At 30.3% G+C, this 72,089-nt stretch overlaps 5 protein-coding genes and 1 long non-coding RNA gene across 7 annotated transcripts; 2 read left to right on the top strand and 4 right to left on the bottom strand.

Moving 5' to 3' along the window:
- Positions 1-1,452: 1,452 nt before the first annotated feature.
- LOC137828408 (membrane-associated kinase regulator 5) lies at positions 1,453-3,318 on the bottom strand. The gene is made up of 2 exons (XM_068634972.1): positions 2,112-3,318; positions 1,453-2,019 (listed from the first exon to the last, which is right to left on the bottom strand). The coding sequence occupies exons 1-2, from the start codon at positions 3,031-3,033 to the stop codon at positions 2,012-2,014; spliced, it is 930 nt and encodes a 309-aa protein (XP_068491073.1). The 5' UTR covers positions 3,034-3,318; the 3' UTR covers positions 1,453-2,011.
- A 13,931-nt stretch (positions 3,319-17,249) lies between these two features.
- Positions 17,250-19,717, top strand: LOC137830606 (reticulon-like protein B1). Its single transcript, XM_068638053.1, has 5 exons — positions 17,250-17,601; positions 18,527-18,707; positions 18,914-19,055; positions 19,180-19,249; positions 19,374-19,717. The coding sequence occupies exons 1-5, from the start codon at positions 17,421-17,423 to the stop codon at positions 19,532-19,534; spliced, it is 735 nt and encodes a 244-aa protein (XP_068494154.1). The 5' UTR covers positions 17,250-17,420; the 3' UTR covers positions 19,535-19,717.
- A 4,881-nt stretch (positions 19,718-24,598) lies between these two features.
- On the bottom strand, positions 24,599-28,294 carry LOC137830605 (F-box protein At5g52880). The gene is made up of 6 exons (XM_068638052.1): positions 27,961-28,294; positions 26,738-26,892; positions 26,570-26,657; positions 26,169-26,353; positions 25,578-25,720; positions 24,599-24,911 (listed from the first exon to the last, which is right to left on the bottom strand). The coding sequence occupies exons 1-6, from the start codon at positions 28,143-28,145 to the stop codon at positions 24,795-24,797; spliced, it is 873 nt and encodes a 290-aa protein (XP_068494153.1). The 5' UTR covers positions 28,146-28,294; the 3' UTR covers positions 24,599-24,794.
- Positions 28,295-45,544: 17,250 nt separating this feature from the next.
- Positions 45,545-47,603, top strand: LOC137828267 (uncharacterized). Its single transcript, XR_011083846.1, has 6 exons — positions 45,545-45,740; positions 45,828-45,925; positions 46,106-46,204; positions 46,581-46,632; positions 47,207-47,266; positions 47,354-47,603. It is a non-coding gene; the product is annotated as an uncharacterized lncRNA (long non-coding RNA).
- Positions 47,604-48,447: 844 nt separating this feature from the next.
- Positions 48,448-49,523, bottom strand: LOC137827715 (large ribosomal subunit protein uL6-like). The gene is made up of 3 exons (XM_068633993.1): positions 48,993-49,523; positions 48,764-48,886; positions 48,448-48,671 (listed from the first exon to the last, which is right to left on the bottom strand). The coding sequence occupies exons 1-3, from the start codon at positions 49,362-49,364 to the stop codon at positions 48,588-48,590; spliced, it is 579 nt and encodes a 192-aa protein (XP_068490094.1). The 5' UTR covers positions 49,365-49,523; the 3' UTR covers positions 48,448-48,587.
- A 4,959-nt stretch (positions 49,524-54,482) lies between these two features.
- On the bottom strand, positions 54,483-62,420 carry LOC137830604 (uncharacterized). 2 transcript variants are annotated; one of them, XM_068638050.1, is made up of 14 exons: positions 61,823-62,420; positions 60,281-60,399; positions 60,115-60,203; positions 60,003-60,038; positions 59,613-59,706; positions 59,144-59,263; positions 58,668-58,732; positions 57,901-58,373; positions 57,753-57,819; positions 56,694-57,262; positions 55,792-55,927; positions 55,648-55,716; positions 55,402-55,521; positions 54,483-55,057 (listed from the first exon to the last, which is right to left on the bottom strand). In XM_068638050.1, exons 1-14 carry the CDS (start codon positions 62,038-62,040, stop codon positions 54,938-54,940), a joined length of 2,295 nt encoding a protein of 764 aa, XP_068494151.1. In that variant the 5' UTR covers positions 62,041-62,420; the 3' UTR covers positions 54,483-54,937. The 2 variants fall into 2 exon arrangements, with proteins under 2 accessions (XP_068494151.1, XP_068494150.1); XM_068638049.1 differs by having other exon boundaries at positions 55,402-55,524.
- Positions 62,421-72,089: the final 9,669 nt, after the last annotated feature.

The following is a 72,089-nucleotide window of genomic DNA, read 5'->3' on the forward strand; positions in this document are numbered from 1 at the left end:
ACTAATGGTGTGTAATTATTATTATTGATTTTACCTAAAAAAGATAATATTAATTTATTTTAAAGGGTAAGAACAAACTGTGAATGTTAAAAATATAAATCAAACTTTTAAATTTTAATTTTCCAATGAAAACTTTCTCAAAGAGGAAGTTATCTAAAAGCCATGACTTTGCTTTAGGTATTGGAACTCAATTTCACTGTAACAATGTTGTTTTTCTTTTAAATGATTTTATTCCTTTAAACAAATATCTTAATTTTTTTGTTTTTATTATCCAAATAAATGTCTTTATTTTCTTACCAGGATAGATAGTTTTTTGTTACTTGATTTTTCTTTCATTTGTTTAATAACATTAATTAATATTTTTATTATCTACTTTTATTTGAATTATATTTTCAAATGAGTTTTTATCTGATTTTTTTAAAAATAAAATAAAATAAAAAATAAAAACATCCATAGATACAGCAAAATTTCAAAATATTTTTTCGTGGATAATCTCTGAGTAACGGAATAAGTAAAATGGGATAAATTTTTTAAAAGAAGATGAATAAATTCTACCAAACTTCACCATTCTGCTTACAATTTTACAATAAGAAATGTTGTTTATTTTAATAATTAAATTATTGTTTTCTCATTCTCTCAAGTCAAATAATAAATCTACACCCAAGAGCACCACCTTGGACTTTGACTAATTCTCAACGTTATCCCTATCTTATCACATTAATTGTTCTACTTCTTTTTGGAGAAGGTTAGTGTGTACCAAACTCATTTTATCATCCAGAGAAGAAAATAAGGACGAAATGTTTATTATATTTTACATAATGCGATATAAAAAAGATAAATATCAATATTCATGAACTGCATTATACATCATCACTCATTTGTTTTATATAAGAATATAATAAAAATAAATACTTATTTTTCATTTTAAATGCAAATTTATTTATTGTTTTAATTAATATTTTGTAGGATATTAATCAGATTTATAGATTGTTAATATATATATATATATATATATATATAATTCATATAAAAATGAATAAGGTTTCTTGTATAATAAAATGATTAAAACTTAAAATCAGTGAAATCAAAATCCGTGCATATTATGACAACAGCATCAGGATAAGTTAACCTTTTCTATGAATAAAAAAAATTACAAGTGATTATTATTTAGATACGCATGTAATCTAAATAACATTTTGTAATTTAAAATGGATTTTATTAAATTTTAGGACAGTACATCCTCTGAACTTCTGGGAAAGAAAGAAGTGATGGGGGCAGGGCACTAGTTTTTATGGCATTAGACTCAGCCATTCATTGCTCCTGCTTTCAATGTCTATTCACCCTCTCACATTTCTCAACATTGCTTTCACTCCATACACACATTCCACTATTTCACACCAATTGGAAAAAAATATGCTGTGCGCATTACAGAACAATGATGACGATAATGCATGAGTAAGAATTGGTCGCCATTTGTATTTAGTTTAGAAGTTTAGATGCAGTGATGGTTACAGAAAGTTATTGACAAGTGGCAAGCTACAACTCCCTTCACTCCTCATATATTGACAAGTGGCAAGTTATTGACAAGTGGCAAGCTACACCATCCTTCGAGAAAAGGAGGAAAGAAGGGAACTGGAACTGAGATGGAAGTCATGTCAATAATCAGAAAATGAAGTTGGGTTGAATCATTTGATGGCATCAAATCAAAATGAAATAAACCTCAAGCAGAGTGCAAAGTGGTGAATCCACACACACACACTCTCTCTCACAGCACAGACACAGATATTGTAGAAGATCCCTTTGATTCTTTCAATAATATTGCCCCATAAATTTACACTCACCACCAGGGGAGCCTCCAACACTACCTAATCATCACACCCTTCTCTATTTCCTTTTTCTTTCTTTACAAGGACACTACAAATACAAAATTACACATTTTCTCTTCCCTTTCACCACAAACATACACATTTGCTCCACCTTCCCCATCCAATGACTTTCTCACTGAATACATTCATCCTTCTGCAAAAATTCATACTAAGTTAAAACTCATGAATCATAACAATAAACACCTTTAGTTTAAACTTTAAAACAGTCAAAGTAAAAGTAAGTACCTCTAGAGTTAAAGGACCTTTTGCAATGAAGAATGGCGCTTTGGATCCCATCATGATGCAGCAGCAGCGTATCATCGCTCCTACTCGCCGGGGAACAAACTCCGGCCACCGCGGACGATGCAGACCGACTCTTCCCCAAATGTTTCGAAACCACCTTCATCCCCTTTCCCTGTTTCTCCGTCCTCGAAGAAACAGAGGCCACCGACGGCGAAGACGACGGCGAGGCTGCGAAGCCCTCGCCGGAGAATCTCATTTTATCACTATACCTCTTGGAGACTTTCACATACAGAGGCTTAATTAGTTTTAGATACTTCCGCAACACCTCCTTCGAAAACCTCTCGGGTTTCGGCTCCTCGTAGCTGTAACCCCGAACCTTGCTCCCGAAGCTTCTCGTGCTATTATCCCTACTGAGCGCGGGAGAGGACTGGAAATCTTCGACGCTGAGCTTCACCGCGAAGACCTTAGCCTCGTTTGCAGAGTGCTCTGTTTTCTGCGGAGGAGTTCGGTTTCGCTTCCGGAACATGAAGATTCTGAAGCTTGGCGCGGACCTGAGAAGGGCAATGGGGGATTGAGGTTTGGAAATGGGCTCGATAGGGAGGACCTTACGTTTGGAGATAGGTTCGGGTGGAGACAGAGGAAGTGTGGTTTTGAACGGAACGTCGTTTTCTGTTTTGCCTGGTTCGTGTTTGGAGGGGAGAGTTTGGAGTTCGGTTGTTGTCGTCATCGTTTGTTTTGGGTCTTCGTCGTTTTTGATGGTGGTGGCCTTGTTTTCTTTGTTGTCGAAATCGTGTAACGTGAGCTCCAAGTCGAAGAAGGAGTCGTCTTCGTCAGATTCAGTGTCGGTTTCGACAACCAGGTGGGGCTCGGAGGTGGTGGACATTGTAGCGTGTCTCCAGAACTTGAGGAAGTTCAGAGCGTCCATGAAATAAGAAGAATCAAGAGAGGTGGAAGTAGGAAGAGTGTTCTGTTTTGAGGTGGGGTTGAGTTTTGGGTTTTATAGGGACAGTAAGGTGAATGAACTAAATAAAAAATAAGAGTGTGTTTGAGAGAGAGAGAGAGAGGAGAGGAAGAGAAGGGTTTAACTTTTCACTTCGTTTAATGGCGCTTGAGTAAGCATTGAATACGGTGCTTTCTTGGGGAATCAGAGGGGTTTAGCTTTTGCTTTTTGGAGAGAAACGTTTTGCTTTTTGTTTTCATTTTCCTCCTCTCTTTTATTTTATGTTTCTTAAAATTGATTGTTTTGTTTGTGAGCATGTGGGGGGAGAGAGAGTAGATAAAAAAATGAAAAAAGGCACTGAGTAATGTACAGTGTCTCTGACCTCAGTCCTTGGACTCATACAGAGTCATGAACGAAGCGTTTCAGTCTTTGATCAGAGTTACACAGGTAAATTTGAAAACTGAGATTTGTTTGGCCCACTTCTGATTCCGTCAAAATGAATCATCAAATACAATCTCTGCTATGGTATTATTCTACTTCTAGGTATACTATATATCTGCCTCGCTGTGATGCAATGTCATTTTGGATTAAGATTTTAAATATGGGGTGATTTTATTTACATGAAAGGTACATGGCCACAATCATTATCATCAAACTAAACCAAGCACATTAGAGCATTTAACATTTGTGGATAAACTATATTTGTTTAATTTGTGGTAATGGTAATTCCAATTGAAGAATGTATAATAGGCAAGTTGTTATAGTGCATGGAGCAGATTGGCGTTTGAGATGAAGAGGGTGGAGGGATGGTGATAGGAAACTTCCAAAAAGGTGTAGTGGAAGAAAAGGAAAAGAAGGGAAGAAAATGAAAGAGAAAAGGGTTAAAAAAGAAAGGGTGATAAAAAAGAGAGAAGTGCAGAGCAAAGGAAACGTAAGGGCTATCAACTGCTTTACCTTTCTTTCTTTACAGAGAGACCAATTAAAAAGAGCTGGTGGAAGTCAGAAAATTGGGTTCTTTTACAAGGCAAAGTCATTAGGTGCAAAGCTAGAACACGCATGTTCTGCTGCTTTTAGGACCCCATCCTATGTCGCTACACCTATGTTTGAAGAGGTCCAAGTCTTTGTGCTATTGAATGACCACAAGGGTCCAACTCTTTTGCTTCAAAAGGTTTGACTTCTAAACTCCGTTTCGCCATTCTTCCACTCTTTTTTTTATTGGCTTGCGCTACAATTTGGATTTTGGCAGAAAAAAATTATTAATATTTGGACTTTAATGGATTTCGTGGGCATGAACTATGCCCATAGAAATGTGAATTCAAAGGAATTGTCTCTAACTATAGGTAAAACATCATTCCTTATTTAATTAGCAACGACATAATTAGTGGGCCTTAAGTTGGAATACTAAAGCTAGATCCCAAAGTCCTGATGTTATGCATGACTATTTTGAGCACATTTCCAAATCAATTTGTACACCACAGCTAATGAAAACAATGTTCAAGCATCAACGCCTACTACCTGCCTGAAATTATTACATCTTGAAATTTTTAATATTTGTTTTCTAATGTTTGGCAAATTCTAAGGGATTTCATAGGGTTGGTCCCGTATCTAGTAGGGGTTATTAGCTGTTCAGTCTCTGTTTAATTCAATTAGAGACAAAACTCAATGAATATAAAAAAATTGAAAGTGTATCTACAAAATCTCTTATTATAATCATAACAACATACTCCTCAACATCAATCATTAATTCAGAAAAGCTACAAAACAATTCCCAGAAAGTTAAAGATGAAAATGATGATATCATGTATAACCTATAACTACTGTTTTTGGCATAGCAGAAGAAACAATTAAGTAAAACAATTTTAATGCCTTGTATCATTGTATGGACCTCAACTGCATCACTACTGTCCTACATATCATAACCCTAAAAGTTTTATCATGTGTGTGTATACCTAGGGAAAATATGCTGATCTTGGGTGCTATGGAATATTTTGTGGTCCTGCTCTTAAAATTGTTTAGTTTTCACCCTCAAGATTCTCTCTGATGAGTGACAACGGAAAATCACTACCTTAACTGTTTATCAATCTTTTATACAGTCTTACCACCTTCACTACAAACAAGCCAAAAGCCCATCCAAACTCAAATTTACATTTGAAAGGTACCTTTCAAGTTTCAAAGCCTCTGAGCCAGAATATATACTTATAGTGACACCTAACCCTGGAAACATACATATACACATATATGTATCCAAAAACTATGTTTTTTGGTTACAAAGGTTCATACTGTGTATAAAGAGAAAAAGAATGTAATCATTCGTAAGATTCTAAAACTTCAGGGAGATATTCTGATATTCATTTGACTTGTAGTAGTTTAAAAAGTATATCTGCATGATGGTATTAGAATTGGATAAGAACAAGGAAATGTATCAACAGGGTAAGGTTGCGTGATGTTACATAAAAAGTTTTATTTTTCATTTATCCCCTCATCTCTTGCCAATTTCAAAAGGAAACTTTGAAACCTGTCTGGTTTATGGCTTGCACGACATGAGATTGATTCCTCTTAACTCGGCAGAATTTACTGCTAAGTCTACGAAGATTGAATGTATTTTTTAAACATACTATATTATAATATGATATCACAAGGACCATTTGTTTGTTCTTCTGTTTTCTTCAGTGATTTATTTATTTTATTCTTTCAGAACGCAGAAAATGAAATGCTCTATGTCTATCTCATTTTTTAAATCTTACTCAACATACTTTTGACATAATTTGGACACTGTTGTTGGTTGTGAGAGTAGCTTCATTCAACATGGTATAGGATCTTAATTATGAGAAGACTCTTTCAAATGTCATTGTGATTTGTAGTTTAACTTGGTAAGAATAATTGATTTCTTAACATATTTGTCTTCCTATGATGAATTTTGCAAGTTGCAATTTGCACCTTATCTAGGACACATGTGTACAAAATTGTAGCTGGCATTTTTCTAAACAGATGATCGAAGAAGTTAAGTTAAATCGGTTAAATTTGAATGCGAAGATTCAATTTTGAATTTTGTGAAGTTCAGCATTGTGCCAAATTCTTAATTTCTTGTTCACATTGATGGTGGCCAGTGTGACACTTTGTGTTGGTTCTGTTCTAGTGGTTGGGGGTGGCACTTTCTGTCGCTATTAGGACAATAACCATTGAATCAATTGGTCAAATGATTCTTCCTTGCAGAAATTTCTAAGTGGGGTCTTCATGCTCCATGCTAGAGGGGGCAAGAACAGGATTTTCTACCATAAAGTTTTGTGTGGTTTTCAGCACCAAACTAAAATAAGAAATCAGAAGCTTGCCAAGTATTGTAGAGAAATTTGTGTCTTTGCATGTTCATATATAGAAAGATGAATATAGGTATAATATTCTGTGTATGTTCCACTATAAGCTCCTTTGACCAGATACTGTGACAACTGAATACTTTGTACTTTTTTGTTTAGATTAACGCGAATTGCATTAGTGATTTCAGATGAACATGGATAAGTCATGCACGATAACTGTCACAAACTGGCTCCCAAAGAAAATTTAATCATATGAATACAGGAGTTGTTGAAGATAATGTCCTTATAAAATAAGTAGAAACAACTTCAAATTGTGACAAAAAGCTACAACTATTTAACTCTGTCGGCAACAAAGGAAAATTGTCTAGCTGAAATATAGATTCTAAGAAAGATAGGAATACTAAAGAAATAGATTTTAACTCACAATTTTATTGCAAAAATTGTCTTTTTTTTTTATGGATGACCAATATTCTAGATTAGCCACATTACACCAGAGGTTGTTGGAGATTTCTTAATTTTTTTCTTCTCACAAACTATATAATAATATTGCCTATAAAAAAACTATATAATAACAGTAGTTAATATAAGCTCTCTTGTTTATCCAATCAATAATTTCTCACCTCCTTGATTGACATAATACAAGCTAAAGAAAACTCTTTGTTTTCACTGTTTCACCACAGGTGCACTTAATTCTACCACAGGTGCACTTAATTCTAGTAAAATATTATTGTAATTTTTTTTTCAAATATATTTAGTATAATTTCCCCATTTAAGTAAAAGAAAAACTAGAAAAGTAATTTAGTAAAATAATAACTTAATATTTAGAATATTCTAAAGCAAGATCTATTTACATCAAGAAAATACTAGGATTTTTTCTATACACATAAGTTTGTGAAACCTCTAATACATATACAAAATATACAAAATTTTTATTTTTTAAACTAAAATAATTAGTCACTAAATAACTAAATTATATATTATTTTATAAATAAAAAATTAATTTTTTTTGAAAAAAAATAATTAGTCACTAAATTAATTAAATTATATATCATTTTATAAATAAAAAAGTTATGTAAAAATTAATTTTTAAAATCAAAATAATTAGTTACTAAATCAATTAAATTAAATATTATTTTATAAATAAAAAATTATTAGTATCTAAAATAATTTTTATTATTAATAAAAAATTATAAAATAGTTTCTAAATTATTATTTAATTATTACTTAGGTGATTGTACAATAATTATAAGAGATATTTAATTATTGCTTAGAATATTGTACAATAATTATAAGAGTTTGGGATTATTAAATGTATTATTTATTACCCTTTATTTTAATTTTATAAAGTTTTTTTATCTTCTTTTATCATTATTTATTACAAATATAATTTTCTTACATTTTTGTTTCATATTTATCTTCTCTTACCATTGTAATCTACATCAAAATGAGAAAGTTGAGTATTAATGTAGCTCCATAGAAATGCTTTATATTATTTGAATTATTCCACACAAAAAAATAGTATAAAAAAAGAAAGAATGGGAAAGAAAGGGGTGAGAGAGAGTGGAGTGCAGGCATGAAGGAGGCAGCGAAAAAGCAAGATGAAAACAATGAAAGAGAAACGAGGTAAATCCTTCTCTAAGTTACTACTTTTCCATTAATGCCTCTTACATGCACAACCATGCACCATTACTATGACTGCATTTTTTGGGTATTCCATTCCTGCTTTTACACTTTTTACTATACCATTTTATTTTACCTTTCACAGTCTTTACATGAAAAATAAAAATTACAAATACAAATTATAGTATAAATTTGTGACCTTGTTTTAATAAGTATAAAATATTGTAAATGAAATATAATTAAATTATTTAACAGTATATTTAAATATAACTACTACTCTTTTTTTTAATTTGAAATTTATACCAAACTATTTTTTCTGGAAATAAAAGTCATCTAAAAATAAATACGAATTTATTGCATTCAATTTTCAATTTTTTGTATCTTCTAATTTAAGGATGTAGTCACAACAATAAAAATAATTTAATGGGAGATAAACAAGTAGAACCAATTATAAAAGTAAAAATAAATATAAAAGATAGATTAACATGCCTAGTTATATCACTTATATAATATACTATAGAGACAATTATCTACTTAAATATATATATATATATATATATATATTATCTATAAAGTATTGCAAATATATTTCTCTTCCTAAGGAATTTAATATATATATATATATATATATATTAAAAAAAATAACAAGAGATATAGTGTTCAATATAAAGTTTTACCACTTGCAACATCATTTGTTTCTGTATAAACACACGATCATGACAAATTTTAAAACAAAACCGAAAGTAGGTAAGCTAGTGTTTCAACATAAATGTAACTTTCAATCACAAGTATAATTCATTATTTTTCATATTAAATTATCACATATGACAAAGTTAATTCACATGACATGTCAAATTAATTATCTTTCAAGCCACATACATACCCAATCATTTGAACATTCTTCGACTTTCACCATCCCATAATCTTTATTTATATGATTCCAATATAGTAGTAAAGTTAAGATATCTCATTCTAAATGAATCCCTAATCAATGCACATCTTATCAATCTCAACATGGTATTTTCTTTCCTCGAAATACTATTTCTCAATCACATTTTCACATATTTCATATCACACATATCATTCAATCAGACAAAAGTTTAAATTTTTAAACAATCCAAAATATCAAAGAAAATTACATAAACACATAAACTAATTGTTTTTAACTACATATATAAATAAAAATTTATAGTTTTTACTTAAAAAAAACAAATATAAAAAAATATTTCAAAAGAAAATTGTAAAGTTTATTTTTTTTAACTTGAGCGAAAATAGATCCGAGAGCAATCCAAATGTTCACTCCATTTTTGCTTGAGCAAAAATGGATTTGAGAGCAATATAATTTTACTGTCATATTCTAGCTTGAGCGATAATCTTTTGCTTGAGCAAAAATCTCTAGCTTGAGCTAAAATATCAAAAGAAAATTTCATAAAATTGATACTTTTTAAGATTTCACCCAAAATAAATACTCAAACTTGTATTTTATAAAATATATAAGACAAAAATGATATCACCTTACTCAGAGTTAGACTTATATTCTCATTGAACTCATATGTCAACCTATATATCTATACATTCATGATTTCTAAACAAAATTCATTTAAATTCAAACAACCAACATTCATCAATGTTTACAGTTGAAATGATTCATGCTACAATTCAAACACATTCAAGAATTTACGCACATCACAATCAACATGTAATTTACCAAATCAACAAAATATATCATCTATATACTTTCACATTCAATCTCAATCAAAACACTTTAATCAATAACAAACACTCCAAGAAAATTTGAAGTTTGTGACCACGTCACCTTCACATCCAAATCTAAAAAACCTAAAGTGTTATTGAAAAGTAAATCTAGATTCTCTCACGTGATTAAAAGTAGGCTTACTCACAAACTCCTAAATAAAACAAGGATAATCTAACTTGCATCACAAAGTCCAAATCAATTATCCAAACATATCACTAACTCTGAACTAAGAAAGACTCATCTTGAAGTCTCAAGTATTACATGCAAACACATTTACCCAGACAAACAATACAACTCCTAACTGTCTCAAAGGAAAAAAAATGAATTTACTTTAATTAATCAAAATTATGATAAGACAATTTTACTCTACTCACGTAAAATTCAAAGGTGATCTCTGATTGTCAATTTGATTAAGGATGGAACTAGAAATTTAGAGAAAAGACATGAGTAAAAGAAAAATTTTTCTAGAAAAATGATAGTTATATTAAAATAAAACTTAAATAACTAATTTTTCTATTTATATACACTTTTTATTTTAATAAAAAATATTCAAATATTATTTTAATTATATCACTTATACTTTAAAACTTCCTAAATATTTGCACTAATCGCTTGTATTCTCTTTATATTATTTTGACAAAAAGTGTTTTAAAAGTTATTTTTAGGTGTTTCTTTGACGAAAATATATTTAAGATTTGTTCTTAATCTCTGTCTTTTCAATCAATAATTTTTCTTTATTTTAAAATTAAATTTCAGTATCTTAAAAGAACACTTGTTAAAAGTTATATTTAATTTTATCAAAATATAAATTATTTATCATAGTTTTAATATATAATTTATATGTTTAAAGTAATTTATTGATTAATTTTATAAGTTTTAATTATCATATAATTTATATATTTAAAATTATTTATTTAATATAAAAAATTATTTATCACGCTCATTGCAAAATTAAAATACTATCACAGAAAGAGATCCACTTACTCAAGAGTAAGTGGAAAGAGTTACTCTTAATATGAACCTTAAATCTTAATTTTATTTTAGAGAAACAAATGAGATTAACCAGATGATAAGTGTAATATAATTCTCTCTCATTGAAATAATTGTAAAGTTACTTTGAAATGTGCTCTAATATATTCCACGATTAATGACATTTATACCAATTCTCTCTCTTATCTTCCCCCATTAATATATAAATATATATATATATATATATATATATATAAAAAGTTGACCAATAATAACTATGGAAGATGTCAGTAAATAAGAAACATAATCTAACTGCTATTTCGTTTAATTTAGCGTCAGATTTCTTATTGATGAAAATTCTGAAATAAACACTTTAATAGATTTTTTTTGTGCAGATCTAAAATTTGTACGATATTTCTACTTATTTTTTAAAAAATACAAGAAAATTGTTTATGAATTTTTTAAACCTAAATATCCTACTTGTTGTAAGTAAATACTTATTGTATAAATTTCTTAAGATAAAGTATAGACAAGTAATAAATTATTGAATGTTATAGTTGACAAAAATATTTAGTTACAAAACTTCTACGTATTAAGAATTTGTAGTAAAATAACCAAGGATTTCAAAGTTGGCATAAAAAATACAATATGTTAAAAATTATAAAAAAAACAACTTAAATTTTGTTAACATAATGTTCATGTGAATTTTAAATTTACAGAAAAATTATATCCCAAATATCTTGCAAATTTCAAAACTAGGTAGAGAATATCCTACATATTTTAAATCCATAAAAAATACACATTAACATATTATATATTGGTGAATTGTTGTCCAGAAGAAAATTGACACTAAATTAAAAAATATAATAATTAGGAAAAATATTTTTTCTAATTTTAGAGCATTTTCATTGCATAAGTCAAAATATGGAGTTTTAATTTACTTTTTTTGAGTTACTGTGCTATACCACATCATTTTAAAGATTTCATATTGTTTTGTCCTCCAGTGCAAGGGTCTTAGACCTTATTTAATGATATTTTATTTACCCTTATCCCACACTAAAGCTGCATTTAATGCAAATAAATAATTGTTTTCTATGCTTTCAATTTGGATATGTATCAAAATAACATTTTTGAAATATTATTATTCATGACTCATAAATGTTTACTATTTTTAAATTTATTTTAATATATAAATAAATATTTAAATTATATGCAATAAAATGAAAATAAGAAGTTAGTTCAATAAATAATTTAAACTTCTACGATAATATAGGACTCCCGTCTTTCTACATGAAAATAGAAAACAAACAAAAAATGTGTAATATAAATTCTTATAAATAAATCAATTTTTTGTTTTGTTTACATTTGGTATTAAAAATGAAAATGGTATTATCTCGAGCTTACATTACACGATTGAAAATAATTGTTAAATACTTTTAGAAAAACATATTCCAAAACGAGAACATGTGTTTATTTTAATTCTTGATAACCAGTTGTCTAAGCTTGTTAGCAAGATTTGGAGATTGAAAGGTACACCCATTAACTATTTTTTTAGTGAATGAGTATTCAATTCATAAAAAAGAATATTGTTTTCAGAAGTTAAAAAAATTATAATATTTTTTCTAATTAATTCTTTTAATTAAATATGTAAATGTAAGAAATATTTAACATAAAAAATTGATTAAAATAATAGATGACTTATTCATTCATCAAATTAAATAAATTTGATAATTTTATTTATATTTCTGTAATAGATAAATGAACTAAATTTAGTTATTAATGGATGATCGGTAAGGATATAGAAAAATTACTTTAGAGTAGAAGTGGTATATTTTAAATGACTCCTGAATAATTTTAAATGAAAAGGGCATATAAATAGAAATTCAGTTATTCAGGTTTCATTTTAAAAAGAACCACCATCTCTCTAGAAAGTTCTTTTCCTTTTCTCTCCCTTCTCTCTACAATTCTGACTTCCTCGTTCATCTGTTCGACGATCAGAGTCCACCATCAGACTCCTGACAGTGAGTACTACAAGACTACCCGATAAGAATATCTAATAGAGTAAGTTCATTTTTGCTCTCCTCTTTGAGTCAAATTTGGAACTTGTTAGGTTGTTTTCTTCCTTGCTTACATGTGACCCTTTTAGCTTCAGGGTTAATCTCTGTTAGCTTAGGTTCTTAGTGATATAGTTAGATTTTTTATTAGGACTCTGTGATACAGGTTAAGTTACCTTTGGGTTCTTGGTGGTTTTGGATATCTTCTAATTTTCAGGTAAGGGAAACTAGCCTTAATTTTCAATAGAATACTAGGCTAGAAGATTTGAAGGTGAAATTGGATATATGGTTACTGTTATACAATTATAATGTTGATTAGAGTAATTTTAGCTATAGCAGGAACTTTGTTAATTTGGGTGCTCTCTGGTGTGATTTCGATCAACCTAAAATATTTTCGTTCAAACCAAAATTTATGGGTGCTCTCTAGTATGATTTCGATCAACCTAAAATATTTTCGTTCAAACCAAAATTTCTGGGTGCTCTCTGGTATGATTTCGATCAACCTAAAATATTTTCGTTCAAACCAAAATTTCTGGGTGCTCTCTAGTGTGATTTCGATCAACCTAAATTATTTTCGTTCAAACCAAAATTTCTGGGTGCTCTCTGGTGTGATTTCGATCAACCTAAAATATTTTCGTTCAATCCAAAATTTTGTATACATATATGAATATTGCTATTTTTATTATTTTAGCATAGTTTATTTTAGATTACTATTGTTAAATAACTTTTTGGATATATTTGGATTATTAGAAAGTTAAGTTATATGTTATGATTGTATGGTGTATTGATGTGTTAAAAGAAGTGTGCAATGATGTGAAAGTAAGATCAAGACATAGTATTTTCAGGAAAGAAAATACCGTGTTAAGATTGTTTAGGATGTGCATTGACTAGGGATTCGTCTAGAAGGAGATATCCTGACTCTACTGAGATAATGAAATCATATAGATGAAGTTATTCAGGTGGTGAGAGTCGAAGGAGGTTCATATGAATGGGTAAGTTGTTTGAAAGATAACTAACTTGACCTGTTATATGAGTTAACCCTGTCATACTAGGAGAGAGATGATATTGAGATTATATATGCGCATAGCTGTGTGGATTTCACAGTGATATAGTATGACAGGTGCCGATCTTTGAGTCTAAGTCAACGCACGAGTCTTCCGGAAGTAGAGTCAAGTATCTATATTATATGAGTCAGTGGAATTCTGACATGTGAAAGATGAATATAGAATTTGTATGGCACTTGATGATTTGAGAATTTGTATGAGACTTATGATTTATGTTTTTTTTAATTTCAAAGTGAAATTTTATAGAATTTTGTTTTATATGGCTAGTTTACCCTGTTATTTGGTTGTGTTGTTTATCTAACTGTGATGATCGTGTATTTACACGGGAGCAGATGAGATTGCAGGTAATAGAGCTCCTCAGTGAGCAACAGAAGGATTAGATAGATTTAAATTGAATGCTTTGCTTTGTTTTGTTTTTAAACTTTTTGGATGTATATATTAAATCCTATGAAGAGGGATATATTTTGAGATACAAATATGAGAAAACAAGTTTATATGTTAATTAGATATTGCATGAAAAAAAAAGAAAAAAAAATAAAATTAGGGATGTTACATGACAAAAAAGTAAATGAATTTGTTTTACTTACCTAATCTTATTCCCCTAGAATAAAATGAATTGGTTGAAAATGTTTTTGTTTATTATTAACCAATGACGGGTGTTTTTTATTTCAAAGGTTTCACCTCCATGATATAGATATTATGCATATCCATATGTATTAGTATTGAAGATGTTACATCATTATTAATCATCACACAATGTATTAAAGTAAATAAATGATTAACTTAAAAGATAAAATGTAGAAAGATTAAGTAATATGTTCTTAATAATGATATGTACATTAATCTTGATTTAATAATAAAATAATTCATCAAGATATATAAATAGGTACAATAACAACTACAACAAAGATACATCATTTATTACACTCAAATTTCAAATATTTATTTAAACATCAAATTTTGTTGAGATATATACTTGAAACTTGCATACTAGGACAGAAAGGAGAAAACGTTAGAAGAGAATAAATCAATTGTTCATTCGGATGGAATTATAAGTTTCTTTTACAATAACATGCATAAAACTAACTTCTAGATTATTTTTTATAAAAATCTAGGCATAAGTTTTCCAAAATTTCCGGTATGATTTTTGGAACGAGATCTCTTAATAGGATTTTTTAAACAAAATTTCTATAATAGAATTTTTTTAAACAAGTTTTCTTACACATGTTTTCTAGACACAAACATGATACATTATGCAAAGAGCTATTCAGAACAAAATTTTCTAAAATAGTTTTTTTAAATAAAATTTCCAAAACAAGATTTACAAAATATATATGATAATTTTTGAAATTCAGTCCGAACACTGTGTTCTTCTTCTTCTTCCTCAAAGAATCTAGTGGAGAGCGCAGGTGCAATAGTGATAAGCCCATCATTTATGGCAATCGAATCAAGGGAATTTCTTCCTGCACCATATCAATTCTAATCTACACCCTATCAATTTTTAAAATTTCCAAAATTATTCTTATTCCGAATTTAAAAATCCGAAATAGTAAAATTAATTTAAAAATAAAAAAATACATTCCAAATAAAAAAAATCTGGAATACAAAATTAAAAATGCATTCCGAATTAAAATTTATAAAATTAAAAAATGTGTTCCAGATATCAAAATCTGAAATATTTCTAGATAAAAAGTTCTTAAAATAATTTTTATTTACACCCTTCTTTTTTTAAGGTTATTTTCGTTATTTTAAAAGAAAATTTTTGTCATTTTCAATATCAGGTTGGGTGCATATGAAATTGATATGATGTAGGGAGCATTTGGCTTATTTCAAACATATTTCATGTTTCCTATGATTTTTATCGATATTTAGTTTTTCTTAATCATTTATCGATAAAGGTAAGTTTTTCCATTCATTTTTTTTATTACAATGATATCACACAAAAAAATTATATTTGTTATGATGTTTCTGGTTTTTAGTTTCTCCTTTTCATTTTATTATTGGATATACTTAAAAGTTAGTTTCTTAGAGTTAATGCATGAAAAAAATATCAAAATTATATGAAAAAATAAACACAAAATAATTCAACATCAGGGTATCATTTTTCTATGTAGAATTTTTCAAAAATTATGTTTTGAACTTTTGTATAAGTTAATTTTAGGTTATGATAAAACTTATCTGAATAGACCTGTTCTTTAACACTAATACGTAAATATTAATTATTTTATAAATTTATCCGAACTAATTAGCTTTAAGAGTGAATAATTTTTATAAAGTCTATTTATTATTTCATTGTAAAAATTCAAAAACTATAAAAGGATTATAAAATTCGTTCTTGTATTGCCATTTTAATTTTCAATATCTGCAATGAATTTCTGAATATTTATCAATCAATTTAATAATAAAATATGTTAAATATTAATGTAATAATAATATAATATTTAATATTTTTTTATTCTATCCATTTCACCTCATTTCCTTACTATGTCTCTATTTTAAATCACAAATTAAAAAAAATCATAATATTGTTTATATTGATGAAGAATGACAAAATTATACTCTCAATGGCATGTAGTATTTATTTTGATATCTTTTGAGAAAAAAAAATAATTCAATCCGGCACATGAGAAACAAGAATTTTTACTAGTGTAATTTGATTTTTTAATTATTAAAATGAGTATATTTTTTTAAGATTATCAAAATACCCTTAACACGACTTTAGTTAAAATTTGATTATATTAAAATCATGTCATATTTATACAACTTTAAATACAAGACTTATCAATTTTAATAATCTTTTAAAATTTTACTATTTTGATATCTAAGAAGTAAAATTTTACTATATTGTTAAAAAATCCTAAAGAAACAAGTATACTTTTTTATTTTTATACTCATTTGGATACCAATCCTACTTGTCATAGAATTTGCATTTTGAAATCAATTATAAAATATTTATAGAATTTATTACAATTAAATTGATAATGGATGTAGAAGTAGCATTAAAATTAATGATTTAGTATAGTATTTTTAAATATAAAATTTTATTTCTTAAAATTGTTTACGAAACAAAAAGATAAGAGATATTTAAGTAAATATGTGTGTGTGAAATTAAAAGAAAAAGGATATATAGATTTATAATTTATGAACAGCATAACCATTTCATTACCGGTGCATGTGCATATATTTAAACCCGAACAAATATGAGAAAAAGTTAAATAGAAAACAATTAATTGAAACTATAAAACCTTTTCATAGACACCTGATCTCTAACCTTAATTTAATTTGTATTGTGTAACATTAGATTATCATAAACTTGGAAAAAACATACTTTAATTAACTGTGCAATGCATAAAATTAATATAAGAAGCGGAGATATATAAACAAATTGAAGTAAGGAAAAAGGAAGAAAAATTAATTGTGAAGAGGTTCAACTGAAGTGGAAGATTTCCGTTATTTATTCCTAACCACCATTCCGAGCTTGAGACTCGGACTCAACAACCCGCGAAATATAAATAGAGAGGGTTCAGTGAAACTCGGTTCTCTCTTTCTCTCTCACGCACTCCTTCTTTCGTTCCTCACTTCCATCATTCGCATATCCATGGCGTCAGAGGATACGGATTCCTTCCTCCAAAAGATGGAAGATAAATTCCACGATCACAACTCCGAATCTGAATCATTTTCCTCTTCCGACGATGACCACGCCAAGGCCTCCAAATCTAACGTTTACCGCCTTTTTGGCCGCGAGCAGCCCGTCCACAAGGTCCTCGGCGGTGGAAAACGTAATCTGCATTCATTCTTTTTCTTTGTATTTCTCGTTATTATCTTCCTCGTTACTCATTTCACTCATGGCACGGGTTTCGTGTTTGATCGCATGCGATGGAAAACTCTGATTACGAGTGTCGTTTATGATCTGAAGCTGGCATTAGAAGGATGCATAACGATGTCGTTTTCTTATTGATCATGGCGGTGTTCTGTTTATAGCGGTTGATATTGATTTCATCATTTTCCCCTAGGCATAAATGCTTAGATTAGATGTTTACGGATGTTTGATTTATATTCAATTTATTTGTACTTGCGCCATCTAGGTTATAGTAAAACAAATTTATTGAACTATTTTTTAATTTAATTAATTAAAAGATATTTGCTCTAAACTATAGTCTAATTATGAACTGTTATGTATAAATTAGCATCATTAAGTTTTTGTAATAATTAGATGAATTTTAATTGATTGGTGATATAACGTTGAGAAATATTCGAGTTTAACTTTATCTTATTTTTATAAAACTCGCATCTTACATTAAGTTATAATAATTTTTATGTTGTTGTGTATTTAATTGGAACACAGAGTAAGAAATAACAATGATGAAAAACAGGAATATTGTTTGATGACTTTTTTGGTATATTATAACAATAAAGAGAGAAGATATTGCTTGACAGAGTGAATTTCTTATGTTCCATTGCAATCTCTTGTTGAAGGTTGTTTGTGAAACCTTTTGACATTTTGCTTCATCATTTGATATTGCTGTAATGTGTGACCTTGGCTTTTGATATGGACACAGCTGAAATTGGCAAGGGGTTGAATTGGGATTTATCTTTCAACTCTGCGTAGACAAATTTCTTCCTAATGAATAAAATCTATTTTTTGTTGTTGATAAATTCAATTCTTCTAATCATTGTGGTGCATTACATCTGTTCCTTTTGCAGCTGCCGATATTTTGCTATGGAGGAATCGGAGAAGCACAGGAATTGCACTTGGTGCTGGCACTGCCTTTTGGTTTTTCTTTGAGATGATGGGATACCACCTGATAACTTTTATTTGCCATTTATTGATTATGTCTCTAGCTGCACTTTTCTTGTGGTCCAATGCATCTGTCTTTATCCACAAGTAAGCCTTTGGGAAATGATTATATTTATGCTGTTTTCGTCCATCTTTAGAATATGGGTGAAAAAAATCAGAAATGTACTCTTAACGGTGTTACATTTTTACTCCACATTTTATAGGAATATCAAATACAAAACTGATTCCTATTAGTAAAACATTATATCTTCTATCTTGATAATTCCATTTGGTCTTGAAATTTTCCCAACTAGGTCGCCACTGCACATCCCGCAAGTAGTAATTCCTGAGGAATGCGTTCTTGAGGCTGCTTCTGCTATAAGAGCTGAAGTTAACCGAGCCTTCGTTGTTTTGCGGGAAATTGGAACTGGGAGGGATTTAAAGAAGTTTCTTAGCGTAAGTTGATTTCTCCCTTGGTTCTCATGTGTGAATCCAGTGTTTACGTTTTTTCTTCGTACAGACTTTGTGCTGATATTAGCAGTTTGTAGCAACACTAAGATGTGTTTTGTCGTGTCACCAGGTTATTGCTGTATTATGGGTTATCTCGGTTATTGGGAGTTGGTTCAACTTCTTGACCTTATTTTATCTATGTAAGACTTCATGCATTACTTCCATTAGTTCTTCCCCTTGTTACATACATGTCTTTATGTTCTATGCTTAAAAGACCATTGTAATGGTATTCTCCTAACACTGAGCCCGTTTGGTGAGATACAGTCTATTTGTCACTGTTCACGTTGCCACTGCTGTATGAGAAAAACGAAGACCAGGTTGATGCAATGGGTGAGAAGGCAATGATTGAGATAAAAAAACAATATGCAGTGTTTGATGCTAAGGTTTTGAGCCAGATACCAATAGCGGGATTCAAAAAAGATTAGAATACATCATCTGTCCGGTTATTGTTTACTGTGGATGTCTGTTTTGTTCAGATAGATAGTGAAATATAGTTTGTTTGAGGAATAAAAGTCCACCTAGTCCTGGCTTTAACTATTTTTTAGGATTATCTTTCATCATTTCTCAGTAGCCTTAAATTAAATGTCATCTAAGGAACTGCTTCCCAACTTCTATTTGCCTTTTTCTATTTCTCGCTTTTCTCTATTTATTTCTTTCATTGCTCAATTACACAAATTCCTTACTTTAAATACCTCATAATAACATTTAAATGTAACATGGATTTTACTGAATTAAAATGCCCGGTGGTTATGGATTGATTTTTTTTCTTAAAAAAAGTCTAGGACTACCACCAATATGACTCATTTTGAGTTTATAAATTAAATGAAAACATACTTTTCTACCATATCTAATAATTAACATTAACATTAAAACCATAAGATACTTATAATCACCATAAAAAGTTAATGAGGAAATTTTGTTCAAACTCGTCTCACAAATTTATGCTAAAAGAATTTTATAAATAAATGTCCTTACATGATTTTATGTCAGATTTTTAGATAAGACAAATTAATGTCCAACACTATGCTATTTTTTGTAAAAACATTATTATATGAAACAAAACATATGAAGTTATTTCATTCTCGTATATTTTGAAACATTTTGATATTGAAATAAATCATATATCATATAACGCTTAGAAAACTAAAATACATAGTTTATACATATATGTGTTATATATATATATATATATATATATATATATTTTATCTTGAACATGGTTATATCAAAACCTTCTAAAAAAGAATCATAAAAAATATTAAAGTACATATATAGGAAATAATCCTATGTATCAATTTATCCTTTTTAATTAAAAGTAGAGTTTCTAAAGAACACCAAAAGAGAATATTCTCTTTCCAATTATCATACTCTCAAAGAGCCTATAAAAGAGAATAATGAACACTAAAGACACGAATACGATCAAATCATATCCACTTTTATACATTGGAGTTTACGATCATTCAACTTGTAGAGTTAGACGTAGTAATGAGTGTGTTATTATTTATTCTTGTAGTCTTTGTTGTATTCTGTTGCAGCTAAAAAAATAAAAACAAAAATACTAGGTTGTAATATGTTTGAGTATAATAGAATTCTTTAAGAGTATTGTAATTTGTTTTTGGATATAGCTCAAAATTAAGGTGAACCAATATTTTTTTTTTTCATATTCATTCTCTCACTCTTGTATATGTCTACATTATTAGTCTTCAAATTATTTTATTTCAGTGAAAAAAATAACATTATTCAACTCTCCTTTTAGATACTATGTGCTATTTAAAAAAAAAAATGCTCACTTTTCAAGTTGACTCAATCAATTACTCCCTCTTCAATAAAGATTCTGTAATAATAAAAACATTCATTTTTCTTAGATACTACAATTAAAGTATTTTTTCAAAACTTTACAATCAATCAATTATTAAATCTATATATCAATAAGTAACAACCTGTACCCAAAAAAAAATCATGTTCCAACATTATAACGATGTTAAGTATATAAACTCGAGATATTAGGATTAAAATAATCTTTCAAAATTTTATAATTAAATAATTATTAAATCCTACATTCCAATAAATTACATTTTGTACTAATATTTTAATTATGTTAAATATATAATATTTGGTTAAATACTAAAAGTTGATGGACTTTGATTGTGTTAATAATAATGACATATTTAGTTTTTAAGAGCCTAAAAAATAATATAAAATGAAAAATAAAATATTTACAAAGCTTATTAATAAACTTCAACTCCGTCAATAAAAATAGTATATTTATAATTTTGAAAGACTCTAAAAATACTATAATATAGAACATTTATAATTCTATTAGAACAAAAAATATGTTAATTTTGTTCATTATCTTTTACTTTACACACCTAACTTATTAATGCAAAAGCATAAAATACTTAAAAGTAACATTTTTTTCTAATTAAAAAATATTTTTTTTACACAAGACTTATTTTTATATTTAAAACATATAATTTATTTAAAGAACATAAAATAAACAACTATTTTCTTAAATGAAAAACAATAACACTATCTCTTCATTGTTAATTTTATATTATTCTTATTACTTCATATATTTTCATATTATTTTCCCTCAATTTAATCCTTCAATAACACCTTGAACTCAGGTTCAAGACAAGACACCTTCACTTTAATTCATCCGAACAAAACATTATTTCAATTGAGATACTCTTAAGTACTCACTTTTTCAAATTAAAAATCTTATTTTGTTTTTCAATTAAATAACTTTTCATGCTATTTTTAATAGAAAAAAATTGTACTTCTCTCTTTCAAATGACGTTTTCATTTTTTTTTATAATTTTAAAAAATTGATATATTTTTTTGTGGTATTGTTTTCTTACCTATTTCAGTGGGCATTCTATTTTTGTAAAGGATCTTGATTTAAAATTTTTAAAGACAAATTAAACGATTTAAAAGTTTAAGTAATTCAATGTTAAAAAAAATAAAATTTCATGTATTAATCTGATACAACACTGATGCACTTATTCGGCAAATAAAGTATTAATTACTTCTTTATGTGCATATTGCAATTCGTTTCAAACATATTTATTTTATAACTTGTGATAATATTTATCTATTTTAAAATAAACATTACCATTATTTTTTTTATATCAAATTCATTGTCATTTTGAAAATTCACAATTTGTTTTTAAAATTTCATCACTCTCGTAATATTCTTGTTCATCTAAAATATAAGAAAGAATACCTATTAATACTCTTACATTTTACACAGCAATTATTTCGGAAAGAACGGAGAATAGGTTGAATTGTCAATTTTCCTCCATAACTAAAGTGTATATATATATATATATATATATATATATATATATATATATATATAATTAAATGTTTTGGAAGTGTTGTCTGTCTGATACCTGATCTGATGGTTTGCTGCAAACAGTTTGATCTCAGGTTCGAGACGAGGCACTTCCTTCATTCTCCTCACTCAATAAACAACTCAACCATGTATTTCCTAAAATGAGGTACTTTTAAAGTATCTCTCTTTTTCAATACATTTTTTTTTAAATCACTATAATAAAAAATACTTTTAATAGAGGTTATTTTATAGTTGATATAATTCTAAGAATTGATTGAATTAACTGAGATTTTTTTAACCTTTGTTAAGTTCGAAAGGTTGGTTATTCAAAAATCTCAGCAAAATAATTGAGGTTTTTTTTTCAATGATTTTTTTAAAACCTCAGCAAAATAATGAATATTTTTTTAACCTTTGTTAAATTCTAAATATTTATTTTAAAACCTTAACAAAATAACGGAGTTTTTTTTAATCTTCGTTGAATTCCAAATGTTTATTATAAAACCTCAGCAAAATAAGGGAGACTTTTTTAACCTTAGTTAAATTCCAAAAGGTTTATTCTAAAAGTTAGCAAAATAACGGTTTTTTTTGTAACGTTTGTTAAATTTCAATTTTTTTTTCTAAAATCTCAGCAAAATAACGGAGGTTTGTTTAACTTTCGTTAAATTCCAAAGATTTATCGTACAACCTCAATAAAAACACTTCAGATTTTTTAAACTTCAATAAATAAATATAATTAAATCTATTTATAAATAAATAATTAAAAACTACATAGTTTTAATATATTTTATAACTAAATTTCTAAAATTTTGAAAATGCAACTTTACATTACAAATAAGTTTTCTAAAGTTTTAAAAATCTATTTTAAAAAATCAGCAAAATAATCTTAGATAATAAGTATATCAACAACTAATCTTTGATAATAAGTATTTCAAGAGTATTTGCATTATTTTGATGATTGATGGTAGTTGGTTTATATAATTCTTAGTTTTTTTTGTTACGAGCTCATACTTAAAAAAAACTTGACTTATTTTGTTTTAACTTTTGATGCACAGATATTTTATGTTAAATTTTAGTTTTAGTTATAATTATTAATATTTAATTCTCATAATTTTGAAATATTTTAAATTAAGGTCTTTATTTTAAAATGCATATAATAATTAATTCACTGTGAAAGTGAGAAGCGATAAAGTTAATTTCTCATCGCAATATGTTCTTGCAATCTTTAGCTAAGAACACACATGTTTATAAAGGCCACATCTGATAGATAATGCAATTATTTAGGATATATAAAATAATGATAAATACTAATTGTTGCCGAGCAAGGTAACAGTGGCTTGTGACCCAAGTTCAGTAAGGTGATGGAAGAAGCAATATTGGAGTAAGAACAATATAGTGTCTTATGTAATGTTTCTTCTTAGATATAATAGGCATACGTGTGACTGAATTGTGATTCCGTCGACGACCATTGAGCCTGTGTCGAAGAGTAGTGTGTCTACAATGGAAAAGAGAAGTCACGAGGATCGTTAAAGATTGTGGAAAATGAAATCGAAGGTTATTTCAAACGACATGTCATTTTACAAAATTTTTGAAACTCATTATATTTTATGAAAGTTCTTAAACCCATGGTATTTTAACAAGGAGTTCTGAAAGACTTTTCCTAAAGTTTAATAAAATTCCGAAGAACACTCCAGAGATGGTTTAGTGGGAAAAACTACAATCCTAAGTAAATCACTTGATAGAGATTTTAACCATGAATAATGTAAAAATAAACCTCCTGTTAAATTTTTTTTCTTGTTTTTCTTGTAGTGAAATATGTTATTAATTTTACTTTTCTATAATTTCAATCTTTGTATTTTAAGTATAATAAATATATGATCCATGATGCAAATGAATAAAAATGTTATATTATGGCTATCGCAATCAGACTTTGTTTTTTTTTTTTTAAATTTAGTTGTTTACACGGATATGAATCCCCAAAACATTGGAAGCTGTTTCAGTCATTTGTAGATGGCTTCAAGTAAGAATTTTTAATTATTATTTACGGGTTTAACAATTATTTTTATCTCATTATTATGGCAATTTTTTTAATTTCATCCTATTATTTTAGACATTCTTAATTTAATTATATTTTTAAACGCACAAACACGTGATATAGACAACAAACCATATAAGAATATAAGCAAAAGAGATGGAACACCTACGCAGAGGTATGTGCAGTGTATGACATCTTACTGTATGTGCAGTGTATGACATATTACTGTATAGCCACGAAACAGAGGCCAAAAAATCTAATGTTACTTTTCCTATAAATGATTACAGAGAAACAATTTAGTGAAATGAAAATACTATTACTTCCTGAACTTTCGATATGCCCATAACTTCGAAACTGGTTCTCCTTCCGAATCACTGTCACTGTCCGAGGAAGATGTTATTGATACAGAATCATCTAAAAGATATTCCACAACCTGAAATTAGGAAGACTACACAGTTAGTCTTAGCTACGTATAGTCCAGTTCCTCTAGTACACCATTTTGATCGATAGCTTAAGATAAATATTGAAAACGACATTTTAAATCTGACTCAATTTTATAAAATCAGCTTATAAGTTGAGATTTGTATTCACTTATATATTACGAATTGTTCTTATTTCTAGTTGATGTGAATCTTTAACACATCATCTTCACACCGAGACTCCCAACTCGTACGATTGACTATATAATTATGGATGGTTTAATAGCGGTCCGATAGCGGGTGACACTATAGACTCAACAAACTCTCACTGGGATAGACTCTAAATGACTCTAATACTATATTAAGAAATGAACTTTAAGCATAACTCACCAGTTTATCGATTTATAAGGTGAAGTTTACACTGACTTATATAGTTCGAATTGTCTTATCTCTAATCGATGTGGAATCTCCACCAACAAACAAAAACACAATCTACTGTGAACAAAAGTAAGCCATCCCTTAAGAGAACTATCATTCTTTTCTGTAAAAATTGTTTCTTTCCTTATCCATCTCTCTTTCCCCTTTTCTCACCCATCGTTAGCCCTTCAAGCTACTTACTCTCAAAGGATCCAGACACAAGGTAAAGAGAAAAACACTAGGAAGGATGAATGAGAACATACCTGGAATGCTGTTACAGGCTTGATATCTTGAATTTTTGATATTCCAGAATGTACATTGGGGCATTTTACGTTATTTAGCCAAACTACTGATTTGCAGTGTCCACAATATCCCCGGTTGGTTGTTAATATACTAGATAATGCACCTATACATATCAAAATCAACAACTTAAGACAGAAGAGAAAATTGAACCTCATGCGTGTTTCTCTATCTGCGAGAGAGAGAATAACTCCTTTCTGTTCTTATACCACACATGTATTTAACTGATAAATAATACAAAACTCAATGTTTTTCCTAACAGTTTCCAAAACAATTGAAACGAAGAATAATTTTTAAGTTCCATTCACCATTCTAACTTTAGCATCATTATACAGATCAGATAACCAACTAAATGTTATGGCTAGCAATTATCAACTCAATATATACTGACTCACACACAGCTAGGAACCTAATATCAAAGTAAAAGATTATAAATGTGCAATGATAGTTTCCTAGTCTCACTAGAGTATACTTTTATTCCATTATTTGACTGAGAACATATTGGATGTGAAAAAACTAACTGTTTAAGTACATTTCCTCAACATTCAGCTTACCAGTGTATGCTCCTTTAACACTCTCTTTCCAGTTAGTAATGAGTCTATTATCCACGGTTTCCTGCAAAAGCCTATAGTTCTTGCCTTCAACCGGTTTCACATGCTTCAGTTTAGCACCATTATCGAACAGTACAACATACTGCATCTGCCACAGATGGTTATCATTTGCAGCTATGTTCCATGACCTAAATATGCAATGTCTATGAGTCACCAGGGAGTTTATTTTCATAATGATATTTAACCATTTTCATGACAAATTCAAAGAACAGTCCAATGTAGAAAAATATATGATAGGTTCTTGTATTTCACATCCTAAAAAACCAAGATGTGGCTAAAATGATGAGTTGATGACTTGATGATGCAATGTAAATATGATGAACATAAAATAAGGAAAGCATTACCGGGAGACTAGCCCCGCGGAAACCAAAGATTTCATATCAAGAAAACTGAAAACGTGCACAAGAATATCTTGTGGAAGTTGCAGTGAACCTGCAATACAGGGAAAAGCAACTTCTTAAGCATGATTACTTTGCCTTCATTAATTTTCTTATTCTTATAAATAATCTGACCTTTCTCTACCAGGTGAGCTTTGCTGCGTCTCTTGTGAGAAACCATAGCATGCTTAAACTCTGTTACAGCCACATTCTTTTTTCGATTTGGTAGTGTTGCTTCCACATTCTGAAGGAGGAACTGGGCTGCTGAAACAGCATTCTTAGTCTCTATTCTAAAATCAGAATAGAAAAATAATGAGGAAAGTGGTCCTTGAAGGCAACATCTAGATGCTCAATTAATAATTTAATATAAAGTTAAAATTAGTAACAATAGCTTGCTCCCCATTGAAAAGACAAAAACAACACTTCTCAGTTTTATGTATGGCCTCTTTTATTTTATTTTTCTCTATAAATACTTTTTAAAAAAGTAAAATTAACTGAGTTTCTCCCATAAACTGCAATCAACAATACACTTAACTTTTATTAAAAGTTCTTTCATTTAACTCATCCAAAACTTGAAGTGCAAAAGTTAAATTTAGTTATGGAAGATACTCAATTCATTTAAATTTCATATTTTTTCTCTCCTATAAATGTTTATGGACAAGTTTATATGAACAAGGTCAATTCTTCCATTGGTAAATGGAAATTCTCCAATACAGCTTTTAATACTGATTCTAATTCCAGTGAAAAGCAAGATATGGTTGCAATAAACAGTTTGATACTTTTATAGTTTATCTAATTGCATTGCTTGGTCAATATCAGGGAAAACTACCCTATCATATCCACATAAAGAAGCGTCCACCCTAACCACCACTTTCACCTTTCTGCACATTGCGTTTTCATGTTTCTTCTCTTTCAGACAAGAATATGTTTAAAACATTGTAGATTTGAAGTACAAAGTGTACTACGTAGACAGATGCTTCAGTAGGATTAAAAAGCTTTCAGCTCATACAAAATATTTCTCACAAGAACCAGCACTGTGATTGACACTTTCAGAAGAAAAACAAAAGACAATTAATTGTAAGACAATCAAAATTATTCACAAATCTTGGTTGTAAAATTGCTACATTTTCCAGAAATCTCCTGAAAATTTCTATCAGAAGAAAAAGACACTACAATATTTGGTAACAATGGTCTTCAAATAATAATAATTGCTGACACATGACAATTGGCAGCAGTTACCACAATCCAAATGATTAGATTGAGATTTAAAATCATGTGTGGCGAGTTTGATTAACGAAACAAATCGATAATTATAACGAGAAAAACGATTAAAGAATGAAAAGCAGTAGCACGCATACTCTGGGAGGAGACGAAAGGCCAAGAGGGTGTCTTGGAAGATTATGGATTGCAAACTTTTGGGAATTTGATGAAATGCTTCTCTGAGGATAAAGCTTAACTCTTTGCAGGCAATTGGGTATCTGTAATACTTTGGTAGAGAATCTCTCAAGCCAAGTTTTTGGTATCTCTCTAAAGCGCTTGACATCTTCTCAACACTCTCTGTTCTGTTCTCCTCTCTTAATCCATCCAATTCACATCTTAACAACACATCACTGGGAAATGGGAATTAGGAATTGGGGATTGGGAAATACAGCAAATAGAACCCTAATCTTGTTTTATATGGTTAAATCTGTTACTCCATTTCATCAAAATTAATTTTTTTAATTATCTTAGTGCTTAGATATGTCTTTTAGCTCGTGTTAAACGAATGACTTTTAAATTATATTCTTTAAAAAAAAATCTGTTTTTTATTTATTGTATCTTGATTATTTAAATTATAACAATAATTAAATTGTATAAAACATATTTTTTTTTTTCATTTTTAAAAAATTATAAATTTTATTTATTATTTTTTATTTACATATTCTATTCAAGATTAAAAAAGTAAAATAGTTATCATGATTACTATGTATTATAATTTATTTGATTTTCATAAGAAAAATAAAAATAGAATTATAACATAAATAAATAGAAAAGTAACAAAGACATAATGAAAGTAGAAGAAAAAATAAAAAGTATTTAATGAGTCACAGATTTTTCAATAGGAGAACTGAAAAGTTAAATAATTTATATAAATTTATATTTCAACTATAAATATATGAATAATAATATTTTTATTTTATTTTAAATATTAGTTTACATATAATTTATCTTTTATTCATATTATTGAGAGATCCTAAGTATTATATATGATCTAAATTCTCTCAATTTTTATAAAAAATTATGTGTTTTAACCATTAATATTAATAAAATCAAATTTTAAATTTATTAATTTTATAAAAAAAACAAATTATTGATGTTATATTTAAAGTTTTACTTTAATTCTTATTATATTTTAAAAAAATTAAAATTATTGTTCATCAAAACATTTTTAAATTCAAAATTCAATTTGACTCATTCTTTTTAAAATATTCATTCTTTTCAAATAATAATAATAATAAATATAGTGTACGTTGTCTCTCAAATAAGTTACTTTTAAATTTAATATTATTTTAAATTTAAATAATTATGAAATATTAAAATAAAATAATAAAATAAAATATTGATAGAATAATAAAATAACAACAATATAAAAAAACAATTATAATGAGATTCTTCTTTATATAGATATAGATTAAGTTTAATATTAAATATTAAATAAATAATTTATTTATGTGATTATTTATATTAATAATATAAATTTTTTATATATATATATATAATACATATTATTAATATGTTTTTAATCCAAAAAGTTAAATCTCTCTCACTATATTCAAATCCTGCACGTGGAATCAGCTTTGTTTAAATCTAGTATTAAGAGAAGTGGTTTTGAAGCATAGCGATGATGGGTTCTGGTTTCTGGCGATTTGCATTGTCATGATCTTCTTCAATGTCCAGGTAAGTTATGCAACAGAGCTAACATAAGTCTAAAATAATATCAGTGACATTGTGTTTTCCTCTGTAACAAACAATAGTATATTGGGCTAACTCAGTGGGCTAGAAATAGTTAAACTTGATGCATAAGTCAAGAACACAGTTGCAAAAGAAGATATATGAATAATGGATAAGAAAATAATTTCATTTTCATACTTCTTTCAGAACAACTCAAACATACCTCCCATATCAATTGAAAAAGAAAATCAATTATGAAATTTTGCAGATTCAGAAAATATGGAATTCATAAATAACTAGTAATGAAGCTGGCTACTGAGGGCATTTTTCCATCCTTCTTCAGTAGTTTAGCAAGTGTTTGTGCTGGGAAGGTCAACTTTTGGTTGAATGTAAAGAGGGTTTTCCACTTGTAGCTTAGTTGAGAAAGTGCTAAATTTGTTTTTTTGAAACTGTTTACAATGCAACCTCACATGAGACATTAAAATATTAAGGATGGATTGAAATGTTGAAATGTGTGTGTTTTTGTTGTTTGAGTAATCAATTGTTCTTGTAATAGATTCTTTTTTAAAAAGTTTTATAAATTAATGAATTCTTTTAGAATGAATTTTTGAAACTCGATAACATTCAATATATATATATATATATGATATAGACTCTGGAAATAGTTGAAATTTTAATCTAAATACATAAAAAAAATAAAGAAAAAATTGAAATTATTATACAACTTATTTAACTCATGCTACCACACATTACCTAAAACTTAATACAAACTGTCACACATTTAGAAATAACTAACTCAACCTTTTTTTTCTTTTTCTTTTAAACTTAAGGGAATAAAACTTAGTTCCATATAAATTGTTTATTTTAGATTGATTCAACTATATTAAATATCCTTTACATAGTCTTCTAAAAACTATTCTCTCTTATTAACTACTTATACTAATTGGTGTTTTCTTATCTCACTCTTGTATTTAGTATTTATTATTATGACTATTCTCCCAAACTCACTATCATGTTATTTCGATTACAATACTTTTGAAATTTAGTTTATCTAAATAATTAAAATAGTTTCAAATTTGATATGACGGGTTAAGATTTAATATTTAGATTAAATTAAATTTAAAATTAAGAATTAGAAGAATAATAAAATCAAATGTTAAATGTCGTAAAATATCTAACTTATAATTTGAGTGAAAACAACTCTTCAAAAAAACTTTCAATAGTATAGTTTCTAAAATAATTTTGATCAATATTTATATTTATAAAGAAAGAGAAACTTTAAGAACTATTTCAGTCTAACACCAACCAACCAACCGTAACCATTGGTTTCAGGCAGCAAATCTATAAATAAATTTGTGGTTCAAAAGTGCAACATTATTTGGCAGCACACAACCATAAGCAATGTCTGTCTTATGTCACAGATTCCAACATATAATAAAATGCTGATTTCATGGCTCAATAATGAGACTATATTTAAGCCATAACCCATTTGGTGGAAGCACTTATTTTCCCTTTCAACTACAATTAAGCATGCAAGTTTCTTCAATCTGTATTTAGCAGCTAAGGTTCCTGTTCGCGTGAAGTCACTGCACAAAAACCCAACAACCATAAACGACCCTACTTTCATGCCCATGGTAGCTGCTTTTGACACATGACTAAAAATTAGACTCTTTTATTATATATAAGTGGATGCAAATCTCAACTTCATGAACCGATTTTATGAGATTGAGTTAGGACTAAAATTCACTTCGTAATAGTCTCAAAAGACAATAACATTATATCATTTTAAGGTGGGTCTATTAAGGAAATAATAATTATAAAATTATATGCAATTATTGTATGCAATATTTGACGATATTGTACCCAATTATATGCAATTAATTTAAGAATTATAGAATCTCATGATTAGTATCCTACCTAATTAGATTGTAATTTGGGAGAGAGAAACTCCCTATATATTTCCTATACATGACTGATGTAATATACACATAAGAGAATAAGAAACATATTTTCTTCTTACTATTTTTTATCATTTTCTTATATGGTATCAGAGCCATTTCAAGCCTATCCTAGCGAGTATTTGTTGGGCCTATCGTGCCACCCGCTATCGGGCTGCTATCGGACACCCAAAATATATAGTTCCACGTACGAGCTTCTATCTATCACTCTCGGCGTGAGGGGGTGTGTTGGAGATCCCACATCGACGAGAGATAAGGACATTTCATAATATATAAATGGGTGCAGACCTCAACCCTATGAGCCGGTTTTATGGGGTTGAGTTAGGCTTAAAGTCCACTTCGTAATATGGTATCAGAGCACTGACATGTAAACAACACGCAGGCTTATACTACATGTCCCCTCTTCCAAACCAAGCCCACATCTCAAATATCGACCGATCCTGATTTATGGTCGTAGTTTAAATCCATTTATGAATATATCACTAAAATTTGTAGGATCTCACCTAAGTAGTCGATTTATTCCTATAATAAACTTTACCTAACTTTATTTTCCCAATATTAACATTATTGATATTCGTCCACATATCTATACTCAATTTTTCGTCTTTCATATACTGTGATAAATTAAATAATAGAGCTATAAGAATTAAATAAATTTCCTATAATAATTATTATATCTATTTATTTTCTTTTATCTTATTTTTTTATTGATCTAAAAAAGGGTTATGTCTAATAAAATATTATGGTTACTTAGATTAGGTATTTTGCGTTGCACGATAAAATTTCTAATTTAGTTTTACCGAATTCCAATATAAATTATGCAAAGTTGCTTTTTTTTAGTTTTTAAGAATATTTATGTAGTATTAAATTACTAAATTAGAGCAAGTTGAAAATTTTATTAAAATAGTATAAAAATTCAAGCTTTATTCTACGATATTGTATGCAATTATTTTACGTTATTGTATGATATTGTACGCAATTATACGTAATTAATTTAATAATGATAGAATCACTTGATTAGTGGATGTGGACGAAAACAACAATGTTAATATTGTTGAAGGAAAGATAAGGAAAGTTTGCTATTGATGGTCAAGCTCCTTAAATGGATAAGAAGAGTTATAAAGAGATATTTTTAAAATACTTGTTTCTAATTAATATTTTTTGTTTTATTGTCTTCACCCTGCACAATATAATATTTTTTAGTTTGTAATTGATAATATGAGATAATTATAAAAATTAAAATATATCATGAAATATAATCTAAACATTGATTCTGGTGAAACATGATCGAATAAAGTCATGATGTATTTCCTGGAAAGCAAACTTCTTGATGAGAAAATGGAGCATAATTATATCCAAGACTCAATGTAGCAGAAGATCCACCTAATGCAAATATCTCGTAACAATAATATGTAAGCTCAGACGTTTCTCCGATAATTTTCCATGAACTGCAAATGTGCTCACAAATACATAGCTTTTCGGCCTTTCGGAACTAAGAGGCATGGTCGTGATTGAAATCCATTTATGAATATATCACTAAAATTTATAGTGTCCCACCTAAATAGTCGAGCATGACTATCTTTATTCCTATAATAAAATTTACTTAACTTTTTTTTCTTCTCCAATAAGATAGTATAAAAATTCAAGCTTTATTCTACGATATTGTATACAATTATTGTATGCAATTATTGTACACAATTATTATACGTTATTGTACGATATTGTATGCTATTATACGTAATTAATTTAATAATGATAGTATCCATGATTATTGGATCCTAATATATATTTCCTATAAATGGAGTGATGTAAAAAAATCCAATTGAATCAAACTGCTCCAATTTTGCACTGATCCAATCCATTAAAAATCCACTTATTTAAATTTGTTTTTTTAATCCATATTTTATCAATTTTCCAAATCAGATATCCATTTTGATTAAATAGATTTTAAAAATTGGAAAATCCAAATTTCATTTCACCCTATGCTACCCTTATGCTTCAAAGCCATCTTTTCCTTCAACTCTAAATTTTGGTTTTCAACTCACAGTCGGTGCCTCTTCAATTTGTTTGTTTACTGCCGACTCCTCTTCAGTTCATCCCGTCACCGTCGGCGTGTCTTCTTTTCGTCCATCCACCGTCGTCATGTCATCCAATCACCTCCTCCGATAACATTGGTGTTCTCCTCATCTGACATTGGAGCTTGGACGCTTCTAACCTTGTCTCAGTGAAGCTTGCGTTCATCATCTGCGACATCTTTGGCATCCTCCTCACCCGGTTCGTCCTCCTCTATCACTTATTTAGTCTCACTGCATTAATCCGTTTTTGTGTTTTTAACCCTGGATTTACAAATATTTCTTTTTCAGAATTGTTTTTGATTTTTTTTAGTTCTTCTAACTTGTTCAGTGTTTATTAGCTGAATATTGTAAAAAAATAAAATAAATAAATAAATAAATAAATAAATAATAATAATAATAATAATAATAATAATAATAATAATAATAATAATAATTACACTCTTACATTATAGTTTACTCCATATGATAATAATAACAACAAAAAGGGCATGAACTGCCTTAATGGAGAAGTAGGTACTGAGAGGAATGGAGGTGAGGTGGGTCTGGTTGTAGGTGATGCTGGTGAAGGAATAAGGGTTTTGGTTGGGGAGCCAATTGGGGAGCAGAGATGGGTTGGGGAGAGAGGCTTTGAGGCCAGGTTATCAGTGGGTTAATCCTAATGTCCGAGAGTTTTTCTCGAAGTATCGTTCTGCTAACGAACTTCGTAGCTTTCTTTCCCATTCTCAAATTTATTACTCTGATATTGACAATGATATCATTTCGTTTAGGCGTGTTGAGGATGTTGATAATGTTTGCCATGGCCGAGAAGGTGATAGCTATGAATTTTTTTTTATTTTTATGCTTGCTTTTTTAGAGATCTTCATATTCGATTGCCTTTAAACAACTTTCAAATAGGCGTTCTTAATTTCCTTAATGTTGCTCCTACTCAGCTTCATCCTAACGGTTGGGCTGCGATGCAAGCGTTTAGTATTTTGTGTAAACTATTATCACTGTCTCCTAGTCCCTCTTCTTTTCTGTACTATTATAGTTCTCGGCCGGGTAAACGGCCAGGATGGCTATCCCTTATTAGCAAATCCAACGTGTGTTTTCTTAAGCCCTTTACGTCGTCATATAAGGATTTTAAGGGAAGTTTTTTCAAAATTCTGATAGAGCCAATAGGAAGAGAGTACTTTTTTAATGGAGATTCTCCAAAGTTTCCTCTGTACTGGACGAGAGATCCCGTGAAGTTTAACTCCATATCCTTTCATTCGATGGGTGTGGCCGATCGTCATGTTATCGAAGTTTTTAGTCGCCTCTCGTACCAAATTCCCACTCGCGCCTTGTTACAGTTGTATACTTCATCAAGTCCTCGAGAAGATCTTATTGGTACGTGGTTGTTCTACATATTCTTGCTTTATAGGATGAGTTTTTTTAACTTTGCTAAATTTTTTATTGATTTTCAGCTTTGATGGCAAGCACTAATCCGAAAGCTCGATCTTACTTTTCGAAATTGCTGAACAATGTGGGTGATGTAACTCCCCGTCGTGAGAATGTGGTGAATCCTGTGGTGGAAGAAGTCGTGGAACCTGTTGTGAATGTTGAAGTGGTTGAACCGATAAGTAATGTTGATGCTGCCGGTCCTTCGAAGAAATCGAAAAAACGTGATAGAAGTAGCAAGAGGTCGCATTCGTCTTCTCGGCGCCATCGCCATGGTGAAAATGTTTCTTCCGAACCTCTTTTGGAAACAATATTTAGTGCTACAACTAAATATGCAAAGTTTGTTCAAACGTCTTTTGGTGAATCGTCTTGCAACATGCTGAAGACTATGGATGTTGCTTCATTGGCAGATTCTGTTATTGAATTGTCAAGTAGAAATCTTTTGATTGGAAAGATGATGAAGGAGAAGAATGGAAACTGTGTGGCTTTATCTGAGTTTGACAAATTGAAGAATGATCTTGCTGAGTACAAAGAAAAAATGAGCTCTTTATCTTTGCAGTTAGAAGAGATGAAAAAGCAGAAAAAGGAACAAGAAGTTGAAATGGAAGGTCTTGGAAAGGAAATTTCTGATTTGAAGAATGAGAACTTGAAATCTAGTGAAGAGAATGCTCAACTGTGTAAAGAAAATCAAGTCTTGAACGAAAAGGTATCGGCGTTATCTTCTGCGAATGATTCTGACAAAAACACCATCAAACTTATGGATGAGGAGATAAATCAGCTGAGGACTAATGTTTTTGAAGCCGAAAGCTTTATCTTTGAACAACATAAGCTTGGTTTTGAGAAGGCTCTTCAACAAGCAAAATATTTTTACAAGATTCCTATTGATGAAGGGAATTTTGATGTTAAGAAGGATTTTTATAATGGTGAATTAGTTCCTGCTAATGAGATTCCGGATAATGATGCTGAAGATATCAATATCGAAAGTTAGGGGGATATAGATGTTAATGTTTTGTTTATAGTTTCTCGGTTTACATGACGAGAATGATTTGGTTTTGAAATGTTGATCTTATATATGGAAGTTTGCGTCCTTTTTGTAATCTCCTTTTGGAATCTTATCAGAAATTAAAGATTATTGCTCCCCTTTTTTAGTTTGAGTTATTTTGTTTGTTATTTACTAGATATTACGTTATGGCTCTTACTTTCGGCATTTCACTGAATGTTATCAAAACCTCTCGGTTTTATTCTCTCGGTTGTATAATAAACCTTTCTGTCGTACGCTATTGGGACTGTGCTTTCGGTTATTCTAGTTAAATGCTTTAAATGCTAAATTACAAATGCAATAAGATTATTAGTCGGTTTTTATTACCTTCAAGCAATAAGTCTATCTTTCGGTTTTTATTGCCTTGAAATAATTACTACCTTTCGGTTTGTATCATCTTAAAGTAACAAGACTACCTTTCGGTTTTTATTACTTGAAAACCATAAAACTACTTTTCGGTTTTTATTACGTGAAAACCAAAAAACTACTTTTCGGCTTTTATTTTACGGTGCAAAATGGAGAATTTCCCACTTAGTGCAATTGTTAGGAGATTAACCAAAAATGTGGACATATAATATTAAGTTGTGTATTTTACCCGTAATTTCATTAGTTGATAATTTTAGATGACCAACTATAGTTAACATGTCGAATTTTACCTCTCGGTTTTGGTTTTGGTTCTCGATTAATCAAAATATAATGACTAGCTTGGGGCTTGACTTTTAATTTACTTTGGATAGATCTAACTCTTTCCTTTAGTTGCCGAGGTTTGAATTAGATGCTGTGATCCTATCGGCTTTGTATCCATTGCTTGAAGATGTCTTGTGAGCGAGTTGAGATATTGAGGTAAGAATCGAAAAGAATTATGTAAACAATTTTTTCGGGAGGGATTTCACCTGAAGTGAAAGCATCCAGGACCGAAAAGAATTGTCAATTTTTTCGGGAGGGATTTCACCTGAAGTGAAAACATCCAAGACCGAAAAGAATGATGTAAATTTTTTTGGGAGGGATTTCACCTGAAGTGAAAAGCATCCAAGACCGAAAAGAAGTAAATATTGTTTCGGGTGGGATTTCACCTGTAGTGAAAACATCCAAGGCCGAAAAGGAAAGAATGAAAGTCTAATAAGATGATGTTACTTGATAATTCTTCTTGATTAGATGATAAGTATGCATACAAAAGTTTTTTGCTTACATCTTCTGTCTCAACTAAAATAGAACTTTAAATGACTCGCATTCCATGTATTTGGTATCACTTTTTCTTCTAGAGTTTCTAATCTATAGGCTCCATTGTGTAAGTTTTCCATTATCCTGAATGGTCCTTCCCAATTGGATGCCAACTTTCCATGTCGTGGATCTTTCCGAGCATCAGTGCGCATTCTCCAGACCAAATCCCCTTCCTTAAAATCTCTTAACTTTACTTTTGCATTAAACCTCTTCATTGCTCTTCTTTTTACTGCTGCTTCCTTTATTTTTTCTCGTTCTCTGAGTTCTTCAATAAGATCAAGGTTAGTTCTTAAGCATTCATTGTTGATATTCCAATCTTCCATTTGCCTTCGTAATGTTGGTTCAGTAACTTCTATTGGTAACATTGCTTCTGTTCCATACGTGAGATTGAATGGTGTTTCTCCAGTTGATGTTTGTGGTGTGCACCTGTATGCCCATAATATTTCTGGCAACTTCTCAGCCCATAGACCTTTAACACTTCCTAACCTCTTCTTTAACTGTCCGAGAATAACCTTGTTTGCGGCTTCAGCTTGTCCATTTGTTTGCGGATGTTCAACCGACGTGTTTGTTGACTTGATTCCCAAATCTGCATAAAATTCCATAAGTTTTTTGTCAATGAATTGTCGGCAATTGTCAATTATAATGGTGTGTGGGATTCCGAATCGACATATTATATTTTTCCATACAAACGATTGGACCTGTTGAGCTGTTATCTTAGTTAATGTTTCTGCCTCTATCCACTTTGTAAAGTAGTCGACAGCCACTATCATGAACTTGGTTTGTCCTCGTCCAAGTGGGAATGGTCCAAGTATATCAATTCCCCATTTTGCAAATGGCCAGGGGGAAACAATTTCTTGCAACTCCTGTGCTGGTATATGATTTAAACTTCCAAATTCTTGACATTTTTTGCATGCTTTAACATAAAATTCACAATCTTCTCGGATTGTTGGCCAATAGTAACCAACTCTACAAACCTTTGTTGCCATTGTTCGAGCTCCGCAATGTAGCCCACAAATTCCTTCATGGAGTTCTTTAATTACATATTCGGCTTGTTCGTTTGAAAGACATTTTAACAAAGGCATAGAATACCCCCTTTTGTATAGTTCATCACCAATCAACACAAAACTAACTACTTTCTTTGCCATTTTTGCATCCGGTTCAACTCCTTGTTCTTGGCCCTTTATTACTTCTATGTACGTCTTTATCCATTCATTTTTTGAGGTTGCAATATTGAAGCATTCTTCCAAACTCACTGTTGGCTGACTGAGAGTTTGTTGTATGATGGAATTATGTTGCCCCTGTCGTTGTTGGCTTGCTAACTTGGATAATGAGTCTGCTTTCATGTTTAGTTCTCTTGGAATATATTTCATTTCGGCCTTATTAAAACATTGGATAATATTTAATACTTTATGACAATATTTCATCAATAATGGATCTTTTACCTGATACTGTCCTTGCACCTGTCCCACCGAGAGTTGAGAGTCACTTTTGCAAATGACATTTTCGACTCCCATGTCTATGGCTAATAGTAACCCTGCAACAAGAGCTTCATATTCAGCTTGGTTGTTGGACGTTCTGAACTCAAACCTTAGCGCCATCTCCACCTGGAAGTTTTCTGGTCCTTCAAGTACTATTCCTGCTCCGCTTCCTCTTTTGCTTGATGCACCATCTACATACAATGTCCCTTGCACCTGCTGTGTTGTTGTCGGCATTTGAATAATGAAATCCGCAAGGGATTGGGCTTTGATCGGTCCTCTTGGTTCATACTTGATTCCATATTCTGATAGCTCCATCGACCACGTCACCATTCTACCTGCAAGTTCTGGTTTTCTCAAAATTTTAGATATTGGATAATCTGTTCTCACAATTATCTGATGATTCTGAAAATATGGTCGAAGACGTCTCGCAGCATACACCAGTGTTAAGGCAACTTTTTCAATCTTGGGATATCTGGTTTCGGCATTCTGTAGGGATCTACTCACAAAATATATCGGTTTTTGTTCTGGGGTTTCCTGTATCAAGGCCGCTCCTATGACTTCAGTTGAGGTTTCTAGGTAGACTATAATAGGTTGGGTTAACACTGGTTTAACCAAGATTGGTGGTTCGGCCACTATAGTTTTGATTTGAGAAAAGGCTTGCTCACATCGCTCATTCCACTCAAAGGTTTCGGATTTTTTTAGCAAGTTTACTATTGGTTTGGTTTTTTCGGCCAGAATTGGTAGAAATCTTGATAATGAGTTCAGTTTACCCACTAGTCTTTGTACCTCCTTCAAATCCTTTGGACTTCCCATTTTCATTATTGCTTCACATTTATCAGGATTTGCTTCAATACCTCTGTTTGTCAACATGAAGCCCAAAAATTTTCCACCTCTCACCCCAAAAACGCATTTTTCTGGATTAAGCCGAATTTTGTATTTTCTTATTTGCGCAAACACCTCCTCAAGGTCTTCCAAGTGTTTCTCTATCTCCCCTGATTTCACAACCATATCATCAACATATACTTCCATGTTCTTTCCGATCTGATCTTTGAACACCTTGTCCATCAACCTTTGATATGTTGCTCCAGCATTCTTCAAACTGAAAGGCATGACTTTATAACAATAATTCGCGGTATCTGTGGTGAAAGCTGTTTTTGGAACATCCGGTTCATACATTTGTATTTGATTATACCCCGAATAGGCATCAAGAAAACTCATCATCTCTTGTCCAGACGCCCCATCCACTAATCGGTCTATGTTGGGTAATGGATATGTATCTTTAGGGCAAGCTTTGTTTAATTCTGTATAGTCTGTACACATTCTCCATTTTCCATTCGGTTTTTTGACAAGTACTACATTGGATAACCATGTTGTGTATTGAGCCTCTTTTATGAAACCAGCTTGCATTAACTTCTCAGTTTCTTCAATTGCTGCTTTTCGTCTTTCTTCTCCCAACTTTCTTCTTTTTTGAGATACCGGTCTTGCTTCTCGACATACAGACAATTTATGACAGACTACTTTCAGATCAATCCCAGGTATATCGGATGGTTTCCAAGCAAATAAATCTTTGTTGTTACGTAACACTGTGATTAATTTACTCAACAATTCTTTGGGCAAACTTCCACTTACATAAGTGCATTGCTTCTCGTCTTGACCCAATACCACAGTTGTGGTCTCTTCTTTTGGTTCTATCCTTTCATCATTTATTCTCGGGTCCAAATCGGCCATCGCCACCATTCTTTCAGTATCATGGTTTGTTTTCAAATTCATCTTTAAACCTGCTGCATAGCACTCCCGAGCATCTTTCTGATTGACATAGACCGTTGCTATCTCCCCCTTTTCTGTTGGGAACTTCATAGCCAAATGCGGTGTTGAAACTATTGCCCCCAACTTATTCAAAGAGGATCGTCCTAATAACACATTATATGATGTAGAAGCATCCACCACCAAATATCTGATTTTGATCTTTTTAGTTTTATTACCTCTTCCAAATGTGGTCATCAAATCAATGTACCCCTTAGTACTAACTCTTTCCCCCGAGAAACCAATGATCTGTTCCCGGAAAGGTACAATATCTTCTTCTCTTAGATGCAATCTTTTGAAAGTATCCCAAAATAGAATATCAACTGAACTCCCCTGATCAACTAAGGTTTTCATGACGGCATATTCGGCTATTTCTACCGTTATTACCATAGGGTCGTCGTGATCGGGATCAATCTCTTGAAAATCTTCATCTGTAAAAAGCATTGGTGGCAAGGTTCTTCTTTTGAAAATATGATTAATGGTTCTGATACTTCTCCAATGTTGTTTTCTTGCTGATGAGGATTCCTTTCCTGAAAAACCTCCTGAAATTGTGTTTATAAATCCTCTGACCGGCCTACCCAGACTTCGTTCCCTACTCCGCCTTACTGATTGGGTGTTTTGATAAACCCTATCACTTCTTCTTTCTGGCCTTCCATCTCTTCTATCATCTCTTTTTTCAACTCTCTTTTCATCTCTTCTTTCAAATCTTTCCACTCTTCTCTGTCCCATCTCTTCCCCTCTCGATCCTCTCTCAGGACTTAACCTTATTCTTGCATTTCCTCCTCGGACGAAGCGTTTCAACTGTCCTGCTTAAATCAATTATTCTATTCTATCTTTCAACCCAATGCATTCTTTTGTATGATGACCATGATTTTTATGATACTCGCAATGTTTGGTATGATCCGCTCTTTCTGGTGTTCTAGCTTTTCTTGGTGGTGGTATTATTTCTGCTGCCATAGCTTCTTGTAAAACTCTTGCTCTGTTTGCATTCAAAGGTGTGTATTGTTGGAATTTTTGACTTCTGAATTCTTCTCGGGCTCTTCTGACCATAGGTCCGCTTTCTCTTTCTATCACCTTCTTCTCACTTCCATCAATCCTTACCTGGTTTCGGAACTCTCTAAGTTCTTCCATTTGCATAAATTTTGACGCTCGCTGCCTTAATTCATCAAGATTAGTTGCAGTTTTTTGCAAAGGCTGTCGGAAAATGGTCCCGGCTTTAAGGCTGTTATCATATGATGCATGGTAACCTCTGGGCTGAGATTTCGAATACCCAAGGCGACCTTTCCAAAGCGTTCCATGAACATTCTTAATGATTCCCCCTTCTCCTGTCTTATGTTCACTAAAGCAATTGATGTTAAATGATGAGGTCGACTAGTCGCAAATTGAGCACCGAACTTTTCCACCAATGTATCGAAACAATCAACACTCAAAGGTGGTAGGCGCGTGAACCAACTTAATGTTGCACCTTTCAGCGTCGTAGGGAACACCCTGCACATAACAGCATCATTCCATGTATACAAGCTGATCTGAGTGGTATATATTGCAATGTGTTCATCAGGGTCTGTACTTCCATCGTATTTGTCAATCGTCAAATTCTTCCAATTGTCGGGTAATGGGGTGTCAACTATAACATCATAAAACAGATGCTTTCTAGAGGATGCTCCTGTAAAAACCCCAGAGTTTTCAAGCAATCTCCTCTTGGTTTGGGAACTTTCGTTATGATGAAGTCTTTCATTCATTTGTGCTCTAGGTTGAACGGTTTCAAAAGATGAGTTCAAAATTGTTTCCTCTTGTAACTTTCTTCTCATATGTGCATTTTCGGCTTTCAACATACTTATTTCTTCTTCATTATTCTTTTTTAACATCTCGAATTCTTTTTGTAGTTGGACCAACATTGCCATTGGCATGTTAACATTGTCTTCCCGATCTCCACCTTGCTCTCCTCCTTGACTCATCTTGTCTTTAACCCTTTTCAACTAACCCTTGGCCCCGCGGTGGGCGCCAAAATGTTCTTACAACAGGGACCGAGAACACTCGAAGCAGGTTGACAAGATTAATTGCAAGTCTTTTAATCTTGGGCTGGACTTTGTTTCTTCGTGGGCCGGATACTCTGGACCTCTCCTCACGTTAGGTTCTCTAGGCTTCTCTTTCGACTAAGTGCTTCTCGGCTTCTCACTCGGTTGGATGCTTCTCGGCTTCTCACTTGGCTAGGTGCTTCTCGGCTTCTCACTCTGCTAGGTTCTTCTGGGCTTCTCACTCTGCTAGGTTCTTCTCGGCTTCTCCTTTCCATAGGTGGGGGGGTGTACCTGCAAGTCGCTCCGATGCCAAAGTCAGAAACGATATAATGTTTATCAGATAAAATTCACTCTTACCTTTTTCTTTACTCTGAACTCCTATTTATAGGGTTTCTCTAATGGGCTTTCTTCTTTACCTTTGGACTTTCTTTCTACACCTTTTTATTATTTACACACCCCTCATGCAGGTTTGTATCTTATTTGGGTTTCATTTTTATAATAATATTTATATTTTGTTTTATTCTTTTATGTATATCTTTTATGCTCTCGGCCTAAACCTCTCGGTTTTAGTCTTATCACCTCTTGGTTATTTAGCATGTTATTCTCGGCCTAAACCTCTCGGTTTTAGCCTACCAGTACAATAATAATAATAATAATAATAATAATAATAATAATAATAATTACACTCTTACATTATAGTTTACTCCATATTATAATAATAACAACAAAAAGGGCATGAACTGCCTTAATGGAGAAGTAAGTACTGAGAGGAATGGAGGTGAGGTATATGGATGTGAGGTGGGTCTGGTTGTAGGTGATGCTGGTGAAGGAATAAGGGTTTTGGTTGGGAGCCAATTGGGGAGCAGAGATGGGTTGGGGAGAGAGGCTTTGAGGCTAAGTAGTTGTTGAGAAGGGTCTCAGGTGGGAAATAGAGAAGAAGAACCTCTCCTAATAAAGAGTAAGGTGATGAAGAATATAAGAAAGAGAGCCCTCTATACAGGGCATTCATTATGTGAAATGATAAATAGTATAGAATGAGAGTGAGTCAAAATTCATAATAAAGAAGGTGAGAAGGGTATTTATCAAGTGGAAGAGTGGATGCAATTGTTGTGTTGGAAGAGTGGAAGAGTGTAAGACCACTGTTCTAGAATATGGTAAGGGTTGGACTAAGGGCAAGGGGCAGAAAAGTTAAGAGACAAAAAATTGGTAGACGAAAATTTGAATGAAAGTATCACTTAAGAGACTAAATTAATACAACTAAAAAATCAAAATCTGAATCCTGATACAAGAAATATAATTGTCTCACTAAATTTTGAAAGCTTTTATCATTTGTAATTTATATATTGTTATTTATTATGGTTGTATCTTTGCATCTCAGTGGTGTTACCATAACGATAATTCTTAGGTAGATAGAATGTATTGTGACTGTTAAATAAAAAGAACAGAGAAAGAGACATTGTTACCAACTAGAAGTTTATAATTGTAGATAAACTTATTCTAACTGATGGACACCTCTCTAAACAATATCCAGTAAACCAAAGGGATAGAAGAAAAAAAAAGCAATTATATGTAATAAAAATGTTTAGAATGAAAGAAAGTGTCCACCATTTTACAGATAACCTTTATGGGAATTAGAGTAGTCTAGAAAAACACATCACTAGATGGAGAACCCCAAAGATCACTAAAACCCAATTCAAAAAGAGAACCATAGACAGTTTCAGATAAAGAAAAGGGTAATCTATGAGATTTTCCAGCACAACAAGATGAAAAAAAATCAACAATTTTATTAGAAGAATGTATGTTACACTGAGTCAAGACAAGTCTCAACACATAACATTTGGGTGGCCTAATCTAGCATGCCACAGATTACTAGATTCAGAGGAATCAACAACAGAGACTTTGAATTGTAAGCTGAACCAGTTGCAATGTAAAGCTGACCTTGAATCTTGAGGTTAAGGAATGAATATAAACCACCAGCTCTAACCATGCTTGAAGAAGGATTTCATTGGTGGCCTGAGATTTAACCGTACAAGAAGGAGGACAAAACTAAAAATAAACATTATTATCTAAAACAAATTTAATGACACTAGAAGATAAACATTATTATCTAAAACAAATTTAATGACACTAGAAGGTTTTTAGCAGTTGAAGGAACATGCAATAAATTGTGTTAAGTAAAGAGAGATTAGGATTAATAGACTTCTCGAGACAAAAAGAACTAGAACCAAGAACTTTCAAACCTTCAACATCACCAATATAAATCTGATTTGGGCCTTCAAAATAATTAAATTGTTGAATGTTTTGATAATCTCCAATTACTTGAAAAGACATCTCAGAATCAGGTATCCAACTAGAGTTGCCAGGTTCTTGGGCAGAAGAATTTGCTATCATGGTAAGTGCTATGTTTTTGTATGTCACTGATACCTTCTCAATATAAGGCAACTATAGATTATGACATACTGAGGTAATAAATGAATCTTATTTGAAAAAATCTGGTACTTCTAGTCTATTGTAAAGGTTTTTATTGAGGTAATAATTGAATTTGCATCATGTTTTTGGGCAGGTTTGTTGTGGATAGAGTTTCTGTGAGGGTGTTCAAGAACAATGCAGAAGAAAAAAAAAATTGAGTTTTCTTTTCTGTCTCATAATTTTTAGTTACAACTAAAATAATCTGCAAGCTTTTAAAGTTTGACAATTTTATATTCAAATATTTATTCATGCTTTGAGTAGAAGAAAATACAAGAATGATAGTTATGACTTTTGGTATTATTAAATTGTAATTTTATTATATTATTTTAATATTTATATAATATTAAATTTTTTGTTACATATTTTTATATTAATATTATGTTAGTTTTTTTTAAAAATATAAATTTAGATTTAAAATTCAAATTTAGATTTATATATTAGATTTATTTAGAAAGGTTGGCATAATAAGCATGATTTCTAAGCCAGCTTGGTGCCAAGGAATTAGTATTTAACAATGACAGAAAGTGATAATAAACAGGATCTAACAGCTATGCACTAGCCCTTCCGTAGGAGTTAGTCTTGTGTTTTCTTTCTGACGTACCCTAAAGAATGTACTGACATAGTTAGTCTTGTATTGACCATATAATGGTTAATTGTGTGACAAAATTATTGCAGGAGGCCATTAATGTGGCTGCAAAAAGTTGGGGTCTGGAGTGCCTTCGATATGAAATAAGTTTGTTTTGGCAGTGTATAAATAATTTTACTGTATTTTTTACTTTATAGTTTCTGTGTAATTGTTTTTGTGGTTGTCCTTCTGTAGGGGATATCTCTCCTCCACGTGGAGTGAGAGCAGCTATGGAGATGCAAGCAGAAGCAGAAAGAAAAAAGAGAGCTCAAATTCTTGAGTCGGAACTGAAGGTAATCAATTTGATATTCAAACCTTCGTATGCTCAGTTTATCCTTTTTTGCATTATTTTTCATCATGAAATTAGATTTAGTATCCATATCATTCAACTGAAAAGGGATCCTGTTCCTGAGCCAACTACTTCCTGTAGCTTCTAAGTTTACTGGTATTGATATCCTGTAATTGTTAAACAGGAGAAAGACAGGCACACATAAACATTGCTGATGGTAAGAAGAGTTCAGTGATCTTAGCATCAGAAGCTGCGAGGATGGATCAAGTTAACAGAGCTCAAGGTTATTTACATCTTGATAAATTAGTTCCAACTTCCTTTTATGTTTCAATATTAATTCTTTAAGATAAGCTTTGATGCCTGGTGAACATGATGTGATATGACATCCCTTCATATTAATTAAACTGGTCGTTTATATTAAGGTTATTTCCTAGGTACATTCTCTTGTTGAGAGGAATGATCTTATGCACGTCAAGATGATAATAAATTGTGGATTTGACCATAGTCTAATGAGTAGCTGATTTGTGTTTTTTTAATAATATATCATGATTAATGTGCTGATCTATTTGATATGATATCTTCTGTTTCCTTCATTTATCAATTTCAGTTGGTTGATTTGATATCTTCAAAACCTAATGATTAACATTATTCTTGTTCAGGTGAGGCTGAAGCTATCCTAGCTAAAGCAAAAGCAACAGCTGAGGACCTGAGGTGAGGATCTTCACGTTCATATTTTTGTCTATCACGTCTAGTACTAGCTTTTTATATTGATTAGTTTAACTCATTTTTTGTTGTTATAAGTTGCATATATAAAGTTCTTTTATTCATATCGCTTTTGTAATTTTCTGGCTCTTAGTTTAGGTTGTTGGTCGAAAAAGTGTATTATGAAAACTCCTTAGATTAATTTATTTCTGTTGTTGGTATCTCTTTGATGCTATACATTTTTTATTTTTGGATTGCCATTCCAGCCATATTGACATGATGTGTCAGTAACCAGGAGACTTTTTTTTGGTTACGAAAACCATGTTAATGATTTTCCTTTCCTAGTCATAGTTTTCAATACAGGATCTGGTTGACTTTTTATAATGTTTGATTTCTTGAACACAATCAAGTATGTGACTGTCCATATAAATAGGGTAGAAGGGTTTATTATGTTGATGTTGGTGTGATCACTGAAGATGAGGAACATATCAACTGATGAATCTGGTGGATAACATTTGTTTGAACCTTATTGAGTCCCATGGACTGACAGGAAAGGGAATAATACTGTCATTTGGTTTTGCAGGCAGCAAGTTTAAGGATAGCAGAGCAATATATTCAAGCTTTCAGTAACATAGCCAAGGAGGTAAACTCATTGATATTCAATTTCTTGCAGAGCATAATTTGTTTAGTTCGAAAATTGTTTTTCATTTCATCTTTACTTTTTCATCAGGGCACAACAATGTTGCTTCCTAGCTCCGCATCCAATCCTGCTAACAATTTTGCTATAACTTGGTCATTAGATTAAAAAGTCACGGTATCATCTAGAACGTGGTCTTTGTCAATTTTCATTCTAAGTGTATCTTCAGTTTGTGAATGGTCCTACAAAATAGTACTTCAATCATTTAATAGCAATTCATCACCTGCTGTATATTTCGATATCACTGAATACCCAATTATTCAAGCTAGAAGATTTTGGTGAAGTTCCAAGTTCTTTCTACGATTCCGGTAACTGTTTGTAGTTTATTTCTAGAAAGGATAATTAATGATCACATTATAAGACTTTCAAACATAAATAAGCTTTAGTTTCTAAAAATATCACTTCTTAGTTTAGTTTTAAAAAACTTTTTCTATTGCATAAGAATGGTTGTGTCAAAAAACTTATAAACAGTTCTCATTAGCTCTTCGTAAGGATATTGAACATTACTTTATTAAAAATTAACAAAAATTATTTTATAAAAACTAAACGGGTACAGCACGGCTCAAAAAAACAAGTTGAATATTGTGAATATAGAGAAATAAACATCAAATGAGGACTACTTGATTATGTTCAGATAAATCTAAAATTATTACAACCTCCAGCAATTGGAAGTCTACACAACAAAAACAAGTGCCTTTAATTGTTTGCCTTTGGCTCTCTCTCTCGACATCTACTCCTTCAGGAATGAACCTGCTTCTCTTACATGAATCTACTCAACCATATTCATGCTTGTTTTAGCTGAATTGAGTGAATAAATCGTAGAGACCAGAGAGAGTAAAACTAAAACACCAGGGACAACGCACATAAGAAACAAATGAGATTTCTGTCGGCGATTCAACCACCAGTTCAAATCATCAACCGAGGAAAAAAAGGAAAATGAAAGATTCAGTTTATCTCATATATCATGGTTGTACTACGCAATACTTGAATATTAAATTGTGATTGCATATTAACCACATTGAAATGCAGAATTGTGAATTCAGTCAATCACCAGCTTAAATAAGCATTCATCACAATACACATCAACAAAAGCAAAATATCTATGGACTGAGAAACTGAGAAGTAGATTGGGGTAAATATTCCATAGCGTAAATTTCGATTAAGATATTTCCGCAAAAATAAGTTTGACAACACAAAATTGTAAAATTCAAACTCAAAGATAACAAAAGATTTCCAAACTAAATAGCAGCATGTCTGTTTTCATGGTCTACTCTTCTACTATGGCTCCCTTCTCGCTTACGTAGATACCATCAAGGAACTTCCGAATATCCTTGTTCTTAACATGGCATTTCTGTAGCAAAAGAACAGAAAACAATTAAAGTCTAGAAAAGATTAAAACATAGAAGGGTTTGGGCAGGGCATGTTAATAGAGAAAGAAAATACCTGGTTAATCAGAGCACAAGACCTGGAAACAAGCTCAATATCGTTTCCATCCAAAACCAACTCATCCTTCACCTTCTCAGATCGAACAACAGACACACCCTCGAGCATGTCAACTTTTCTCACCTAATCATGCACACATAACCAGATAAATCACTAAGACATTTTTCCTGGTGACAAATAAAAGAGAGAAATAATTAATTAAAAACAGACATGAAGAGTGTTTGAGTACCTTCTTCTCGCCGAGGAAATTTCGGATTTCGATTGATTTATTGTTGTTGGCAATGCTGGCGTTGATGGGGAAGTGAGCATACACGAACCTCATCTTGTAGCGGTAGCCCTTGGTGACGCCGGTGATGAGATTGTCGACGTGGCTGAGGGCGGTGCGAATGGCAGCGGAAGTTTTCCGAGAGCCAAACCAGGCGTCGATCTTGAGCTTCTTCTGGCCGTTCTCGTCGGTGATGAGCTGAAAATCAAGGTTGAGATGTTTGAAGTCTCGCACTAGTTTTCCACGAGGGCCTTCAACCTCGATCACCTTGGCGTGAACCTTGATGCTCACGCCATCGGGAATGTTCATCGTCTCTGATGAGAGAATCGTCTTCATTGTTGCCGCTTACGCCTCTGTTACGGTTTTGCCTTCTCCTACCTGCCACTAACGCAAAACCCTAGTTATTTCTTCACTGGCTCATTTCTTATTTTGATATTATAACTTCCTACACAACAAAAAACAATAATTGGGCTAGGCCCAAAACTAACAACTTACAAGAGGCTATTTCTCCCTGCACCAGACCATTTTTGTTATGCACTCAACAGCACTAATGTAAAAAGTCTTTTGTACCCTTAATAAAGAACGTTTGTCTTCCAGATATTAATATCCATAAGTTTAATCAAATCAGAAAAATATCCATAAGTTTAATCAAATCATTTCAGATATGAAAATATGAAACTCATTTCAAATATAAAATTTCATAACTCAAAAAACACTTCTGAATATGGATATCCAAAACTCATAGTTCACTTGCACTTCTAGATATATAAATCCAGAATCCATAACTCACTTTTAGATGTCGATTAAGAGCTTAAAGAGAAATAAAAATCACTTTCTAAATTTCTACATATGGAAGACATGATAATGACTTTCAGATTCCTGCATCCATAACCATACATGCAGGCTTCCGGATATCAGAATCCGGTGAGATCTCAGCTAAAAAAAATGAAGAAAGAATATGTTTCTTACCTCAGAACAATATGCACCACAATTAAGAGTGAAACCACCACCACACTAAACCACCACGAGCTCCATTCAAACATACACCAAGCACTCTCTCTGTAACTTTTTTCAAAACAAAGAAGACAAGAGCAACGTTAAGTTTAAAAAATTATGTTGGGTGCATATCAAAAATGATATGGTGCAGGGAGAAACTGCCCTTACAAAAACATATATGATTAGCCTAGTTTTTTGAGTTAATTTTTGCACCTACCTTTTTTTATTAATATTCTTTATAATCATTTTATTCCCACAAATACCCCTTTCGCAAAAAAATACCATCATGAAAAACTAGATAATGTGCATGGAAGTCAAGATCATGAACTCCGTGAGTTTAAATATAGATTTTTTAAGAAATAATACATTTCCTTTTAGATAATTAAATTATTTTATAATAAAATATGTTATTTGATTGGAGAATTTAAAAAGAAATTAAAATTTTATAAATTTACTAGAGTAATTCTATAACTTAAAATAATAGAATTTGAAATTCATCTGAAACAATAGATTTAAAAAATTTATACTCTTTTATTTTTCACATTTATAATCCTAGTTATATTTTTCTTAAATGGTTTTAATGAATAAATTAAAAAATATTTTACAAATATAAATTATAATGTATATAATTAATTATTAATTCTGTAAAATATTACGAATTATCTTAAATTTAATTACATGTTTAAAATTATAAATTTAATTGTTTTCCTTTTTTAATTCAGGTTTTGGTGTATTGTAAATGATTGGTATTGATTGAAATGTCTTGGGACTTCTTTTTATAATGATGTTTAAAAGCAAAACTAGTTTATAAAAAAAAAGAATAGCAGAAGCTTCTAATATTTTAATTTACAATTTTCTTAGATAGTACTTATGGTAGTCAAGAAAAAGTTTTATTTGTCCTATAAAATGAAGTTAAAAATATATAACTTTTAAAATTGAAAAAGTATTATCTTAAGAAGTTATGTGAATTAACAATTAAAATGGTTTAATATATAAAAACTTTAATTTTTTAACTAAAATTTTCTATGAAAAAAAGACATCCAAATCCATAAATTTCAAACACTTTCTACCCTAGGTGAATTTTGAATGGTGAAAAAAATGTAATTGCTGAAAATCATTAATTAAAACCTTCCATTGTTGAATGAAAAATATTGAACAGCAATAAAAAAATCATGCAAGTGGACGTCAACGTATACATGACCCCAAAGACAAGTAGTAATTTTAAGACATTTCACTACTATTTAACTTCAACTTTATAACCTTATTTAAACTTATTAATTGACGTGATAGAAATTTATATGATGTGAATATACTTTTAGATTTTTTTGTTTGTAATTTTTATTCTTCTTCTTTTAATTAAGTAAACTAAGATATCAGAATAATTAAAGATGTGATAATAATATGATTGAAAATCATAAAATAATATAGCTTATTTATGTTATTAAGATTAATTAAGAATGTAATGGGTCTTTGTTATGTTATGGTCGTCTAAACTAACACATAAATTTATTTGTAAAAATATGTACTTATGAGAGCTTTTTATAGATATTTAAATTATAAAAATTCAAATTACAACTTTATTAAATTAATTTGTAATGAATTTCATAATTTATTACTTATTTGTTAGTGTGATATCAATATTTTTATCTAAACTAAATATTAGTTGTTTCTAAATTATTGGATAGGAGGCTTATACCAAGAACATAGAGTATGACTAATCTACGTTTTTTATTACAGTTAATTAAATATTTGTAAAAATTTTGTTGATTTGTCTAATTTGTATTTGGTACAATTTGATTTATTTGAAATTTATGTTGATTGAAAATAATATTGTTTATTCAATATTCTACATGGTATACAAGTTTGCAATTTGTAGGGGAGCGACTTTGGTCTATTTCATTTGAAGAAAAAATCAGGGTAGGATGTTCACCCACCATGATGCCGAGCGGAGTCTCGGTCCACAAAACCATGGACTGGTGTTCACCCTCCATGGTGTCAAGCAGAAAGCTCAGTTGAATAACAAAACCATGGTAGGGTGTTCACCCACCATGGTGCCGAGCAAAAAGTTCAGTTCAATACCAACCGAAAAAACCAAGGAAGGGTCCTAACCCCAAACCACAAAAGAAAGGTACGACAGTTCATAATTATATGTTTCTAACAAAGTAGGATAGATTTATCATAGGATATGAATAAGTTCGTTGACAAAAGAATATGATGCTTTTATGAAAAAAAAACCATCCAAGGGTCTTAATCCTCATGGAGTTGAACACGACTTTGGTTTACAAATAAAGGTACAAATATTTCGTAGTCATTTCAAAATTTTGTAGAAATTTATATGTATGTTCAAAGGGCGAAAGTCCCTTAAAGGCAATATTTTCATCATAAGTATTAGTGATGTATATATTCAAAATATGAGCAGTATAAAAATAGTTTTTAGCCTCATTGGTATACGCCTGAGGCTGGGGGGCATGTATGGTCATGGGCTTGACCCGATAAAATATAACAAATGGCTCATCTTTCGACCTTCAAACTTAACATAGCCTCATTGGCCTAGCCTAAGGCTGGGGGGACATGTTAGGTCATGGGCCTAGTCCGATGGTTGGTCATTTATGGGTCGTTTCCCGACCTATGTATCTAATGTTATGGGAGAGCACAAGAAAAGGGATCTTAATCAGTTAGCCTTAATCACTCAATTAAGACATAATCATGACTAAAGGAGGATGGGCCTGGACCCGACCATGTAGACTTTGACCCGATTTAATGGATGGTTGATCATTACCCGAACTTTGACTGGACATGATGATGGCAGCCTTAGTAGCCTAGGCTAGAGGCTGGGGGGCATGTAGAGTGATGGGCCTGGACCCGACGTATGGTATATGAATTGTGATATGATTTTTAATGGCAGAGGACGTCACACATTAAGTATCCTGTGTTAATTAGACTTAATCATCCTTAATGGCTCAATAAAGGCATAATTGGACTACCTTACGTAGGATATGACCAATATATATATATCAGAGGAAACATCAACAAGGAGACCCACCTTTTACACACTGTTATAGGATACATTTATCCTAGATCACTTGGAGAGGTTCTAGGACTAAGTTACAACTCGGTCTACACAAAGGATAATCTAATACATAACACGGGGAGTACTCTCAACTCATATTTGATCTTATATACATTATATTTTATGTTTTTACTGACTTGAACGTCAGAATATCTTTTGCAGATAAAATCCCTCATAACTTAACCGATATCAACTACACATTCTGGTGGAGAGACATCTCTCTTGACCATAACAGTTCTCCAAATATTTGTGTAGAGGATATGGAAAATTTATGTAACTTGTGTAATTTGAGATTTTTATTACTGATTTGATTAAAAAAATTATTACGTATATCTACTTTAAGATCGGACGATTTTAATTAATTGAAAAAGGAATAGTTAGAAATTAACGCGATTTTAGTATTAATTTGAAAGTTGTGATAAATTTTCACGACTTTATTTAGTTATTAAAAATTAAATTTTAAAGTTAATTGAAGTTGTTTCATTTTCAATGATTTCAACTCAAGAGTTGTGCATAACCTAGATGACTTTTTGAAAAATTACAAATAATTTATAAACCGCAAAACAACTTTGACTTTAAATAATTTGAAAGAAAGTCATGCAATATCCTATTCGTAAACGACTTATGTTCTTAATGGTTGATCTCATTTTTCGTATTATATTATCTGAAATATTGATGACAGATATTGTTCATGTTTAAATGTTTGTTTAATAAAATAAACATATTTTTTTTTTTTTTATAATATAATTATTTTAAATATTAATAGTATTTAAAAAAAATATTAATTTCTAAATAATTAATCATTCTAAAACTACTTATTTTAAAACTTATATAACATTTTACTTTTTGACTTTTAGTCTATCACTCAATGGCCATGGTAGTAGAATTGGATTATATTATACCATATAATTCTTTTTCCTTTAAAAAATAAATGAAGTGTAAATTATTTTATTATTTAGGTCCAATTTTATTTTTTATCTCATAGTTTTGTAAATGTGTAATTTAGTTTCTATAAAAAAAGATTAATGACACATTTGATTTTCTAAATTTGTAAAACTAAGTAATTTTAGTTTAACATAATATAATATTTAATTCCTAACAAAATAAATTGATGATGTATATTTAGTGATAACATTAAAGTTTGTGAAAAAATTGAAAGAGATAAGTAAATTTAATTCATGTTGAAAACTTCATTGGATTAATATATGTATATGAGATTTTGTGTTAGAATTGAGTGGAGCTGGATAACAGAGTTTAAGTTCTTTCAGATTTAATATGTTATACACGAATAATTGAAGAATTTGATTTATAAACTGTACACAATAATAGACACAAATACCAAGTTATTTTTCCCATCAACAGAGGTATTAAACGACAGAAACCAAGTCTTATGGTAAACTAGATAGAATTTAAAATTTAAAGGCGATTTGGCAGTGATGAAGACCCTTCAAGTAAATAATTAACTCTACAACAAGCATTGCATATACACAATCCATTCACAAAGTTCTACTCTCAGATATAATCTATCATATACCTAAAAGGTTTGTGGCAGATTATTCCAATTTCCCAACAATGTACTAAAATACATGTTGCCACTGGTTTTCAGACAATGCAGAACCATAATTGAGCACCCTTTCCCAAACATAATGCATGATGATGATCTACACATTCTTTGGACCAGAAAGCATTTCAGGGATGCTTAAAGCTCTTTAACTTCTGATTTCTGCATACTTCGTACTTTTATTTCAAAATCCTTGCTCTGCTAAGGATTCCTTCCCTGGTTAAAGGGTATTCTTTGGTGATAGATACTGACATGTCTAAAACAAAACCAGCTTTCCACAATCTAAAGGAAATAGGTAAGCTGCTCCTGCTTCTTCTTCCTTGAACCTCCTTCTCCAAATAAATCATTCCACTCCTCAAGCTCACTCATTATTGATCCTTCTGCTGCAAAACTAGCAGTCACCTGCATTACACATACATCTATCAATTTCTATGCCATGGAAGTTAATAGATTAACTTTGTATCGGTATATAATCTTGATACAAGGTAAGAAATAGACAACGGTGCAATGTTCATTGAAGAATGGAATGGAGGGTCAATCTTTCTATTTCTCAGATCTGATATAACTTTTAACCTCAACTATATAATATCCTCAGCTCAATGTCATTTACCCAAATGCCAGATATCTGTTCTTGAATTTTCTTGGATAATCTTTTAGAATTATTTGTTTTTAAGGAAGTTAGCTATCTTTGAGACAAATCAAGTACCCTCAAATCATTGAAGTGAAATTTTTTCCATTCTACATACCTGACTCTTTGCCTGTCTCAAGTCATCCATGTTTAAAGGCCTCAAAGCAATGACTCGGTGTTCTTTATCTTCTTTAGCATCAGAAGCATTTTCTGAGCTTTGAACTTCTGCCTCCGTTTTCTTCTTTTGAAATAAGACAAAATGGTTATTGCTTATAATACAGAAACTAATAATCTTGCATTAGATAGAGATCCATTTATGGTTCGCATTATTTTAACACATTATTTTAAGTGATTAGGTAATTACCTTTTCCTTATTCCTCTCCTGTCGTAGTAGTTCTCTAACAGGTCTATAAGCAGCAGCCGTGCACAAATTCTGTTTGCAGAAATAAATGTCAATATCATCACCACAAACTAGAATTAAGGAATTAGAATAACCAACAAAATGAACCTTAAGATCACTTCCACTATATCCTTTTGTCATGATTGAAAGCTCTTTAAAGTCAACATTTTCATATTTTTCCTTAGCTAGGAGAGTTTTCAAGATCATTTCCCTGTTCTCAGCAGATGGAATGCCAACCATGATCCTGCTCAACATCGTGACCAATAGAGATATCATTCACAAATATTAAAATCAATAGCTTTGAACTAAACCGTGCACAATGATATATGGCTATGATTTATTTATCAAAAGGAAGACATCAGGTAAACTCAATCCAGGGAGCAATTATGTACCAAAATAAATGTAATTAACAATTTAAACACATAAGCAGCTCTTTCAAAAAGAAAGTTTACATTTTGGATCAGTTTGTCAAAAAGCAATTTAATGAAAACTTGGTTCCCCATTTTCTTGTTTTATTAGGACATCTTCAATAGAGATTCTTTACAAGATTTTTTTTTTTTGTCGTTTCAACAGTATTTTTTACAGTACACGTTATTTTTAAGAAACACATTCTCAATTTTGTTCTAGTGGTAAAAAAATTCAAGAAATCTCAAGAAACTCACTTTTTATTTTTCTTAAATTATATTTCAAAGAAATTCTGCTTAAAAATTTGTTTGATTTGACTTGAAAATTCGTGTTTTTACTCTAAAGGAATTGTTTCTTATACAAGGAACTTTTTTAAGTTGAAGAAACTGAATGGAACATATAAGATATCTTTAAAGTTTGGTTTCATCAAGTCAAGGAATCATTGAGAAACCACCACTTGAAATACTCTTATGAGCACCCAACTACTCACCACAGCTGATGAAAATAATGTGTTTGTTCTCCTAAAGAAATTGTAGCAGCCGAACAGAAGCAAGAAATCAATAGAAGATCATGGCATTCCAACCAGAAGATAAGTGTGGTCTTACCTGCGCTCAAACCGTCTTATAATTGCCTCATCAAGGTCATATGGCCTGTTAGTTGCAGCAAGAACCAGAATTCGGTTACTAGGCTTTGACAATAGCCCATCCCAGTGGACCATGAATTCATTTTTAATCTTCCTTATTGCCTCATGCTCTCCACATTTAGTCCGTTGCCCAAGCATGCTATCAACCTCATCAATAAAAATAATAGTTGGAGCAACCTTAGCTGCTAGTGAAAACAGAGCTCGGACATTCTTTTCATCTTCTCCAAACCATTTTGAAGTGATGGTCGAGATTGAGACATTGATGAAACTTGCTTCAGCTTCATTTGCAATTGCCTTTGCAAGCATTGTTTTTCCTGTACCAGGAGGCCCAAAAAGCAATATACCTTTATAAGGCTTCAAAAGCCCACCATTGAATAAATCTGGTCTTCTGAGGGGAAGTAGGACCTCATCTTGAAGTATTTCTTTAATATCATCCAATGCACCAATATCTTCAAATCTAACTCCTATCTCTTTTGCAGGCACAACATCTGCTCTCATGCGCTTCTCATACTCGTTGTCAGGAGGAACATCCTGAAGCATGCAAAAATTCATTGAACAACATGAACAAAAATATGTAAACATAAAAAGTAAGTGTATATCAGAAGGTTTCTATTGAACACATCCATCATGTCATACTCAATAGAGTATAAGCCTACATAAGCATGTAACATTCAGTCTATGATAATAAAATTGGTGAAAAATACAGAAACAAGTGAAGTGCTGATGATATGCATATCAATCATCCATATGGGAACCGATATTGATTTCTAATTGATGAAAAAATGTTTTAGAATAATTAATATTTTCTCTCTTTTAAATTATTTGGGGTTCAAAGATGTCTAATAAGTTGGTCTAAAACCAAAAGGAAAGAAAAATAATCTATTTGTTTTCATTATACATATCATTCACCTCTGCAGAAGCATTACTGTCGCCATCTTTCTTTGTTACAGGAGCATAGTCATAACAATGAAGTAAATGTGATGATTCCCCAATGCTCTAACTGATAAAATAGATCACATACCTTGTTTGAATCGTTACTCTCCGAATTACTTTCACTTTCCTGGAACGAACTCAATACATGGGACAAACTGCCCAAATCCAATATCAGTAACTAGAAAACTCTTTTTCTTAATAAATAGCCTAAAAGGAAACTTGTCAAAGATATTTACCTCTTGGCTGATATAACTAGTTTTCCATTTCGATATTCTGGATCTTTAGTTTCCGTAAGGTGGTGAGAAACTGCAGATGCCACAATCTCTTCAATAGAATTACTGAGTAGCATAGTGTCAGCATGGCAGACTGAATTCAAGTCATCACAATCAATGTCACTTGCTGCAAGTACTTCAGCAATGTGGTTTCTGCTATCTTGAAACAGAATTGTTTTCATGTCCTCTTTCAGTTTGGTTTTCCAGCTTGCAAGATGGCTGTCATTTTCAGGTGGTTTGATCTCAATGTTGTAAGGGAATAACATAGTGAGCTTGTCAGAATCAGATATCTGCGAACCGAGTATTAATACTGGTCCTGAAAGTTTCTTTATTAACTTTTGGAACAAATTCTGTAGCCTTGGTGATCGAACAAAGAGCTTCTCAACATCCTTGATGTATAAAATAATGGAACTGGTTTCTGAGATAGAAACCAAGACCTGAAAAGTTTCACAAGTCTGCTTGTTAGAACTGTATTTGTAACAGATATATCCTGACAATGTAAGATTAATTAATATTGATTTTCAATACAAAAAATTTGAAGAGATATTGTGAGTAATTGACCACGCGTAGAGAAAAGGAGGAGTTGAGAGCCATGGGCTGGGGTGAAGACAGCTATGTACAAATTCATCATTCATAATATCATCTCACTGAAATTTTGTCAACTGAACTACTTATTCATTGACGCAATAGAAATTTGAACTTCAAACACAAGTTTTTAGTGATGAACTCACCTTATAAAGTGATTCTACGAAGACCTTTTCATCGAAACAGAAGCCGCTTGAGCACTTCAAAGGAGCTGAAAACATGAACTAAAATAATAAGCATAATATTGCTGAAGAACAATGTAATGTCGTTCATAAGCAGCCATAAAATAAAGCATAATGTACTTATCTTACTGAACTTTAATGGATTTAACATAAGAATTTTAACTTTTGAAATAAGTTCATGTCACATGTATACCACTGCTAAGAGAATCTTACTGAATCGCTGCAGAGGATGAAGTAACGAAGTAATTTACAAATCAAAGCATTATTTTGTCAAAAGGCACACAGAGCACCACTACAGTAGAGAATTGAAACCAAAAAAATGAGAAGGATAACAGGCCCAATAACTTCCGTAACAATGTAATTTAAAGCTATAAATGTGAATATAATTATGGAAACAAGTGTGGAAGATAATAACTAAGAATTTTCCTTTCAAGTATAACCTGGATCTGATTGATCACATTCAGAAGAGCTAATCGTATCACATCCAGCAGAGGCATTCCTACAAAGTTTCAGAGGATTTCTGGAATTTTCAATTTCACTACTCTGTCGGAGTAGTGTACCTGAGAAGAAATTACCATTCAAGATATCATGAAATGATAGTTAAATAGGAGATTTAGCACCATCTAGGTAAAGGACAAGAACTGGAAGATATAATCAATCAATGCAAATTCAGAAACATGAGAGAGATGACATTGATGATATAAGAACTAATGACCATTTTCATAATGCCTTGACTATGAGCATCACTTACTGAGATATTGACAGAAAAAGTAAAAAGAATAATCAATTGGTACATTTCAAATAATTCATCATTTTTAACTCATGATGACTAAACTAAACTTCATGATAAGTAATCACAGAAATAAGAATAACATTTCCAAAAAGTTGAAGTTCAACTTCCTCAAGTACCTCTGGTTCTGCAAGTTGAAGGAAGGATTGGAAAGGACCCAAACAAACCCGACACTCGCTCCAAAGTAACATCAGAAATTGACCTTTTAAAATACTGTCATAAGTAAACGAGTTAGAAAAATCACACTACAAACCAACAATTAAATGTTTGCACTGTTCTTTCCAAAAGCAAACATTAATAAAAAAGCACTTAAGTTCAGGGAAGTTAAAAACAACTCAGAAAAAAGCAGTTCACGGAAGAAATTATCACAATCATTTCAAATTCAATAAATAAATTAAGAGTATACATTCATTCTGGGAACAACAGAGTGCAAAAATACATTACTGCTGGGTAAATAAATAGTGAAGTATCTTCAAGCAGAAGAAAAATAAGGAGCAGACAAAACTTACTGGTTCTTTTCTGAGAAATCCATATTTCCTCTGCATCTGTACAAAGGTAAACATGACAGGTATGACTATATTTGTGAAATTTTAATCATAGGGAAAAGATGTAAACAAGTACCTCCAATGAGAAGTCAACAATGTCTAGCAACAGTAACTTCGATCCAAAGTAATGAGCTAAAGCTTGGGTAAGCTTTTGCTGATAAAGTTCTTCAAAATGTAACATGCAATAATGTCAATTATATGGATTTGAAAACCAAAATCTATTTTAATGTCAAGTAATATACCTGCAGGTCCCGAAAGCAAAATAGCTCTGCTTGCTGGACAAAGGTTCCTCATGTGCTTGGAAAAGTCTTGTTTTAAATAAACATATCCAGCACTTGTTAACGAAAATCGGACTCTTTCACTGTCATTTTAATCATCAGACAGAAACATAAGACGTGGTACAATAGGGAAGTTTTTCATGACAAATGTACGAATCAGGAAAATGATAATTCACATCAAATTCCTCAATGGCTAGATCAAATCCACATGTAAAAGGATTCCAGGTTCAAATATATAGATCTATGCTGCAGATTGGCCCTAGCTCAGTCAATTAGAGTGTTGATAAGCTTACCTTTTCTCACTAAAAGTTCATTTAGTGCCTAGAACAAGGTGACTGATATAGTGTATGGTACAGTTGTTGGAAACTAACAAGACAAAAATCAAGAAGCTGGAGTTTGGGTTCAATGGAATCCAAGATGCACCATCAAACATAAAAGGATTTGTTTTTTAATTTTTCAGTAGTTAATAGTTATTTATCATAATTTTAAACCAAGGAAATCCTTAAATGCTCGTACATAGCAACTTAGTTACCTATGGACTAGACCAACATAAAAGCAGTAAAACATATGGAGGAAATTACATATGATAAAAGCTGCGTGACATGCTAAAAGCAAAAACTGCAAAAGGCATAACAGGAACTTCTGAGGACTATGAGATAACATTTTTTGGGTACATCAAGTTGGTTTTGCCAGATTTGAACCTGTAGCTTCTACCTAAATCCAGACCCATTTAACATTCTCCATTAATAGTTTCTTCATTTAATAGTGTGTGATCATACTTTTGTTCTGAGAGAGAAGATACTATTGTTAGCTGGTATGACTCTCAATGTACACAGGGTTATTCAAATAACAGTTTATATGTTCAACGAAACGAAGTACTAACTGAAAAAAGACACATAGTAAAGCACAACTGGAAAAGTTTGCATCTTTTATTAAGAGATGAAGCTGGTATTTGGGATGGAAATGCTTAACCTAAGCCATAACCAAACTAGAAAAAAGTGTCATAGCACACAGTAAGACCTGCTATTCAATCAAAGTGTCCTTTAATTAGGACATACAAATTTTAATCCCAGCATATGAATTTCTAACTCATTCATTTTTTGTGTGGGCATATTTAGAGTCCTAAAATACTTGTGGGGATAACAGAGTCACCTTGCATCTTCTCATCGATTTCTTACTGAATAAACACTCAAAATAACTTTACATTGAAAAGCCAGACAAAACTGTCAACAGAATGTCAAAGAAAGATTTAGGTTGTCAAAGTAGTAGTGGTGAGGTGAAGTCAACAACAAACAATCTGAGAAAAGAGATGAGAGGTGAACCATAGACTACATTTACTGTGAGATTCACAGAATATTGCCATGAAATTCACAAGTCTAACATGAAACTGTTTCATGTCTTGAAAACACTTTGACCCATCAGGATTATTTTAATAAGGAATGCAAATATACTAGAATGGTTTTTTAAAAAAATGAATCGTTGATAACGAATGAGTCTATAAATTACCTTAAGTAATAAGGAAAGTCATTAAATGTGGTTTTGCTGTTCTTCCCATCAATGACTTTGTTGTTGAGCTCCAGCACAATTTGCTCCCCAGAAATCTCATCAGACTCACAACTCCCCCCCATCCATTTTTGAACAGCTTGTCCTGTGCTCAATCCAAGTCCTACACCCAATCCAACCCCAACACTCAATGCTGACAACAGCACATGTTTCTGTTCCATCACAACCAACTTTACTGAACACACAAAAACTTGCCCCTTTGACACACCGGTGATCTATTTTCACCAAAGGGTATCAGAATTATTGAAATTCATAGGAAGCAGGTGAATGATTCTTGATGTTTGAAAGAGTTAGAGAATAGTTCTTAATGCAGAAGGTGTGGGGAAGACAAAGTCTATGTGCACAATTATGTCTCCGTGTTGCTTCATGTATAACTTTCTATATATATAGATTGTTTATCACACAGCAATATGCTTTCTGCAAAACAAATTCAAAATATTGTAAAGGATACAAATAATTCATATCCCACGCTGTTTAGGGATGATAATAAGGCAATGCAAAATTTACTATCCCATTTTCATCATCAAAGATTTTTCTTTTCATCTTCATTGTTATTGGAAAGTCGTATAATAGTACTTTGTGTTCTAAATATTAAATTAAATAAAATTTTTATAAAAAATAGAAATTACAAATTATGATATTATCATTTATTCAAAGTTAAATGGATATTCATTTTATTGATTTGATATCAAATATTATTCAATGACAAATATCAAGAAAAAATTATAATGGTATAAATATCAAATGAAAATATTAAGTAATAATTGATAAATATCAAATAATTATAAAAATATCAAATGTATGAACTAAAAATAAATTAGGAAATTAAGATTGAAGAAAAGTTAATTGTTCTGATCGAGTTGGAGAGTTAAAATCTAAAGGTGGTATGGAGGTGATAGACGAGTTCTTTTGATACTGGCTCAAGAGAAAAAAGAAGGAAAGTTCATACAAAAGACTCTTCAATGCTCAAATCAGTCTGCATATTCTATGTGGGGCAGAAAAATCCAACCCGTATTTTGTGGGCCAAATGCGGTGCAAGCCTATGGGGAGTGGGTCAACTCACATTGTCATCCCTATTTACAAGTCATCAGACTACAGACCATCTATAGGGTCTTTAGACTTTTTGGGTCTCTAGAATCTTCTACTTTTGATGGTGGAAAAAACCTATAATCGTGTGCAAAACATATTATGAAACATGTCATAATGTATGAGAGATTTAAAAACATAAACCTCTTCTAAGATGAAAGTACTTATAACATTCCTTGTCTTTTTTGACATAATAAAAAATAGATGTAAGAAAAAAAAAGAAATCAACATTTCTTTAATAGACAATTAAGGTTCAATATGAGGTGTTTGAACAAGAATGGAGTACTATTTGTATGCAGATACAAATGTAGAACATTAGCAAATGACTTCTTTGTCCAAAAGAGTGATAAGGAAGGGGCATGGTTTATGAGAAATTCTTATAGTAAGACAATTGAGAAATTGAAGATATTTAGGGGTCTCTTTGTGAATCTATTTGGGCTAAGATGTATGGATTTGTGTTTTAGTTGTTTTAAGAGAACAATAATTAGTCTAATTACGCAACTTGGATAAAAAGTTTTAAAACATTTTATTTGAAAATAAACCAGACATAGCCTAGATTGTTTGATGCATACAAAAATTTAAATTTAATTTTTAATGTATATCACATTTCATCAATCTATTATTCAATCAAGGTGATATTCAAATGAGTCTTCACCGAGTTTACACCATACTAAGTCTCCTATGTAAAAAAATTGTTCCGTGACACATCTGTTGCAACATCGGTTTGGCCTATTCTTTGCAGTTTCTTCTCTTATTTGAGTATTTTCTCGTATTTCATGTATGAGGTCAAGTTCTACTCTTAAGTTGACATCATTATTACTCTCGTCAAAATTCTATCTTCACCAAAAGGCTTCTCCTAGCTCAACCAGAATCATGACATCTGATTTGTATGTTAATAAGAATAAACTTTCATTTGTTGATGATTGAAACGTGCAGTGGTATCCCCAAAGTATGTTGGGTATCTCTTAGACCCAAAGACCTTTAACATGGCCGACCTTCTTCTTGAACTCTTTAAGTATGACTTTGTTACCTGCTTTTTCTTAACCATTAGTTTGAGAATTCTCTATAGATGAACCGAGTTTGTTGCAAAAATTGTTCAAATCCTTTGTCTATGAATTGTCAACCATTATTTGTGATGATACAATGTGTCAAACATAAAAAAATATTCTAAAATTTTTTTGTGTACTTATTGAGCAGTAATAATCACCAAGGGTACAAATTTTATCCATTTAGTGAAATAATCAATAACCATTCTTGAAAGTTTTACCTGCTTTTGCCAATGGGAATGGATCCATTCTCCCATGTAGTGAATGGAGAAGGAGACTATCATATTTAGTTATTTCGGATGAAGTGTATGAAGAGGACCATACTACTAACATTCCAAACATCTTTAAATGAAAGTATGAACATCCTCTCAAGGGTGCATAATGAGCATAATATGAAATCTACAATATCTCAAAAAATATATTTAAAAACAGATAATATGAAAAATAAGAAGAAACAAAATTCTACAATACAATAAAAATAAAATATAAAAATTCTGAAAAATTGAAAATTAAAAATATGTAAATAATATTTAAGCCATGATGTAATTCTAAGATCCATGAAACAAATAAATCCATGAAGCAATATCTAAGTTGGAGAGTAGAAGGTAGAGCACCTAGATTCGAAAGCACGACAAAATAAAACAACAAAGAAAATCATCCACCAGAATCACGTTATCTTAAGCATATGTAAAATCTTGGCAAAAAAAAAAAAAACGCACCAGAATTATAGAAGACTTGACTTTATTAAATACATTATTTTTATTGATGTTACTTTTGAATAGTATGTACACACGACTCTTTAGCTCACTTTTTATTGATGTTCGCATACCTAACTCAACAGTTCTTTCTAGACAACTTTACTGTGTACATAACTTTATACCTGTTTCTCAGTGTGAAATGATGCTACATGATACCATTTTTTTGTAGCTTTCTATATTATTTAGGATATAAAATCTAATTTAATTTTTACTTTAATAATAAATTTCACTTTAAAATTTTAAGTACTTTTTAAAATCTTATTATACTTTTTTAATAAAATAAAATAAATATATTCTATTATTTTAAAGGTTTTAATTTTTTTTACAAAACAATAATTTATCAATCCCTCTAATACTAAATTTTGTAAATAATAAATATTAATTCTACTACTGGTTATAATATTTCCTAAAGTGTACTTATCCATTATAAATACGGAATATCCATAGTTTGGATCGAATGTGTTTATTCCATAATCAAGTTTTTATTGTCATCAATGTAAATTAATAAAACAACCTACTTAAAGAGTCTTTACTGATAAACATCTATTTATGAAGTAATACATGGTTATCATACGGCCAATCCAAGGACCGTCACCGAAAAGATTTATAAATACTAACTCTCCAAGAAGTATAATTTATCATATTCTATTCTCTTATGCACTGTTTGGATCCGGGTGATTACTGTTCACCTGAACTGAAAAGCAAAGAAAGTTTATGTTTGGATCAAGGGGTTTGCAATGATTAGAGAAAGTGGAAAGGCAAAGAAAGTGATGGAATAATCTTTGCTGGTTTGTGAAGATTTGTCGAGAAAGTTTTGTTTTTATTATGTTACCCTTTGCTACTTATTATCCCCATGAGAAAGTTTAGTTTTTTTTTATCAATTTTTAAGTGTAAGGGTAAATGTGTAAAGTTATATTTTTATCAATTAAAAAAAATACCATTTCAATCACATTCATCACATCACTCACAAACTTTTATAAACTTTCCCTACACTTTCCACTCTATTTACCTTAATTCAAATATCTCAAATTCACTCCCTCATTTCCACTTTATAATTCAAACAAAGCATTAATTCTCATACTTTTGTACACTTATCATCATCAAGTAATTAATAAATGATTATCATTCGATCAACTCAAGGATCTTCAGATCTATAAATGCCAACTCTAGAGGAAGTATAGTCTATTCTTTTCTATATTCTTAACTCTTATTAATTTACACACTTATCACTATCATTGTGTTTTTACTTATTTAAATAAGTAAGAGTCTTTTTCAAGTGGATATTAAAAACCAACTGAAAGCAAATTTGTTGAAAAAAATTCAAATTCTCACCAAAACACCTTTCAAATAACATAAACCATTCGAACTTCTAACTAACAAAATCAAATTAAGACAAGTTACTTTAAACAAATATTTCAAATTATCTATTCATTTACTTAGGGGACAAATAAACACATTATTTCTTAACATAACTCACTAAAAGAAATCTGATTTAGTTTATGAAGATGTGAAGAGTGTGACGATTACTTTAGGTGATAGATTTTGTAAGATTATTTTATTGTTGGACTACATTATTTTAAATTAATATAACATTAAATTATATTTTAAAAAACCCATTTGGCATTTTTATATAAATTTTAAAAATAATCTTTCATTAAGTTATATAATAAATATTAAAAAAGTTTCCGTTTTAGATTAGAGATATTGTTATCTAGTATATAATATAAATTTTGTACAATTGAAAGTTTGGTATAGAGTGGGGTCTCTTCTAACCATTGCTATTAAGCCATTATCAAACTAATCATAAATGTGAATCAATTTTCATTTTACTGCGTTTACTCGGTGTTGACGCGGCGACGTCGCTTTCGTATTTATTACGTTCCGCGTCTGTTCATATTCCGAGCAATTTACCCGAAATTTCTGTCTCAGATGTTTCTTTTTCTTTAACCAATTTCAATAATGAAGTTATGTATTCTTTGGAGTGGGGCTCACGCCAGTGATTTTTCTGTCTTAATCGTACATGTCAGTGAAAAGGATTTAAATCATTGACTTATATTTGCATGTAAATTCTACAACAATTTCCGATCATTTAAAAATCAACATTCTATGCTATGATCATTGAGATTGATACAACATTTATGAGTAATTTAATTTAATTAAAAACCATTTTTTTATGAAAATATTTTTTGTGATACCTAACATTGACACTTCGCTAATATTTTTCATGAGTTATGTGACTTTTAAAAAATAAAAATAAAAAGCAAAAACATAGTTAATATAAGTGAAAATATCACAAAACTTACCTGAATCGTTAATGTTCACCACCAACACTTAAAAATGAAAAGAAAGACATTACACTCTTTATCATATTCAGAAGGGTATTGGTATTGTTAGAATTAAAAAAAAAAGTATAAATGTGTAAGAAGAATTTGCCAATATTCATTTATAGTTTGTTGATAAACTCAACAAACTTTCACTAGGATAAACTCTAAATGATTCTAATATCATAATAAAAAGTGAATTTTAAACCTAATTTAACCTTATACAACCAAATTATAAATACTTATTAGATCATTTTATATATATATATATATATATATATATATATATATATATATATATATATATATATTTCTTTCATAAATTAGTGACCATTAGAAAGATACATATTATTCAAAGATTTTAATTAAAATAGATTGTTAACTTAGAAAGCATTTAATATTATCATTCAATTAAACATGAATATACATGTTTCATTTTTTATTTATTTTTATAATAATTATTTAAAATAATCAAATACAATTTAATTCAAATAACTTTTCAGTTTCCATGAAATATAAGTCTTTTCATTTTAGTTTATATTATTATTTTTAACTTTCGTCTTAATTAATTACAAATACTTTTTAAAGTTATGCTTTATATCTTAATTAGTTGACTGTAGAAAAAATTAATATTTAAAATCAATTGTCATAAGTTATAATATGTGTATGGACTACTCTTTTTTTACATAAACAAACGACAATTTTTTATGTAATTAAAATAAATAATTCAACTGATTTAACTAATAACCATTTTTTTTAAGAATTAATATAATCCCCTTTCATAGAGTTTTCAATCTCAACCATGTTTCTTCTAATTGCATATTCAATTTGGTTATATTTACAAAACTCAATTTAGAAATCCTATATATTGGATACATAGAATTTCACTTAAATTATACTTGATGTAAGACATGACTATACTTAAATAAATTATACTTTTAATACATATATTAAATAAAAGTACGTAATGTTATTTTTTACTTTAATTTTTATATCATATTAATTTTTTATACCGTCAACTAATTAAAAGTGTATTTGGTCTAAATTATTGAAGATGAGTTACTAGTGCAAAAGTTTAGTCCATTTTTCCTATTTGGAACATGGAAAGAAAGTCGAGAGTGGGGATGGTGTGTCCCTTCTCACACACTACAAGAAAATCACTAAATAGAAATTAATTTTAGAGTAAAAAAGTAATTAGTTACTTTCATGTTAGACATCACTATGCTACTTGACATCTTAGGTTGACACCTCAAGTAAAAACAATAAAAAAGTATTATTAAAAAAAAGAAAAAAAAAAAATACAAAATAATTAGTTGTTATAATGACTAAATTAGAATATATTGTAGAGACTAAAAAATTTATTGGTTTTTAAATTAATTTTTATTATTGATAAATAGTTTCTAAATTGATATCTAATTAACTAAGGTTTTTGTTACCAATTAACCTTGGTAGCTAATTAGATTCCAATTTAGAAACTATTTATCAATAATAAAAATTAATTTAGAAACAAAAACTTTTTTAGGCTTTAAAATGGTCTCTAATTTAGTTAATATAGAAACTAATTATTTTTTGTTTCTAAAATTGATTTCTATTTAATGATTTTATTGTAGTGACATGAGAAGAAAAGAGACGAATTGAAGGATAAGGTTGGATAATTTACGACTTTACCCCTACATGGAAGGTTATAAAAGCATTGTGCATGGAAGATATTTGTTAGAAATTTGCATGTTGAAGTAATCCAGGGATGAAGAGGTTGAGATAATCAATTGAAACCTTAGTAATAATCGATTTTGTGTTAATGGTTAATCCATTACATTGTGTTTGAATAATGTTTTGATGTGTGGTTTCGCAATGAAATCCATTATGCTTTAACCCATAATCAATTATATATTGAAGCATAATTAATTTTTCTCTTAGTTATAATTAATTATGTCTTCCTTAAATAAATATGATTATCATTTTTTTTCATGAAAATCATATCTATTTTTTCATTTGTCGCATTAAGTTTTAAAACTAAGAAAACTAAGAATTTTTTTAAAGTATAATTTGTCAATTGTTTTATTTTAATTTTTAAAAGTTAGATGACTTAATAATAATATATAATTAAAAAATTGTAATTAAGTTTAGAGATTTATTTGATATTATAGGCATATATTTTTTAATTTTATTAGTTTTATTTATGATTACACTTTACACTTAAGTGTTGTTTACCTCACTATGTAACTAATGTGAATATTTTTAAAAGATATATAGGTATTAGTAATTTTATAAATCATTGACTTATATTTGCATGTAAATTCTACAACAATTTCCAATCATTTAAAAATCAACATTCTATGCTATCATCATTGATATTGATACAACATTTAAGAGTAATTTAATTTAATTAAGAATCCATTAGAAAAATATTTTTTGTGATACCTAACATTGACACTTCCCTAATAATTTTAATGAGTTATGTAACTTCCAAAAAAAATAAAAGACAAAAACACAGTTATTATCAATTAAAACATCACACAATTTACCTCAACCACTAATATTTATCACCAATACTTAAGAATTAAAAGAAGACTTTACAATTTTCATCATACTTAGAAGGGTATTGTTGAAATTAAAAAAAAGTATAGATGTGTAAGAAGAATTTGTCACTATACATTTTTGGGTGACCTGGCTCAATAGAGTGACCTGATAAACCCAACAAATTCTGAATAAGATAAACTTTAAATGACTCTAATATCACATTAAAAAGTGAATTTTAAATCTAATTTAACCATATACAACCAACTTATAAATACCTATTAGCCATTTTATATATATTTTTTATTATCATAAATTAGTGACCATTAGACATATTTATTTTTTAATTTATTTGATATTATACGCATATATTTTTTAATTTTATTAATTATTTATGATTACACTTTACACTTTACACTTAAGTGTTGTTTATCTCACTATGTAACTAATATGAATATTTTTAAAAGATATATAGGTATTAGTAATTTTATAAATTTTCTTTTAGTATTTATATTCATTAGCAATAAAATAAAATTGATATCTAAGTCTATATTTTTTTAGGTTTCATTATTTTTTTAATGGTAATTGTTTATTTATTTATTTGTATCATTAATAAAAATTCAATTATGTTCCCAACTTTTAAAAATGAAACAATATATCCATTTTTCATCTAAACGTGATTCGACTTTGTATTAAGAGGTGATTAAATTTAATAAATAAATAATAAAGTAAAAATCTCTTTGTTTCTTATTAAGTAATCACTATTAAAATACAATTTACATCATTATTAAAAAAATAACCCAATGGTATATTAGTAATTTTTACTATATTAAATATTTTTGTCACATCAATCCAATCCCCTACAAACTTTCATACAATTTTCTATTTAAATTCATTCAATTTTCCTACATCCAAGCAACTTCACTTTCTTTTCATTTTTTCCCCTTTTCAACCCCACCATCATCCAAACAAATCCTTAGGGTGTGTTTAATTCAAGTGGATTTGAGGGAGATGAAAAGGATGAAAATGAGAGAAAATAGAATAGAAAGTGAGGTTGTTTGTATTAAACACTAAATAACTCATAAATCACGATAAAAAGGACACATGAGTTTACTTCGATGTACTCTAGCTGTTTGCACAGATAGAAACTCAATGCAAAATATAAATAGATAAACACTTTAAAGTAGAAGGTAATGAATTTTTAAATTTCACTATATATCTTATAAATTAACCAAAAATTGACTTGAGTATCAGAATATAATCATAGATACTATGAAGACTAAAGATTGAAGACTGGTTTCGAGATGCGAGACCAAGAGCACCAAGTAAAGAAATTATTCGGTTTTTTTGCAAGAACAATACTTATCTTTATATCTCTAACAACCAAAAACAATTTCCTTCCAACAAAAAACTCCACTAACCTCAACTCACTTCTACTGCATACGAACAACCCCTTAGCTCACCTATACTTCAGACACACAATAAAGTCATCTAAAACCAACAACCACAATAATGACATTTTTGTCTTTAGTTGCAGGTCGACGTGCTTCTCCCCTCTAATTCTTTACACAAGGATGATGCATTCACTTGAGCTCTTCCTTGCAATTCCGCACTTTCACTTCTTCCCAAATCATCATATACAAACACATGAGACTCCCTTAAATTAATCAGCGTGAACAGTTCTCACTTAAAAACAAATAGTGTTACTGATTATTTTTTGAGCTAATTTTTTGTGAAGATATGAGGCTGATTTGGTGGTAATAGAAGGATTTTGAAGAAAAAAAAAATATAACTGATGGGTTAGAATTTATCTAGTGACAAAAGAATTAGCATATTAACCTACGACATTGGTAAAAAAAACGAATTTGTGTATAGGTTCATATTTTTAGTCTATATGCTTCCTTCTCAAGTTAAGTCTATCCATAATTAATGGCAAGTGGTACTAAAAGTCCATAAACCCTATAGTTTATTAATCAAATGTTGGTTTAAGACTCCTTTTTGCTAAAGTTGTGTAAATGGGTCTACTAACTTTTAGTCTTACTATTTATTTAACTTTTTCTTATCTAAGGAATCACCAAGCTCAAAACAATTAGCATGGAGTTACTGGTTTATGACTTTATATTTTGCATTTAATAATTAGTCAACTTGCATTTAAATGTTATGAACGTACGTTGTATATACTTAATAACATATATTGAATTTTATTTATATTTTTAATTAAATCAACTAGTTGGTAAATTAGTAAAGCCAAATTAGATTAATAGAATAATAATTTTTCAGTCTTATCCATAATTTTCTAAGTATTAGTTCTTCTTGTACCTTGATTCACTTCATCATCAAAAGTATATTCCAATTTATTATGCTGAGAGAGAGTCATTGTAATGGTTAAGGATAACTTCTAAGTGTATATTTGGTTTGACAACGGATCAAATTATTAGTAGATTTGTGATCTTTATCCAAACTAAAACTGATGTAAGTAACT

Source organism: Phaseolus vulgaris, chromosome 7 (assembly GCF_000499845.2).
Source record: "Phaseolus vulgaris cultivar G19833 chromosome 7, P. vulgaris v2.0, whole genome shotgun sequence".
In the NCBI taxonomy this organism is placed as follows: domain Eukaryota; kingdom Viridiplantae; phylum Streptophyta; class Magnoliopsida; order Fabales; family Fabaceae; genus Phaseolus; species Phaseolus vulgaris.

Bases quoted from the DNA above. Each gene is read 5' to 3' on its own strand.
- LOC137830605 (XM_068638052.1), bottom strand. From the start codon at position 28,145: ATGTCAAGCGCTTTAGAGAGATACCAAAAACTTGGCTTGAGAGATTCT. The intron at 25,721-26,168 runs GTAAGCTGAATG...TGATATGTATAG, and splicing joins TGTTAAAGGAGCATACACTG to GTGCATTATCTAGTATATTA. The intron at 24,912-25,577 runs GTATGTTCTCAT...TCCTAATTTCAG, and splicing joins AGCCTGTAACAGCATTCCAG to GTTGTGGAATATCTTTTAGA.
- LOC137830606 (XM_068638053.1), top strand. From the start codon at position 17,421: ATGGCGTCAGAGGATACGGATTCCTTCCTCCAAAAGATGGAAGATAAA. The intron at 17,602-18,526 runs GTAATCTGCATT...TTCCTTTTGCAG, and splicing joins GGTCCTCGGCGGTGGAAAAC to CTGCCGATATTTTGCTATGG. The intron at 19,250-19,373 runs GTAAGACTTCAT...GGTGAGATACAG, and splicing joins CTTGACCTTATTTTATCTAT to TCTATTTGTCACTGTTCACG.
- LOC137830604 (XM_068638049.1), bottom strand. From the start codon at position 62,040: ATGGAACAGAAACATGTGCTGTTGTCAGCATTGAGTGTTGGGGTTGGA. The intron at 59,707-60,002 runs GTAAGTTTTGTC...TACTTATGACAG, and splicing joins GATTTCTCAGAAAAGAACCA to TATTTTAAAAGGTCAATTTC. The intron at 57,820-57,900 runs GTAAATATCTTT...GGATTTGGGCAG, and splicing joins CTAGTTATATCAGCCAAGAG to TTTGTCCCATGTATTGAGTT.
- LOC137827715 (XM_068633993.1), bottom strand. From the start codon at position 49,364: ATGAAGACGATTCTCTCATCAGAGACGATGAACATTCCCGATGGCGTG. The intron at 48,887-48,992 runs GTACTCAAACAC...GTGCATGATTAG, and splicing joins ATTTCCTCGGCGAGAAGAAG to GTGAGAAAAGTTGACATGCT. The intron at 48,672-48,763 runs GTATTTTCTTTC...CTTTTGCTACAG, and splicing joins CTTGTGCTCTGATTAACCAG to AAATGCCATGTTAAGAACAA.
- LOC137828408 (XM_068634972.1), bottom strand. From the start codon at position 3,033: ATGGACGCTCTGAACTTCCTCAAGTTCTGGAGACACGCTACAATGTCC.